Below are 72,089 nucleotides of genomic sequence, written 5' to 3'. Positions count from 1 at the left end.
AAAAACAAAAAATATATATTAAATATTCCCCCCCCCCCCCCCCCCTTTTTAGCATTATAGATAAGTATTATGGTCATGGGAGACATTAGCCCATCTGGGGCTATAGTCAACCCTTCTGCGTTATTTCCCCGGGATTAGTCTAACCTCTGGTTAGGACTAAGAGCCCATGCCTAAAAAACCCCCTGCTTAGCAAAATCCTCACCTCCTTTCCCCGCAGTCGTTATCCCTGAGGGTTGAATGTTTAAAAACTTGGTTAACCATTCAAATTAACACTCCCGCCGTCTAACCCAAAAACCCACTTTGGTATTGTTCCCCCCCCCCCCCCCCCCCCGCCGTGTAAATAAATTATTTATAATAACGTGCGGGCCCCTTTCATAACCCTCTGCTGTGTTAAATTCCCCGCCAGCCATTGATTCCCATTGCGCACGATCCAATGGTGGGCGGCTGATATAAGCTGCCAACATGCCAGAGCTTTAGCGTCCGGGAGTTCGGCAGTTTTGCTATCATACTCCTGCCACACATCGAGCTCTGAGGTGTGGCGGAGCCTCTCCTCCCAAAACCACTTACCTTCATAAACGGTGCGCCCAGAAACCGCTTGCCGCCCTCTCCTGCGTGACGTCAGTGCCACGTCTTATCTGCTGACGTCACCTTCTGCGCTCCGTTGCCCTGAGACCTTGCCGCCACCTCACCCCTTTCTGCCTGCACCCTGCTTCCATGGCATTCCCACGTCGCGGCCACCGTGTCCCTGCTTCCGTGCTGTCACGTCATCCTTCCGTACCCGGGACCCGCCGGTGACGTCATGCTGACGTCATCCTAAAAAAGCGCCAAGGCGTCCAAATGTCAAATTTTTGAATAAAAAGAGCATGCTAGCGACTGTTACCTTTCATTTTATCACCTCATTCGAACGCTCGGCTCCCCTGTTTCATTCACTTGGTTACTCTCAAAGCTTCAAAGCGATTAAGCAAGCTGCTGCGGCCTCCAATTCAGGTTCATAGTTTACCACAGCACCAGTTCATCCTCTTTGGCATTGTTTGAAACCAAGTATTTGCCATATCCTCCTCTTGTTCTCGCCTGCTCTTCATATTTATCCACTGCACATGTTTGCAAGCTTGTAAAATACCCAATTGGTGTTCTTCTTGTACCTGAGACCCCATTAAACCCACTGCAAACCATTTACACCGGAAAGGTCTCAGAAACCTGGTGCCCATCTGCAATTTTACTAGCGAAAACCTGTTTAAACTCGGCCCCTAACAAGAAATCCCGTAGCGGTCCCATATTGGCCTATTTTACCCTATTTCCACTGTTTAAAGCCTTCACTGAAACCATAATTGCCCATTGCTCCTCTACATGGTCCCTCACAACTTCTAAACTCAGAGAAATTTACTGAGAATAGGAAATCAACACAAAAACTCTGCAAGGCTGGTCCCTTACAGCATAAGCTTTTGAGCTGTTCATCTACGGTTCCATTTGAGTGTAATTTGCCTACTCCTGCTAGTCTCTACAAACAAATATGTTCGCCAGTTGTTGTGTTACCCCTTTTCAGCTCAAGCCTTCAAAGAATTGCATAATGGCTGCCCCATCTGCTCTGAATGTCACCCCCGTAAACCCACCAAGTAAAGAACTGGAGTCCATGCCCTTGGCCGATACAGATTATCTCATCCAAGACTTTGTTGCCAAAAGGAATCATCTACGCACCTACTGCCAGCTGAGAAACAGCTTCTTGGATAAAACTGACAAGTATTGCATATGGGAGTCCACTCCGCCTTATTATTTCCTCCCCTCTGTGAATATTTTTCCTGAGATTATTCATCTCTGTGGTGCAAATTATGAACCAAGTCAAAGGGCCGTTAAGTCTTCATCTGGAAGCATACTTTTCTACACTACTCCTGACTCCATCAACCAGATGCTGAACTTCAGAACCAATCACACGTTATTGCCCTTTTCCATAAACAGTTTGCTGCAAGAGACCTCTTGGTTACTGGCTACCAAGATGGAAATGATCACAGAGACATTCATGAAGCCAGATTGCCAGCCGAAGGAATCACCTCCATATCCTTATGACCATTTCAATGAGGTCGATAAGCTACTGATAGACATGATATCATATGTGTTGGGCTTCACATCAACTGAACTTGTAGACGAAGCAGTGCTAGTAATATTGTCTTCCTTCAGCCGACGACAGCCTCCTGCTGTCAAATATAATTATGCCAGGTTTATATCAGATAAAATCCATGATCAGCTCACTAGACTAGATAGGCAGGGGATTTTCAAATATTCCTCCTATATCTATCATTTGTTCATGTTTTATCAGTCTGAAGTCTTTCAATGCCCTATCAAGAAACTGGATTCAAAGGGAGGAAGGAGGTCTGTTATCTTCTGGTCATCGGTTTTCCATCAAGTTCAGGATTCCCCTTATTCATACCCCGAGTTCGTTGACCAGTTTGTATACCCTGTGTCCTGCCTCTTAATGAAGGTTCCTCCTCCCCGAGTAACCTATGAAATGGAAAAAATCCTACAGCTATCTAAAAATTTCAAATTAGGTGATTGGTACCTATATGAAAACCATACTGTCATCAGAATTTATGGCTGTGAGCTGTGCCCTTACAGGCTCCCGAGATATGTGCCGATGAGGCTGTTTGCATTAGAATACTACAGGCAACTTATAAATTCAGATTTGACTCACTTCCACAACACTAAGAAAAGGGCGCAACTAAAATTCAGAGACCGCCTAGGCCCCTTCATCATGAATAAGAAGGATGGTTGGCAAGAAGCTGACCTGGTACTCAGTGATCACTTCAAGTTGAAGAAGAGTTTCTGGTGGGCCCCTTATGACCCGCTTGGTTTCATTAATGCCAGAAGGGTCAAATATAGGTTAACACCCTATGACCATTCCAAAAAACCAGACATTGAAAAATATGCCAATCAAGATGCATGGGCACATGGAACTTTAGTTGAAGAATTAACTCAAGAGGAAATTTTGGAACAAACTGCTAAAGACCTTGAAAAGACTCTTGACTTGGATTCTGATGACCAGGTAAATTTCAGACTGCCATACCAACTGAAAGAGGGCCCATCTACAGCAGTAGCTTCACTAGCTACCGAGCGGGTTTCTACATCAGCAGCAGGTGCAGCCAAAGGGAAGGAGCCGATGGAGACAGAGCGAACGGTTACAGAGCAGCCGAACACTTTAACAGAACAAAATCAAGGGCAAGCCCTTCCACAAAAAACAGGGACAACTCAAATACCTGTTCTCAAAACTCCACTCAATGAAGAGAGAGGCAGGAAGAGAGACCGGCAAGACTCCACACCTGCTAGTGGGTCTACGCGACAGCCTGAGTCAAAAAGGCAAAGGGGGAATTCTCTAGTCGAGGAAGAAGGCAGTGAAGAGATCGTGGAAAGCCCGAGAAAGGAAACAAGCTTGCATACACCAACAAGCTCTTTTCAGCAAGAGCAACAGAGATAGCAAGAGCAAGATACACAATGTGGCATGGAGGTATCTTCCTTCGCTCAAAAGGGCAAAAAATCAGTCAGCACCAAGACCAGTTTCAAAGAAATCAAAGATCAAAATGAGCTACTAAGAGTACAATTATATGAGCAATTCCTAAAAGCCACACCCGCCAAACAGGAAAGACTGATGGCAGCATATGATATAAAGCAAGAAAAAATGTTTCTGACCCACTTCAAACCCAAGATTCAGCAGCCGTTGTCAGCTGCTGATTTCGTTAAGACGAGACTAGAGGTCCTGTCCAAAGATATTCACCCTATGGACCAAATAGAGCTACACAAGCAGACAGCGGAAATTCTTTATGCCACCCTTGCAGAAAAGGCCGCATTGGCCCATGAGTTAGGCGAATCTTTGAGGAACACTAATACTCAGCTGGATTTTGAAAGATTGTCCTCCATAGCTAAGGATAATAGAATCAAAACATTAGAGGAGATCATTATTGACTTGGGTCATGATCCAAAAGATCCTAAGGCTGTCAGGACCCTAATGAAAAAGAAAGATGATGACATTGCAGCACTGAAGAAAAGATTGAGGTTGCTACCTACTGAGCATCCTCAAACAGGAGAACTGCAAAAGGAGAAAGAAGCTGAGGATCAATGGGATTTGATAATGATATTAAATCAGAAAGTAATTGATTTAGAAGGAGATTTGGAGAGAGCACTACAAAACAAGGAGGGGGAGTCAACCTCCCAGGCACCCCAAACAGTTCCAATTAATGTTACTATTCCTCCAGCACAAGCAACGACCACCCTTCTATAATTCCAACAATGACCGCAACTACAGATGCTGCGCCAGCGATAACAACAGTCCCTGAGTCTAGCATGAGTATGGACGAATTAAAAAGGGCTATCAAGGAGGTAGAGCTCCAGGCAACGGAGATTAAACAAGCCAGAGAAAAATTGGCTGAGCTTGAAACAAAGTATGACAAGTCCAAAATGACAGTGGGTGAGCAATCAAGAGAAATCAAAGCCCTGAAAGATAGAATCAAATCATTGGAAAAAGAGTTGTCATTGGATAAAGCTTTTGCTGAAATAAAGAGAATTCTGTGGACCAGAGTAAATCAGTCTATCACTGGCCAATGGAGGTCGATTCAGGCAATATATGAACAAGTGGAACTGCTTGGCCGTGGTAAGTTTGAATTCTAAAGGGCCAAGGCAGCATTAGGAAATATGCCTGACCAGGCTAACAGAATGATCAACTTTCTCAATCATCAGACTAGGGATGAACTGGTAGCACTTAACATTATGAATAGAACAGATGCCATACTCATCGCAAAAAGTGTGCTTACATTGAGAAGCTCTGTGCAAACGCTGGAGGCAAGGTGCAGGGATATACAAAGGGATGTGGATAGTTTTGACGTAAGGCTTGCAGCATTACAGGCTAGAGGGTTGCCCAGCCTGCTGACCAGTGCTGGGAAATTATTGACATGTGACCAGTATGCTACTAGACTTAATAATTTTGTTACCAATCAGCTTACTGCTACATCAAGTTCCGCAACATAAACAGAGCCACCTACAGGACAGACACTCTACGACAAGCTGGAGAGCTTATTTTACCTGGACCATGAGGTCAATCATCTGTTTGAGATGCCACCCAGTTATTATAAATACACAGAGGCATATGAAACACTTGTCAAAATACAAAGACATCAGTTTCCTTCTGAAAGTTGGTGGCAGGCAATGCTGGCCGTCCTGCCCAGGTAGTATCGGTTTTTGCCCAGTTTTGTTTAATTTTCAAATTCACAGTCAGCTATATGTCATCAAGGATCATAGGACAATGACGTGAGAGACAGGGTAGAGCAGTCAAACAGTGTGATGAACAGGTTGAGGCAGTCGCAAAGCAATCCGCTAGGTCGATAAGCCCAAGAGCGCGAATTTTTGAAAGCGCAATCCAGCCGACATAAGTAAAATTAAAATTCAATATTTCCTGGCACAAAAGAACAACTGTTATGTTTATATTTATTTCAACATTTACTTTTCATCAACCACTCCTTAAAGAGTTGGTAGAGGAGTTATTAGCTATTAACTTCTCACATAGATATTTTTGTATCCAATTTTTGTATAAATACCACCCTCAGCATGATTAAAAGGGTTGGTCGGCTAATGTATCTCAAGAGGGACTCGCACCGTATGTCTGAAGCTTTTTCTATAATCAAAGGCTGCTTAAGAGTTTGAAAAGGACTGGCTGTGCTGTGTCTAATGGTTGAAGATGTGAATGTGGAATTCTTGCGCTGCTGTATGGATCAATAAGTGTTCCTCACCTCTGTTATTTTCATCTCCCATATGCTTAGATCACAGAAACAAAGATTGGTTTAGAATTTGCATGCCTGCGCTCTATGCTCAGTTTCTGTGGTTTCTTAATGTTTTCCTCTTGATTTAGACATAAATATGAATTCCTTTATGGCTCATGTTTGCTCTATTTCACATATGAATGACTGTTAACTAGGAATTCTTCTTTGCTCCTACATAGAGTTCATTCATTTTCCCTCTGCTAAAAATGTTTGAGAGATTCTTCATTTCCTCTCATGCCTTAGCATTCACTACATCCTTTTGGCTTGAAATTTTTTTCCGTATGAAGCTATCTTGCTCCATGTTTATCTTATGACCAGTGAAACGCACCAGCAGTCCCACTCCTTGACTCCACGCCCAATGGTTTGAAAACTTATCAGACTATATCTTGCCTCTCTGCTTGAAAGCACCATCCTTCCCACCAAAAACAATATTAAACCCCTGTGCATCATACCTAGCCTAAAATCCTTTCAAACAAAGCTAAATCTAAAAGAGAGAGCCCTCTCTGACTGCAGGTAGGCTAGAACCTGCAGTCCAAAGTTGGTTTGTGGTTACCTTGGCCGTATCCTTTTCTGGAGATTTAAGGACAACCTGAGTGATAACAGTAGGGAGATGTTAGGAAAGCCATGAACTACTTCCACTTTCCTTAGCTTGCGTAATTGAGTGAAGCTCAGATGTACCAATATTTTTGCCAAATCCAACATTCTTCTGAATTCCTTAAGTAACAATGCTCTTGGTTTCCTTCCAAGATGTAGACATTGACTGGAGTAATTTTTCCCTTTATTATTATCTTACATGTATCCATATTCCATACCACACAATTATTTTATATTAAAAAAACCTCATGCCCTCGGAAACACATCTGTCTAACACTTAAGACGTTATGTTCTAGTCCATCAAAAACCAAAACATTTCCATTCCTAAGATTATTCTTCAGCAAAACAATTCATTTCCCTTTAATAATAGAAGGTGAGTTATTTCCAAAGATTACATTATTTCCATTCTTTATTTGATTAAGGGAAATAAACTTGTATTTGTCACCTGTCAGATTCATTGATTATCCACTACCAATGTAGCACAATTTTTCTTGATCTTCTATAAACAAGGCTAAACCACAATTTTCATATTCTATGTTTTTCTTTTTCCATACCTTTGATGTTGTTTCCTTTTGTTCATGTTGAGGGGATGGTCTAATTCTTCTTCTACATTCATTTTCTTTATGCCCAAATTTATTGCGAAAAGAACATGCTATTTCCTTTTGGAGAGGTGAGAAAGCATTGATGGAATATTTCATTGACTCAATCTCATTATTTTGTTTCTTTGCTTCTCTAGTAATTATAGTTTTATAAGAAAGACGTTGTAGATTCTTATGACCAAAATTATCACAAGTGAAGTATTTTCCATTGAGGTAGAAGATTTTGGGAGTACTGTACACTTTTTAGTAACTTCTCCTTTGATTGTGGTAAGGATGTTTTTCTTGAGAGACTTTTGATTTGTAATTCTTATGCTAAGAGCTAGAATTTTGATGATTGATTCCCTTTACTGCATTGAGGTAACTTCCTGTACCTATTTCAAAAGATATGATAATATTTGATGATTCTCCATTGTATCCAAAATCCATCTTTATTAGAGGAGAGCATTGTACATTGATGATTTCTTCTAAGGTATGAGGTCCTTTAGAAAATTTAAGATTTAGAACCTTTGTTTTCTCAAGTTTTCTCTTAGATTCATTATTTCTAGTTATAAATTTTCATTGTAACTCTCTTTTCCTAGAATTTGTTTCTTCAAGGATTCTTCAACTAATTTAGCTTTTTCCAAATGAATTTTAGGTTGATTTATTTCTTCAATGAGATTATCCTTTTCTTCTAGGGAATCCATAAAAACATCATCAAACTCATCAACACATTTATCTTCAAATTCCATAAGTTATTGATATTCTTAATCAGATTCAACATCTTCATCATTTGAAATACCATCACTATCTTCATGTGTGTAGAAACGTTTCTTATTGTCAAACCTTCCTCTAATATTTAATTTTGCAGAATTATTCCCTTTCTCATGGTTTTGTTTATAAGGACATTTAACAACATAATTACCAACTCTTCCACAAGCCAAGCATTTGAAAGGAAGCTTACCTCTAAATATGTCAGTTCCTAATTAGAGTTTCTTTACAAGTTTTCCTCTTCTTCATCTAATATGTAACTTGATTCCTTAAGCTCATAATTTTTTTTCCTTTATAAGTAGCTTTGAATTTTTCATCTCTCGTATCTGAGTGGCCCCCTTTTCTCATTTCATAAGTTGGTAAGATCCCGTGAAGTTGTTCAATAGTAAGGTTCTACATATCCAACATTTCCTCAATGGAAAACATTTTCAAATCGAATTTTGGGGTTAGAGATCTTATGATTTTCTCAATGAGAATCAAATATTTTACTTCACCACTAAGAATTCTTATTGAACTAGCAATCACATCTATTGTAAGAAAGAAAATTCCAATACCTTCATGACTATGAATTCAGAGTGTTTGAGATTGAATTATAAATGAATAAAGTTTGGAAATCCTTACCTTATTGTAACCTTGATAACTTTGGATGATCTTGTCCCATATAGTCTTTGCGTTATTAAACTGCATGACCTTCACAAATTCTGATTCTACCAAGCTTCCCAAAAGACCGTTGAAAACCTTTGTATTGGTCTCATATTTTTCCTTTCCTCCTTCATCTGTGGTAATGGAGGATGGCTACTGGTAGCCTGCTTCAATGATTTCCAGAACATCAACTCCAAGTGTGTATATATTATCTCGTTTTGACTTTCCAAAAAACCAAGTTGGTACCATGAAACAATGGTGGCCTCATAGATGCTACTCCCTCTTCATTTCATCTTAATGAAAATTCCTTCATGTGATCAAGCTTCTTTTGAAGGAACTACTCTGATACCAATTATTAGGAAAAATACTAGGGCGATGGGGGCAGTGAATCTGTATTTCACACACTCCGAATTTTCAATTTATTATTTTGATTTATATATGCTATTGTTAGAAAGGAAACTAGTGTATGTACGTGATTGTTATTAAAGAGACCTGCGTATATCTCGATAACTTATCTGATCATTAATTTTGTCACCTCTTCAACATTAATTAGTGTATAATTACTTCCTTTTCATAACCTGATTTGTAATTATGATTAGCTAAGAAGCAGATAGAACATCAACAAACAAAAACCATATGAACACCATCTTTTTAGTTGGAAACCCAATGTGGACAAAAACCACCATTGCTGTTGTCTTCGTCTTCTTCTTTTATTAAAAAAGAAACATCCTACAATATTGTAATGGCACAAACTCTAACTAGCATGCAATATCCTACGGTAGAACGCTACAACCTTCTCTTTCTTTCAAGTTCCTAAAAGGAATGAGCTACAACCCCCTTTCTAATGACAACTTTCGTGATCTCTTTGCGAATCACTTTTCATAATGTTTCAAACTGGATCCACTCCCAACAATTCTAAAATCAACTACACAAGTCAATTATGAAATCAATCATTGAATATGAAACAACCAAATACAACTAAGTCAAACCAATTCATAACAGATCATATTAGTGCATAACCATTCACTAGGATTATTTTTTTGATGGAAACTAGTTGGTGTCACTCCAAGCCCTAATTAAGCATATGTGAGAAGATATATGCTATTGTTCTGAATCATACAAGTGGATGTATTCTCTTATCCTTAAGATTACATGCGTAAAAATCTCAAGACATTCATAACTAAATCTGAATCATTGTACCACTAAATCAGTGACTCAATCACATATTGTAGGCAACACAAATCATTGAACCAAATATAGATCACCACACAATAGCATCATCACTTAGTAAACTTCTATTTCGTAATCGATTCAATCCAATCAGTACTGTCAAACAAAAAATATCATAAGAGAGACTTAATTGACAAACAACAAAAAACATAACATAACAAATCAACCATCAACAACTGGTCATACTGAAAACTAGCATTTATACAGGAATATTACCAAGAGCTTCCACGTATGTACGCACTTCTCATGTTTGACACTTGCGTACATATTGTGAACTTTTACAGAATGGATATGTGACTACTCATAAGCAAATTTGTGTATGTATGCACCCTCTTATAGGTAAACCAACATACAAATATATAATCACTCAATGCCTTTCCTGCAACTAGAAAAGATAATTGATAGCTCTTATTATCTCATATTCATGTAAGAGTATCATTATCACCATAGATCTATCACAATTTGATATTTTCAACAAGAAAAACAAAAAAGCAGATATGATACCATACTTTAGATTTTTCAAACCTGTGTCTTTTCCTTACTTCCTTGTGCACATCTATTTCATATCAAATCATTCATGGATAAAACAAGACTTGCACACACTAACACTTGATATCCATCTCCTTATATAGTATAATATTTAGCCAATACCAGAGGCCAATCCCTTATTAATGTCGATGTTATTTTTTTACGGGATCAAATATTTGTTGTCACGCTCATTACTATGGGCCAATACCATGGTAAATACCCTTTTTATTCTAATTACCATAGTTCAGAATATCTACATTACTTTTCTTCACCATACGTCTGTATGTATGCGATGTTTATTCATAGGTGATGCATATACTTTCCCAAAGTTTACCTTTATCATTCATCTATCTGTAAAATGATATCCCTTTTTCCATTCTCTCTGTGACATTTGTACTAGCTTGTATAATCATCCTACTACCATCATGTTGACATATTTATCAGGTAGGTTGCTATCAAGAAAAACTCTTTAGTCATAATGTCAATGCCCATAAATCTCTAGACTATATGACATCCACACAATAAATTGTAAGGTGAAAAGTCTTTACAAATCTAGAGAAACAAACTTACCCAAGGAAAAATATCCCTCATCAAAATAATAAGAGATATATGTTATCTCATGGATTATTTGTGTAAAGAAAAGGAAAATGGGTCAAATGAAAACTGTGCCAAAATTTAAGTCCATCCTAAAAGTTATAAGAAAACAAATGGTAAGGAAAGACATGTTGAAGCAGGGTATTCGATAATAAATATAGGTTGCAGCAAAGGTTAGAAGGAATTCTTGGCATCTCCATGAGAATTTGTCTCTTTTAAACTGCATGACAAGGAGGAAAATGTACTATCTTAAATATCTAAACTGAAGAATGAAGGAAATATTGAAATCCAAAAAAAAAGTCTAGATCTAAACTGTTCTCTTAACAATTCTTCTATAAGAAGTTGAAATGTGCCCCTCCTAATTTTATACAAGTCAATACATGGAAGGAATATAACTTACAATTTTTAATGTAAGTATAAATATGGAAAATAAAACCTTAGTAGCAGAACAAAGCTAGATGATGCTCTCGTTGCAAAAATTAAAATCATAAATGAGAAAATAAATTGGTGAATAGGTCATTTTTTCCCAATAGAATACCATGGAATCAACATTGTTGATTTAGCAAAACACATGAAAGTTGTTGATTCAATGGTAAGGTGTGGATCCTATTTATGGCTGAATCAAACTAAAAAATGTGTCCAACAATAACACCCACAATGCAATCGTGCTCCACTTTACGTGTAGAGCAAGGCAAGGCATGACCACCAAGTCATTAAAACATGTAAAATGAAGGTTTCATGCCATGACCGATGAATGAAGAATAAATATAAGGAAAACCTATATATAGAAGGATTAAATGGGAAAAGAGGGAAAATTTCCTAACCCTATATAAACATATATATAGAATACTATACCTTTGAAAAAATAGGAAAGAGAACAAAAAAACATATCTATATGTATAAATTATTACTATAGAATAAAGAGTTTCATAAAGAAATGTCAAAAAGGCTTAAGAGGACCCTCATACCCTCATATTGTAAAAGGGCATCATTGTAGATAATTCCATAACAATTTTATGGAATATACTAAGTAACCCAAGTTATAAGTACTTATGTTTTAAGTAGGAGATAAATGGATTATGAAGTATTGAGAATCATAAAATAAGCAGTTTTGAGATAAGAGTAAGAAACTCAATTTGTAACTCTACATTCTAGAGGAAAATTAAATAATGATTCTTTCAGTATTATAGTCAAGTGTGCTATCCACATTGAGAATTTATTACCAAATGTACCAAAAATATTTTTTTTTTTGTGTTTTATAAAGGTATGTAACACATGAAAAGTTACGTCTTCAACTAAAGGAAATGTATGTTCTACTAATTAACGATCACTTCTCCTTACATGTATTCTTCATAATGTATTTCAGCAAGGCATAATTCCACTCCAATTTTAGATAATATGCTAGCATTTAATTTAATTCTCTATGAATGTAATCAAAGGATATAACCATGAACATTCTAATGATCTCCATAACTCTAATGATCCGTTAATGGAATAAAGAAGTATTTAAGGAGGTATAACCTTTTAGCTATTCTATCATAGCCTTTAAATTCCTATCACTTCTAAGTTTAGACGTCTAAAGTTACAATTATAAATGACTAACATAAATGAATAATATGTATTATTGTAGTACTTGTTAGCAATCATATTTTTGTTCCCAGACTATATTAGTCATTCAAGTTAGTCATTTTCAGTTGTATTACCTATTAGCTAGTCTTATATTTTAACCTCAGACTAAATTATCATTTATGTTAGTTGTTTTTGGTCGACACACTTAATATTGCTCATTTTTTATAGTACTTCAGTTGGGAAAGTTGTGGTGACTAATGTTTTTAGTCACCTAGTCACTAATTTCATCATTTTCTACTAGTGTTTTGGCATTGTTCCTCAATAGAAGCTATGAAAAGGGCCCTAGGAGATAATGGTCCCTATTTAGGTGATATTTATTGTAACTAGGATATACGAGAATGCTATCTCCAAGCTTAAGAGAAAAGAATGTTTTTTTAAGGAGATTAAATGCAATATCAAAGTTAATTAAGGTCGTCCCTAATCCCTTACCCTTTTTTGAATTCACATTGATAATCTAGAAGAGTGTTTCGAGGTTTCACGTAGAAGTGAATCTATATTTCACACACTCCAAATTTTCAAATTATTATTTTGATTTATATATGCTATTGTTAGAAGGGAAACTAGTGTATGTACATGATTGTTACTAAAGAAACCTGCGTATAACTCAATAACTTATCTGATAATTAAATTCATCACCTGTTCAACATTAACTAGTGTATAATTACTTCATTTTCATCAACTGATCAGTAATTATGATCAGTTAAGAAGGAGATAGAACATCAACACACAAAGACCATATGAACACCAATTTTTTAGGTTGAAACCCAATGTGGACGAAAACCACCTCTACTTCCATCTTTGTCTTCTTATTTTATTAAAAAAAGAAACATCTTACAATATTATAATGGAACAGACTCTAACTAGCATGCAATATCCTACTTGCAAAAGGCTACAACCTTCTCTCACTTTCATGTTCCTAAAAGGAAGGAGCTACAACCCTCTTTCTAAAGACTGCTTTCCTGAGCTCTTTGTGGATCACTTTTCAAAATGTTTCAAACTGGATCCTCTCCCAACAATTCTGAAATCAACTACACAAGTCAGTTATGAAATCAATCATTGAATCTGAAACAACCAAAGGCAACTAAGTCAAACCAAATCATAACAGATCATTTTAGTACATAAACATTCACTAGAATTAGTTTTTTCATAGAAACAAGTTTTTGTCACTCCAAGCCCTAATTAAGTATGTGTGAGAAGATATATGCTATTGTTCTGAATCATAAAAGTGTATGCATTCTCTTATCCTTAAGATTACATGCGTAAAAATCTCAAGACATTCATAACTAAATTTGAATCGTTGTACCACTAAATCAATCACTCAATCACATACTGAAGGCAACACAAATCATTGAACCAAATATAGATCACCACACAATAGAATCATCACATAGTTAACTTATATTTTGTAATCAATTCAACCCAATCAATACTATCAAACACAAATTATCATAAGAGAGACCTAATTGACAAACAAGAAAAAACATAACATAACAATTCAACCATCAACAACTGGTCATACTAAAAACGTAGCATTTATACATGAATATTACCAAGAGCTTCCACGTATGTACGCACTTCTCATGTTTGTCTCTCACATACATATTGTGAACTTTTACAGAATGGATACGTGACTACTCAGAAGCAGATTCGTTTATGTATGTGCCCTCATATAAGAAAACAAACATACAAATCTATAATCACTCAATGCCTTTCGTGAAACTAGAAAGTATAATTGATAGCTCTTATTATCTCATATTCATGTAAAAGTATCATTATCACCATATATCTATCACAATTTGATATTTTCAACAAGAAAAACAAACAAGCACATATGATACCATACTTTAGATTTTTCAAATCTGTGTCTTTTCCTTGCTCCCTTGTGAACATCTGTTTCATATCAAATCATTCATGTAACAAACGAGAGTTTCACACAGTGACACTTGATCTCCATATCCTTATATAGTATAATCTTTGGCCATTACTTGAGGCCAATCCCTTATTAATTTCGATGATATTTTTTGAAGGGATCAAATATTTATTGTCACACTTATTACTATGGGCCAGTACCATGGGAAATACCCCTGTTATTCTAATTACCATAGTTCGGAATATCTACATTACTTTTCTTCACCATAACAACATATATATGTGGTATTTATTCATAGGACATGCGTATACTTTCCCAAAGTTACCTTTATCATTCATCTATCTCTAAAATTATATCCATTTTTCCATTCTCTCTGTGACATATCTACCAACCTATAAAATTATGCTACTACGATCATGTTCACATATTTATTAGGTAGGTTGCTATCAAGGAAAAATATTTCATCATAATGTCAATGCCCATAAATCCCTAGACTATATGACATCCACATAGTAAATTGTAAGGTAAAAATACTTTACGAATTGAGAGAAACAAGCTTACCCTAGGAAAAATATCCTTCGTTAAAATAATAAGAGATATATGTTGTCTCGTGGATTATTTGTGTAAAGAAAAGGAAAATGGGTCAAATGAAAATCTTGCCAAAATTTAAAACCACCCTAAAAGTTATAAGAAAACCAATGGTAAGGCAAGATAGGTTGAAGTAGGGTAGTCGATAATAAATATAGGTCGTAGCAAAGGTTAGAAGGAATTCTTGGCATGTTCATGAGAATTTGTCTCTTTCAAACTGCATGACAAGGAGGAAAATGTATTATCTTAAATATTTAGACTGAAGAATGAAGGAAATATTGAAATTCAAAAGAAAGTCTAGATCTAAACTATGCCCTTAACAATTCTTCTATGAGAAGTTCAAATTTTCCCCTCCTAATTTTATACAAGTCAATACATGGAAGGAATATAATTTACAATTTTTAATGTAAGTAGAAAAGTGGAAAATAAAAAACCTCGATAGCAGAACAAACTAGGATGACGCTCTCATTGCAAAAATTCAAATCATCAATGAGGAGATAAATTGGTGAATAGGTCATTTTTGCCCAATAGAAAACCATGGAATCACCATTGTCGATTTAGCAAAAAACATGAAAGTTGTTGATTCAATGGGAAGATGTGAAGCCTATTTGTGGCTTAATAAAACTAAAAAATGTGTCCAACAATTATGCCCACAATGCAATCGTGGTGCACTTTAGGTGTAGATCGAGGCAAGGCATGACCACCAAGTCATTAAAACATGTAAAATGAAGGTATTATGCCATGACCGATGAATGAAGAATAAATATAATGAAAACCTATATATAGAAGGATTAAATGGGATAAGAGGGAAAAGAGGGAAAAGTTCCTAGCCCTATATAAACATATATATATAGAAAAATATACCTTTCAAAAAATAGTCAAGAGAACAAAAAAACATATCTATATGTATAAATTATTACTATAGAAAAAAGGGTTTCATAAATAAATGTGAAAAAGGCTTAAGAGGACCCTCATACCCTCATATTGTAAAAGGGAATAATTCTAGATAATTCCATAATAATTTTATGGAATATACTAAGTAACCCAAGTTATAAGTACTTATGTTGTAAGTAGGAGATTAATGGATTATGAAGTATTGAGAATCATAAAATACACAATTTTGAGATAAGAGTAAGAAACTCAATTTGTAACTCTACATTCTGGAAGGAAAACTAAATAGTGATTCTTTCAGTATTATAGTCACATGTGCTATCAACATTGAGAATTGATTACCAAATGTGCCAAAAATATTTTGTTTTAGTGTTTTATAAAGGTATGTAACACATGAAAAGTTATGTCTTCAACTAAAGGAAATGTATGTTCTACTAATTAACGGTCACTTCTCCTTACATGTGTTCTTCATAATGTATTTGACCAAAGCATAATTCCACTCCCATTTTAGAGAATACTCTAGTATTTAATTTAATTATCTGTGAATGTAATCAAAGGATATAACCCTGAACAATCTAATGAGATCCATAACTCTAATAATCCACTAATGGAATAAAGAAGTATTTAAGGAGGTATAACCTTTCAGCTAATCTATCATAGCCTCTAAATCCCTATCACTTCTATATTTAGATGTCTAATGTTACAATTAAAACGACTAACATAAATGACTAATACATATCATTTTAGTACTTGTTAGGTAGTCATATTTTTGTGCCTATACTAAATTAGTCATTCAAGTTAGCCATTTTTATTTGTATTACTTATTAGCTAGTCATATATTTTAACCTCGGACTAAATTATCATTTATGTTAGTTGTTTTTCGTCCACTCACTTAATATTGCTCATTTTTTGTAGTACCTCAATTGGGAAAGTTGTGGTGACTAATGTTTTTAGTCACCTAGTCACTAATTTCATCATTTTCTACTAATGTTTTGGCGTTGTTCCAAAAGAGAAGTTACGAAAATGGCTCTAGCAGATAATGGTCCCTATTTAGGTAAGATTTCTTGTAACTAGGATATATGAGAATGATATTTCCAATCTTAAGAGAAACGAAGGTTTTTTTTAAGGAGATTAAATGCAATATTAGAGTTAATCAAGGTCGTCCTCTATCCCTTACCCTTTTTGGAATTCACAGTGATAAACTAGAAGAGTGCTTGGAGGTTTCACGTTGCAGTGAATCTCTATTTCACACACTCCAAATTTTCAATTTATTATTATGATTTATGTATGCTATTACTAGAAAGGAAACTAGTGTATGTACGTGATTGCTATTAAAGAAACCTATGTATATCTCAATAACTTATCTCATCATTAATTTCATCACCTGTTCAACATGAGTTAGTGTATAATTGCTTCATTTTCAGCAACTGATCAATAATTATGATCAGTTAAGAAGTAGATAGAACATCAACACACAAAAACCATATGAACACCAGTTTTTTAGGTGGAAATGCAATGTGGATGAAAAACACCACTGTTGTCGTCTTCGTATTCTTATTTTATTAAAAAGAGAAACATCTTACAATATTGTAATGGCACCAACTCTAACTAGCATGCACTATCCTACCTGTAGAAGGCTACAACCTTCTCTCACTTTCGAGTTCCTAAAAGGAAGGAGCTACAAACCCCTTTCTAAAGACTGCTTTCCTGAGCTCTTTGTGGATCACTTTTCAGAATGTTTGAAACTCGATCCCCTCCCAACAATTCTAAAATGAACTACGCAAGTGAATTATGAAATCAGTCATTGAATAAAAAACAACCAAAGACAACTAAGTCAAATCAATTCATAACAGATCATATTAGTGCATAAAGATTCACTAGAATTAGATTTTTCATAGAAACGAGTTGTTGTCAGTCGAAGCCCTAATTAAGTATATGTGAGAAGATATATGTTATTTTTCTGAATAATACAACCGTATGTATTCTCTTATCCTTAAGATTACATGCTTAAAAATCACAAGACATTCGTAACTAAATCAGAATCATTGTACCACTAATTCAGTCACTCAATCACATATTGAAGGCAACACAAATCACTGAACGAAATATAGATCGCCACACAATAGCATAATCACTTAGTCAACTTATATTTCGTAATCAATTCAACCCAATTAGTACTGTCAAACACAAATTATCATAAGGGAGACTTAATTGACAAACAAGAAAAAACATAACATAACAAATCAACCATCAACAACTGGTCATATTGAAAACCTAGCATTTATACATGAATATTACGAAGAGCTTCCAAGTATGTACACACTTCTCATGTTTGACACTCACGTACATACTCTGAACTTTTACAGAATAGATACATGACTACTCAGAAGAAAATTCGTGTATGTATGCGACCTCTTATAGGCAAACCAACATACAAATCTATAATCACTCAATGCCTTTCCTGCAACTAGAAAATATAATTTATAACTCATATTATCTCTTATTGATGTATGAATATCATTATCACCATAGATCTATCACAATTCAATATTTTCAACAAGAAAAACAAAGAGGCACATATGATACCATACTTTTGATTTTTCAAATCGGTGTCTTTTCCTTGCTCCCTTGTCCACATATGTTTCATATCAAATCATTCATGGATAAAACAAGACTTGCACACACTAACACTTGATATCCATCTCCTTATATAGTATAATCTTTAGCCAATACCAGAGGCCAATCCCTTATTAATGTCGTTGATATTTTTTTATGGTATCAAATATTTGTTGTCACGCTCATTATTATGGGCCAGTACCATAGTAAATACCCCTGTTATTTTAATTACCATAGTTTGGAATATCTACATTACTTTTCTTCACCATACCTATGTATGTATGTAGTATTTATTCATAGGACATGTGTATACTTTCCCAAAGTTTACCTTTATCATTCATCTATCTCTAAAAGGATATCCCCTTTTCCATTCTCTATGTGACATCCATACTAGCCTGTATAATCATCCTACTAACATCATGTGCACATATTTATCATGTAGGTTGCTATCAAGGAAAGATCTTTAGTCATAATGTTAATGCCCATAAATCCCTAGACTATATGACATCCACATAGTAAATTGTAAGGTAAAAATACTTTACGAATTGAGAGAAACAAACTTACCCTAGGAAAAATATCCCTCGTCAAAATAATAAGAGATATATGTTGTCTCGTGGATTATTTGTGTCAAGAAAAGGAAAATGGGTCAAATGAAAACCATGCCAAAATTTAAATCTGTCCTAATGGTTATAAGAAAAACAATGGTAAGGAAAGACAAGTTGAAGTAGGGTAATCAATACTAAATATAGGTTGTAGCAATGGTCTGGAATTTATCCAGGACAAAGAATGAAAGGTATTATAGACTCATGTGCATGGATGTGCCTATGTTACTTATGCAACAGATCGATAAGATTGCTAGAATACATAGACACTGAGGCAATCAAAGAAAACATAACAGTCAAACATGTAAACAAAACAAGTTTAATAAGGAGTTCACCTAATGCTCCTGGGCTATGTCTCTGGTCCACCCTTTCAGTGGTGGCCTCTCTATTATGTTTTCAAGTAGAGTTTTTACAACAGTGAATGCAATTTGAGACTCACTTAAATAGAATGAAGTTAGTAGGAATGGAGTGCACAGGCTCTCCTTACTGAAACTCGATCTCTGAGGGTCATAGTGGAATGACAGGCCTATGCAGAGGTGTTTGTGTGAACCTCTCAAGCCTTGAATGGAGTACACAAACTCTCTGACTCTCTCTAGCTCTATCTGGCTCGATGCTGCCTTCAAGTCAGCTCGACTTCTACTCTCTATTCTCTGCTATTAGTTTTTTGCGTCTCCTCATTGTCTGCCTCTATGTTATGCTTCTGTCAGTTCATGGATTTAAATCTAGTTTGTTCTTTGACTGCTTGTTTCCGCTTCCCAACCTTTTAGTTCCCTTTCCTCTGTCCGTTTGAATTCTTCTGCTCTACGTAATCATCAATGCGTAACGCCTCACAAGGAGGTGGCCACCCATTGCTAACGAACTCGATTTCATATTCCCTAAATCATGTTTGAATTTCCATTAAATCTCTTTGCTTTAAGATCATCGGTGAACACAAATAATTTGCCAACTCATTATCCACATTGGTCTTCAAATACCCTGTCATCTTGCTTTTTTACCTGTCAAATCTAGTCAGTCATCAGGACGTATCTCCGCCGTCGATTTGGACCCCCCAGATCCTACGATTGTCCTCCATATCCGGCGGACAAGTCGTACAACATTTACTGGTCCGATGCGGGTGGTTTTCTCTCTCTTCCACTAGACGCATGCCTTTCGATGTGTGGCAATAGGAGGGACTCAGTCAAGACTACTTACCACCTTGAAGCCTTCCGATATCCTACTAGTTTTGGGGAATCCCGTGCTACACAACCGAAAGAGTTACTTTTCCAAATTTTATAGTGATTTCGGGCCTGGGCTCTTCGGGGCTTTTCTTCAATGAGGGGGACACCCTGTGATACATGATTAGTTCTAATTACATATCAGAATCCACCTCTATTTCCCAAATTAGCCTCTAGTTTTGCCAATTTTGTGCCATTGCCCTTTACCATGGGCCAACGGACTATGCGCTCGACCGAGGGTCCTCGTTGCTCCGCTCTGGCCACAACTGCAATTGTTATGAGTATTCCTTTTGATAGCTTCGATATTTTCTAAGACTTGAATATTTTAGCATAATTTGAAACAGTCATGAAAACTTAGAGAGTTTTTAGGATCCAATTCAGATCACGGCCTTCCCACTGAAAAAGATTTTTGACCAACAAAATTTGGTTTTCTTTTAAGCATCAATCAAGTGAGGGTATTTCTTCCTCACTTGCTCAATTTCTATCCATTTCGTACTGCTTGGATTTGAACCTTTGAGTCTGATCCTGAGGTACTCAACATCCTGTCTGCATGTAGTTATTAACTTCTTGTCCAGAACTGTATCTTCTTGTAACTCATTAAGATATTCAGGTAACAGATCATCAATTGAAGGCAAATGACTCTTCTCCTCGGGATCTTCAATTAATGAAGGTTCAAATATTCTCAAGTTGTCTGCATTAACAACTGAGTAGATGTGCATGTAAGCTGGTAGATCAAGGCAAAAAGCATTGTCACCAATTTTCTCAAGTATCTTGAAAGGTCCATACCTTCTTGGCTTCAGCTTCTTTCCTTCACGTTGCATTTTGTCTTTTTTGATATACATCTAGACTTGATCACCTACTTCGAAACTATGGTCCATCCAATGCTTGTCATGCCTTGCCTTGTACTTCGCTTGGTTCTTTTCCAGCTGTTCTTGTACTGCCTGGTGAATCTATTGGATTTGTTTAATGAACTTAGTTGCCTTGTCCACATCACTATGTCCATAACTGCTATGTCTTTACCAAAGACAAAATCCAAGGGAGACCTTGGTGTGAAAACAAAATAGGTCTCAAAAGGAGATCTTTGTGTAGAAGAATGTTTAGCTCAGTTGTAAGCATGTTGCACATAGCATAAATTTTCATCCCAAAGTTTGGGATGCTTGCTACAATAGCCTTTGAGCAACTGGATCATTGTCCTATTGACCACTTCTATTTGGCCATCTATTTGTGGGTGAAAAGTTGTGCTCTTCTTTAGCCCAGTGTCCATCAATTCCCACAAACTTGACCAAAATTTCCCAACAAATTAGGTATCTCGATCAGATATTATGGAAGTGGGTAATCCAAAATGAGCCCATACATGCTAAAAGATCAACTTTGTAGTTTTTTCAGCTGTAATATGTTTGTTACAAGGTATTAAAATACACATTTTGTTGAACCTATCCATAAAAACATATAAATAGTCCTGACCTTTGATAGATTTAGGTAGTCCTCCAACAAATTCCATGGAAACACTTCCCAAGGATGAGAAGGAACTGGTAGTTTAGTGTATAAGCCTAGTTTTCTATTGCTCGGCTTGCTTTTAGCACACATGGTACACCCGCTTACATACCTAGAAACTGCCTCATTCATTTTTGGCAAATAACGAAATCTTTGCAGCTGTGCAACCTTTTTACTTACCCCAAAGTGACTTGATATTAGAAAAGTGTGTGATTCTCTAATTATCTTTACTCTTTCAGTTTGTTGAATGCATAGCTTCCCATAATGATACAAGAGTTGGTCATTAATATGATAATCTAATTCTTCTACTCGTTTGCCTTGACTTAAAGTTGCATATACATCTTTAAAATCTATATCTTGCGCATATTGTTCAATGTAGCTCTCATGCAATACTGCATTATGCTTAAGTATAGTAGATGCATTTATAATTGGTCTAGATAACATATCTGCAACTTTATTGTGTATGCCCTTTTTATATCTTATGACTAAATGGAACTATTGTAGAAAACACATCCATCTATAGTGTCTTGATTGCGAAACTTAGTTTGGGAGTGTAGATATTGAAGTGGTTGATGATCACTATGTATAACCGTCTCTTTGCCCATTAAGTAATGTTTCCACTTCTTCACACTCTGTACTAATGCATACAATTCTTTATCATATGCAGGATAGTTAACTACTGTAGAATTAATTGTCGCAGAATGATAACATATGGGTTTACTGTGTTGCATAGACACTGCTCCCATGCCATAGTCACTGGCATTTGCTTCAATCTCAAATGGTTTTTGAAGATCAGGTAGTGCTAGTACTAGTGTTGTAGTAATCTTTTCTTTCAAGGTGTCAAAGGCTTTCTGTTGTTTGCCTCCCCACTGAAACACCTTGTTCAATCCTGTTAAAGCATGTAAGGGAGCTACAATTAAGGAAAAGTTAGAAATAAACTTTCTCCAATATTGTACTACTCCTAAGAAGCTTCTAACTTCTGTATCAAATTTGGGTTTAGGCGAGTTTATAATGACTGCAACCTTAGAGGGATCTATCTTCCATTCACCACCCCTACTATATGTCCCAAATAATTCAAATATGTTTTTCCAAATTCACATTTTGTGAGTTTAACATAATGTTTTTCTCTTTTCAAAACATCTAGTGTCTTCTTAACATGATTTAAATGTTCTTCCCATGTTTTGCTAAATATAAGAATGTCATCTAGATATACAATAACAAAATCATGAGGAAAAGGTTTGAGTACATAATTCATTACTCTCATGAACGTAGCAGGAGCATTAGTTAAGTCAAAAGGCATAACCAACCACTCATACAATCCTTGCTTTGTTTTAAAAGTAGTCTTCCATGCATCTTGCTCTACGACTTTGACCTGATGATAACCACTATGCAAGTCTAGCTTGGAAAAATAAACAGCTTCTTTCAACTGATCTAATAGATCATCTATGTAAGGAAGGGGATAATCGTTATCTTATTCAGTTCTTGGTAATCAATGCACATTCTCCACGTGCCATCTTTCTTTTTGATAAAAATAATTGAAGACCCACATGGTGATGTGCTAGGTATGATGAACCCCTTCTCGAGTAGCTCCTATACCTGCTTCTTGATTTCGGCATTCTCTAAAGTGGACAACCTGTACATTCTGTTGTTAGATAATGGAGCATCTTCTTGCGAATTAATATCATGCACTATTTTCTTTTTGGGTTGTAGAACTTTGGATTCTTGAAACAATACATCATACTCTGAAACAACTTTTTCTAAATCAGCTTGCTCTTTAGCATCACAACCCTCAAATACATTGGTTTTATTAGGTTTCTTTTCCTTTACAACCATCAATAAAAATTGTTTGCATGAATTTACAATTTGTTTCATCGGCCCTAAGTTTATGACAATATAGTTATTCTTGACCTTATGAGCTCTTAAAATATATTTGATTCCATCTTTAACGAGTAGATACTTGTTCTCAGCTCTATAGAAAATAGCTTTTCTATCATACAAATAAGGACTTCTTAAAACAATTCCACATATATCCAAAGGAACTATATCTAACTCAACCTCATCTACAAATGCTAACCCAAAATAAGACTTAAGTTTACATTGTCTAGTCACTTGTAGCTTTGCTTTATCACATAGCCAACCTAATGGATATGGTTTCTTGTGAGGTGTGGTTAGTAATCCCAAATTCTTTACAATTGCTTCAAAAATTAAATTTACTTGTGAGCCACTATCAAACAAAGTATCAATCTTTTGATGATTGGAAATAACTCGAATATGAGAAAGCTCACGTTTTTTCTCTCATTTTCTTTATTATCAGTAGATTGTGTAGAATTACTAGTATATGCTTTAGAATTTTTACCTTTTATACCCGTGGATGTGATTGTTTCTTCATCTCCTGATTCTGACCCCAAATCCTTTTGAATAGCTGCAACGGTCTTCTTCTTCTTGCCCTTGAACTTCTTAGGTCTCACCTCTGGATGCAGAATCTAGTAATGTTCATCGTCATGCCCATCCTTGTTACAGTGAGTGCATGAGGACTTGATCTTTTGCATAGTGTTTGTCTTCCTCTCTTTCCATTTTTGTTTTCTTTTCTCCTTATTTTTTCTTGCAGTGGGTTGGGATGATCCCCCAACTTCTGGGTTCCCATTCTTACCTCTAGCTTCTAGATGCGTAGCCCGAACGGATACCTCATCCATGTTAGTGGGATTAAACATGAGGATAGTGTGCCTCATGTAGCTATGTGACAACCTATATACTTCAACAGAGTCTCGGGTGAGTCTAAAGAAATTCCTAGAATCAAATCTCTTTTCCTAAATTCTTGGGTGTAACCTTGTACACTTTTCCCATTTAGTTGTCGAAGAGTTTTCCAGCTCATCATGGGTTGCTGCATGTAGGCTAGTGGATAGAATTTCGTTTTAATTACAGAAAGAAATTCACTCCAAACAGAAAGAATCTTATCATGTTTCTTCATGTGAGCTTGTGTCTTGCCTTCCCACCATAGCAAGGTAGTGCCTCCAAGGCGTAGGCTCGCTAGCCGAATCTTACTCTTATCTGTGTCAATGCTTTGCACTCTGCAATAAACATCAATATATGTGATCCAATTATCCAGCTTCTTTGCATTCAACTCTACATCCTATATTGGTAAATCAAATTTAACATCTAATTTAATCAAAGATGTCTTCTTTTTATTTTCAGGGCTATTAAGAGGCGTGAGAAATTTTTCTTCTTTCCCTTTGCCTTTAGAGTGGTCATGGAGGAGAGATTCTTCTACTCCTTTGTCTTGTTTGGAGCTTAATGAATCTTCATCTCTATGTTTCTTAAATTCCCTATACATTTCCTCCACCATGGATCTCAAGGCCATAAAACTATCCATGAACTGGGGGTCTGATTCCAAGGGATTTTCTTCTGACATTTTTCTCTTAGAATAGACTCTTCTAATTTCCAAGTTAGTTTCAGCCAATTATCCTTCTCCTAATTTAAGCCTTGATCTAGTTAGCATTCAACAACAAAATCTAGCACAAGCTTGTCTAACCTTAGTAACCCTAATGCTCTGATACCACTTGATATGGAATTTATCTATGACAAAGAATGAAAGGTATTATAGACTCATGTGCATGGATATACCTATGCTACTTATGCAACAGATCGATAAGATTGCTAGAATACATAGACATTGAGGCAATTAGAGAAAACATAACTGCCAAAGATGTAAACAAAACAAGTTTAATAAGGAGTTCACCCAATGCTCCTGGGATACGTCTCCTGGTCCAGCCTTTCAATGGTGGCCTCTCTATTATGCTTTAAAGAAGATTTTTTACAACAATTAGCTCAATTCGAGACTCACTTAAACAGAATGAAGTCAGTAGGAATGGAGTGCACAGACTCTCCTTACTAAAACTCGACCTCTGAGGGTCACAGAAGTATGACAAGCCTATGCCGAGAAGTTTGCGTGAACCTCTCAAGCCTTTAGTGGAATACACAGACTCTCTGACTCTCCCTGGCTTGATGCTACCTTAAGGTTAGCTCGACTTCTACTCTCTGTTCTCTGCTATTAGCTTTTTGCGTCTCTTCGCTGTCTACCTCCTTGTTCTACTTCAGTCAGTCCATGGCTTTAAAGCCAGTCTGTTCTTTCACTGCTCATTTCTGCTTCCCGGCCTTCTAGTTTCCTTTCCTTCGTCTGTTCAAATTCCTCTACTCTGCGCAATCATCACTCGGTAATTACTCGCAAGGAGGTGGCCACCTATTGCTAACGAACTGGGTGTCAGATTCTTTAAATCATATTCGAATCGCCGTTAAATCTGTTTTCTTTAAGATCGCCCATGAACAGGAATCGTTTTCCAACTCATCATCCATGTTGGACTTCAAATCCCCTATCATATTTCTTTTTTACCTATCAAATCTGGTCAGTCATTGGGATGTATCTCCACCTTCAATCTGGACCCCCCAAATCCTACGGTTGTCCTTCATATCGCGCGGACAAGTCGCACGATGTTTACCCATCCGATGTGGGTGGTTTTCTCTCTCTTCCACCAAACGCGTGTTGCTTAATGTGTGGCATCGAGCAGGACTCAGTGAAAACCCCTTACCACCTCGAAGCCTTCTGATATCTTGTCGGTTTTGGAGAATCTCGCGCTACGGAACCGAAACAGTTATTTTTCCCAATTTCATAATGATTTTAGGTCCAGGTGCTTCGAGTCTCTCCTTCACTGAGGGGGATGCCCTACGGTACGTGATTATCACTAATCGCGTATCAGAATCCACCTCTATTTCCCGAATTAGCCTCTGGTTTTGCCATTTTTGTGCCATTGCACTTTACCATGGGCCAACAGTCTGTGCGCTCGACCAAGGGTCCTCGTTGCTCCGCTCTGGCCACAACTGCAATTGTTATGAGGATTCCTTCTAATAGCTTTGATCTTTTCTAAGACTTGAATCTTTTAGCATAGTTTGAAATAGTCATGAAAACTTAGAGAGTTTTTAGGATCCAATTCAGATCAAGCAAAGGTCAGAAGGAATTCTTGGCATCTCCATGAGAAATTGTCTCTTTCAAATTGCATAACAAGGAGGAAAATGTATTATCTTAAATATTTGAACTGATGAATGAAGGAAATATTGAAATCCAAAAGACAATCTAGATCTAAACTATGCTCTTAATAATTCTTCTATGAGAAGTTGAAATGTGCCCCTCCTAATTTTATACAAGTTAATCCATGGAAGAAATATAACTTACAATTTTTAATGTAAGAATAAATGTGGAAAATAAAACATTGGTAGCAGAACACAGTTGGATGACGCTCTCATTGCAAAAATTCAAATCATCAATGCGGAAATAAATTGGTGAATAGGTCATTTTTGCCCAATAGAAAACCATGGAATCACCATTGTTGATTTAGAAAAACACATGAAAGTTGTTGATTCAATGGGAAGGTGTGGAGCCTATTCGTGTCTCAATGAAACTAAAAAATGTGTCCAATAATGACACCCACAGTGCAATCATTCCGCACTTTAGGTGTAGAGCAAGGCAAGGCATGACCACCGAGTCATTAAAACATGTAAAATGGAGGTTTTATGCCATGACCGTTGAATGAAGAATAAATATAAGGAAAGCCTATATATATAAGGATTAAATGGGAAAAGATGGAAAAGTTCCTAACCCTATATAAACATATATATAGAACAATATACCTTTCCAAAAATTGTCAAGAGAACAAAAAAACATATCTATATGTATAAATTATTACTATACAAAAAAGAGTTTCATAAAGAAATGTGAAAAAGGCTTAAGACGAACCTAATATCCTCATATTGTAAAAGGCATAATTCTAGATAATTCCATAATAATTTTATGGAATATACTAAGTAACCCAAGTTATAAGTACTTATGTTGTAAGTAGGAGATAAATGGCTTATGAAGTATTGAGAATCATAAAATACGCAGTTTTGAGATAAGAGTAAGAAACTCAATTTGTAACTCTACATTCTAGAGGAAAACTAAATAATGATTCTTTCAGTATTATAGTCACGTGTGCTATCCACATTGAGAATTGATTACGAAATGTAGCAAAAATATTTTTTTTTAGTATTTTAAAAGGGTATGTAACACAAGGAAGGTTAAGTCTTCAACTAAAGAAAATGTATGTTCTACTAATTAATGATCACTTCTCCTTACATGTATTCTTCATAATGTATATGACCAAGGCATAATTCCACTCCCATTTTAGATAATATGCTAGCACTTAGTTTAATTCTCTATGAATGTAATCAAAGGATATAACCCTGAACATTCTAATGAGATCCATAACTCTAATCATCCACTAATGGAATAAAGAAGTATTTAAGGAGGTATAACCTTTCAGATAATCTATCATAGCCTTTAAATCCCTATCACTTCTAAGTTTATACATCTAAAGTTACAATTAAAATGACTAACATAAATGACTAATACATATTATTGTAGTACTTGTTAGGTAGCCATATTTTTGTTCCTAGACTAAATTAGTCGTTCAAGTTAGTCATTTTTAGTTGTATTACTTATTAGCTAGTCATATATTTTAACATAGGAATAAATTATCATTTATTTTGGTTTTTTTGATCCACTCACCTAATATTTCTCATTTTTTGGAGTACTTCAGTTGGGAAAATTGTGGTGACTAACATTTGTAGTCACCTAGTCACTAATTTCATCATTTTCTACTAGTGTTCTCGCATTGTTCCTCAAGAGAAGTTATGAAAAGGGATCTAGGAGATAATGGTCCCTATTTAGGTGAGATTTATTGTAACTAGGATATATGAGAAGGTTATTTCCAAGATTAAGAGAAAAGAAGGTTTCGTTAAGGAGATTAAATGCAATATCAAAGTTAATCAAGGTCGTCCCCTATCCCTTACCCTTTCTAGAATTCACATTTATAAACTATAAACTAGAAGAGTGTTTGGAGGTTTCATGTTGCGGTGAATCTATATTTCACACTCCGAATTTTCAATTTATTATTATGATTTATATATGCTATTGTTAGAAAGGAAACTAGTGTATGTACATGAGTATTATTAAAGAAACCTGCGTATATCTCGATAACTTATTTGATCATTAATTTCATCACCTGTTTAACATTAATTGTTGTATAATTACTTCATTTTCATCAACTGATCAATAATTATGATCAACTAAGAAGCAGATCGAACATCAACACACAAAAACCATATGAACGCAAGTTTTTTAGGTGGAAACCAAATGTGGATGAAAACCACCACTACTACCATCTTTGTCTTCTTATTTTATTAAAAAAAGAAACATCTTACAATATTGTAATGGCACAGACTATAACTAGCATGCAATATCCAACCTACATAAGGCTACAACCTTCTCTCGCTTTCAAGTTCCTAAAAGGAAGGAGCTGCAACCCCCTTTCTAAAGACCACATTCGTGAGCTCTTTGTGGATCACTTTCCAGAATGTTTCAAACTAGATCCACTCCCAAAAATACTGAAATCAACTACACAAGTGAATTATGAAATCAATCATTGAATCTGAAACAACCAAAGACAGCTAAGTCAAACCAACTCATAAAAGATCATATTAGTGCATAACCATTCACTATAATTAGTTTTTTCATAGAAATGAGTTGTTGTCACTCCAAGCCCTAATTAAGCATATGTGAGATGTTATATGCTATTGTCCTCAATCATACAAGCATATGTATTCTCTTATCCTTAAGATTACATGTGTAAAAGTCTTAAGACATTCATAACTAAATCTGAATCATTGTACCACTAAATGAGTTAGTCAATCACATATTGAAAGCAACACCAATCACTGAACCAAATATAGATCAGCACACAATAGCATCATCCCTTAGTCAACTTATAATTCATAATCCATTCAACCCAATCAGTACGGTCAAACAAAAATTATCATAAGAGAGATTTAATTGACAAAGAAGAAAAGACATAACATAACAAATCAACCATCAATAACTGGTCATACTGAAAACCTAGCATTTATACATGAATATTACCAAGAGCTTCCAGGTATGTACACACTTCTCATCTTTGACACTCGTGTACATATTCTGAACTTTTATAGAATCGATACGTGACTACTCAGAAGCAGATTCATCTATGTGTGTGCCCTCTTATAGGCAAACCAACATAAAAGTCTATAATCACTTAGCTCTTATTATCTCATATTCATGTAACCGTATAATTATCACCCTAGATCTATCACAACTCGATATTTTCAACAAGAAAAACAAACAACCACATATGATACCATACTTTAGATTTTTCAAATTTGTGTCTTTTTATTGCTCCCTTGTGCACATCTATTTCATATCAAATCATTCATGGATAAAACAAGATTTGCACACACTAATATTTGATCTCCATCTCCTTATATAGTATAATATTTAGCCAATACCCAAGGCCAATCCCTTATTAATGTCAATGATATTTTTTGGCAAGATCAAATATTTGTTGTCACGCTCATTACTATGGTCTAGCACCATGGTAAATACCCCAGTTATCCTAATTACCATATTTTAGAATATCTACATTACTTTTCTTCACCATACATACATATGTATGCGGTATTTATTCATAGGATATGCATATACTTTCCCAAAGTTTACCTTTATCATTCATCTATCTCTAAAATGATATCCCCTTTTCCATTCTCTCTGTGACATTTGTACCAGGCTATATAATCATCCTACTACCATCATGTTCACATATTTATCAGGTAGGTTGATATCAAGCAAAACTCTTTAGTAATAATGTCAATGCCGATAAATAACTAGACTATTTGACATCCACACAGTAAATTGTAAGGTAAAAATACTTTACGAATTGAGAGAAACAAACTTACCCTAGGAAAATATCCCTCATCAGAATAATAAGATATATATGTTGTCTCATGTATTATTTATGTAAAGAAAAGGAAAATGGGTCAAATGAAAACCGTGCCAAAATTTAAATCCATCCTAAAAGTTATAAGAAAACCAATGGTAAGGATAGAAAAGTTGAAGCAGGGTAGTTGATAATAAATATATGTTTTAGCAAAGGTCAGAAGGAATTCTTGGCATTTCCATGAGAATTTCTCTCTTTCAAACTGTATGACAAGGACGAAAATGTATTATCTTAGATATTTAACTTGAAGAATGAACGAAATATTGAAATCCAAAAAATGTCTAGATCTAAACCATGCACTTAACAATTCTTCTATGAGAAGTTGAAATGTGCCACTCCTAATTTTATACGAGTCAATACATGGAAGGAATATAACTTACAATTTTTAATGTAAGTAGAAATGTGGAAAATAAAACCTTGGTAGCAGAACAAAGTCGCATGACAATGTCATTGCAAAAATTCAAATCACCAATGACAAAATAAATTGGTGAATAGGTCATTTTTTCCCAATAGAAAACCATGGAATCACCATTGCTGATTTAGAAAAACACATGAAATTTTTTGATTCAATGGGAAGCTGTGGAGCCTATTTGTGGCTCAATAAAACTAAAACATGTGTCCAACAATGACACCACAATGCAATCGTGCTCCACTTTAGGTGTAGAGAGGGGCAAGGCATGACCACCGAGTCATTAAAACATGTAAAATGAAGGTTTTATGCCATGATTGATGAATGAATAATAAATATAAGGAAAACCTATATATAGAAGGATTAAATGGGAAAAGTTCCTAACCCTATATAAACATATATATAGAACAATATACCTTTCAAAAAGTAGTTAATAGAACAAAGAAACATATCTATATGTATAAATTATTACTATAGAAAAGGAGTTTCGTAAAGAAATGTCAAAAAGTCTTAAGAGGACCCGCATACCCTCATATTGTAAAAGGGCATAATTCTAGATAATTCTATAATAATTTTATGGAATATACTACGTAGCCCAAGTTATAATTACTTATGTTGTAAGTAGGAGATAAATGGATTATGAAGTATTGAGAATCCTAAAATAAGCAGTTTTGAGATAAGAGTAAGAAACTCAATTTGTAACTCTACATTCTAGAGGAAAACTAAATAATGATTCTTTCAGTATTATACTCACGTGTGCTATCCACATTGAGAATTGATTACCAAATGTACCAATTTTTTTTTTTTTAGTGTTTTATAAAGGTAAGTAACACATGAAAATTTAAGTCTTCAACTAAAGGAAATGTATGTTCTACTAATTAATGATCACTTCTCCTTACATGTATTCTTCATAATGTATTTTATCAAGGCATAATTCCACTCTCATTTTAGATCATATGCTAGCATTTAATTTAATTATGTGTTTATTTCATCAAATGATATAACCCTGAACATTCTAATGAGCTCTATAACTCTAATCATCCAATAATGGAATAAAGAAGTACTTTAGGAGATATAACCTTTCAGCTAATCTATCATAGCCTTTAAATCCCTATCACTTCTAAGTTTAGATGTCTAAAGTTACAATTAAAATGACTAACATAAATGAATAATACATATTATTGTAGTACTTGTTAGGTAGTAATATTTTTGTTCCTAGACTAAATTAGTCATTCAAGTTAGTCATTTTTAGTTGTATTACTTATGAGCTAGTCATATATTTTAACCTGGGACTAAATTATCATTTATGTTAGTTGTTTTTGTTCCACTCACTTAATATTTCTTGTTTTTTCTAGTACTCCATTTGGGAAAGTTTTGGTGACTACTATTTTTAGTCACCTAGCCACTAATTTCATCATTTTGTACTAGTGTTCTAGCATTGTTCCTCAAGAGAAGTTATGAGAGGGCTCTAGGAGATAATGGTCCCTATTTAGGTGAGATTTATTATAACTAGGATATGCGAGAATATTATTTCCAAGCTTAAGAGAAAGGAAGGTTCTCTTAATCAAATTAAATGTAATATGAGAGTTAATCAAGGTTGTCCCCTATCCCCTACCCTTTTTGGAATTGACATTGATAAACTAGAAGTGTGTTTGGGGTTGCAAGTTGGGACACACCCAAAGTCACTTGTATAATCATTACTCCTCTCCTTTTTTCTAAATATATTGTTCTTCTATCTAGAAGGTCTCGTGGTGGCAACAAGAAACTTAGAATCTTCCATGATTGCTACTAGAAGATGGGTATGATTATTAATATTGATAAGTATAACTCATGACAATTAAATAAAAAAAAAAGACTATGATGGTTTAATTTATGACAAAAATCACTTATAAAAGGTTTCCTCAAAGAAATATTTATGTATTGACATCCACCATTAGCTCAATTCCAGCTATAGCATTGAGAAAAGGATTGTAGGAGGTAGGAAAACTTACTACTAGCATAAAAACAGGTGCAAGTCAATTGATCTTTGGGTTTCAAGTAAAAAGAAGTTCTTACTTGAGACTCTCAACATCCCTGTTATTTTATATGAATGTGAGGTTTAGGGCCGCACTATATCTAAGGAATTATGGTGGAAGATTCAAATTATCCAAAAACAATTTCTAACTTACAATATCAATATTAGGGGAAATACTTCATACCCTATTATCTTCATTGAAGGTAGTTTCTCCCCCATTGAAAAAATGCATATGTTTAGGTGTGTGATGTAAATTAAGAACTTGTACAACATGGAAGCCAAGAGGATCTACAATATTTCTTCTAACTCTAGTTAAGACTTCCAGCTTCCACTTAAGCCATAATACTTTAAGATTGCTCAGTCATGCCTTGACCAAGATGAATAAAGGAAGAAGCATTACTATTTACAAATTCAAGGATAAATTGTGTGATCATAAGGACTTAGAGGGAAAAATGAAGCGAATATATTATAAGGAGGTGATGAACCCAAATTTTGCTAACAAAACTATCAGTTTGTTTTGACCAATGCTAAGAATAAAAGGAACATTGCAAAGATTACAACTAATTCTCGTAACATTTTCATTGAAAGTAGTCATTAATCTATTCCGAGGACAAATTTGCACAAAATAATTTTCCCTATTACCCATACTAGGAGAGATGATGATGACAAACATGTTCTCATGGATTTCACCAATAAATAAATAAAAATACTTCAATTTATACCTTAAACAATAATATAGATATATATATATATATATATATATATGATACTTAAAATGTTGGGTATATAGTAATAGGATGCTAATATGCTACATTTGAAAAATATTAATAACAAAAATTGATATACAAAAAATATTTTAATATTAAATATATGGAACAAAATTCAATGTTATATTTCAATATAGACAATTGGAGATAAATAAAATAATACAATGTCCATGTTGACTAAAATATTTGAATGTCAATATATGTATAATCTATAAAACAATTGAAAAAAAATATTGTTAAAGTATTTTATTAGTATATTGATCAAAAATATTTAATTATTTTTTATGCTCAACATGGGAGAGTGTGTGTATAAACCCTAGAGTTATTAACCATAGAAATGGATAAAAATCTAGCTATGCAATTGTTTTATGGAATATTGTATTATAAGAATTAATTCACTTGAAAAAATGTGATCCCTCTTGAAACATGATGGATGGAAAGTCAAAATAATTTTGTAATAATTCTAGAAATAATTAACACCTAAGTTAACATATCTATTAAAGCAACAGTTAGCTCTTAAAATTAATGCAGTTGGTAGTTATACCTCTAAAATTAAGTTTTTTTAATTTCACTCTACATTCTCCCCACTCAATATGCTAAATCTAGAAAATGGTAAAACTAAATAATATTCAGAGTTATTTAGAGAACAAACAAATACACTTTAAAATATCTTACTAGAAAATGTACCAATAAATAAAATATTCAGGGTTGTTTGGAGAATAAAGAAGTACAATTTAAACATTTAATAAACAATGGCCAAGTAGTATAGGCCCTAAACAAACCCTTTAATTTTTATTTTATTTTATTTATTTATTTTTCTATTATATTTGTGTTTATAGTGTAATGGGATTTCTAGAGACCTTTTATGGGTTTTAAATTCAATTTGTTAGAGCTACAAATTTGAGCTGTCAACTCTACTCAATGAATTATTCATGTTTTTTTCTAAAATATTAGATTCATTTATACATTTAAAACACATTTAAAGAAGAACAAAATAAAGAAATAAAACTTTTTGCAACATATTATACAACATGAAATAGTGTATAGTTAGACAAAAATTAAGAGGACATTAAGAAAAACCTAGGAGATTCCAAACATTTCCAGAATCAGAAAAAAAAGAAAAAAGAAAAAAAAAGAGAGAATTTTACTCAGAGAGAGTCTCCATGCTAAGCCAAGCATCAATTGAGAGAAATTACAATTGAAAAACTAGACTAATATACCTTGGGAGAAAATACCTGCTCAAGGTTTTCCTTGCCACATAAATTCTACACCATACAAAATGATATTCCATAGAGCTAGAAATATTAGTGTTAGAAAATAGAGAGGGAGCAAGAGATTGTTCACATAATACAAATCAAAAAATAATTTTATTGATCTCACAAAGATTACATATATAGGAATACATGATACTTCTATATTAGGGAATAATGGATCTGGATTACTAAAAATATTTGATACAACTAATAACCATAGAAAGTTTTAGGGGTGAATCTTAGCCCAAGGGTGAAATTTAAGGGGTATTATATTTTGGAGGAGTGAATTTTTTATAATACAACATTCTCTATAGTTAGCCCAACATTTATTTAAAAAATAATTATTTACTACATTTTAGCCATAAAAAAAAGGTGGATAAACCATGCAAAGCTGGATTCACCTGGTTTGGGGATGCAAAGCCTGATTTGCCCAGTTTTCGAGGTTAGATTTGATTGCAATCACTCGATTTTCTGGTTTGGGAGGTTAGATTTGCTTGCAGTTGTCCCATTTTCTGGTTTGGAGGTTAGATTTGCATGCAATCCCCAAATTTTCTGGTTTGGGAGGTTGGATTTGGTTGCAATCTACCTGATTTCCTAGTTTTCAAATCAACTCCAGGGTTGAATTCAAATATTCACCTGTGTAAATTTGATAGTATTCATTCGTCAGTTCGTGACTCATTGCATGAGACTTAGTCTCAATTGCTGCAAGATGTGACTCATTTTCAAGCCTTGGTTCGTGTAGCAATAACTATATTTGATGTAGCTGAAGAGGAAAAGGGAGAGGCTTCACCAATAGAACGATGGTAGTGGGCCTATCACATCTCCATTTTTGCAAGGCATGACTCATCAGATTCAATATCAGGCTTCTATAAAGTGAAAAAAGGTGTGTAGTTTTTTTTTTAATTTTTGTGTAAGCTTGGTTTAACGGAATTCAAAGGGCATAGTAAAGTATTATTATCGGTAACTGATGCCTCGAGGAAAGAAAATTCAAACACTTAGTAAGGAACCTGAAAGCTCTAGCATGACTCATGAAGAAGAGGAAGAAATGCTACATGATATATCAAAATTACAAGAACAAGTACAACAAATGTCACGCTCACAAAAGTTAACACATGCTAAGATAAATGGCGTGGAAGCTAAGATAAGTGGCATGGAATCTAAGGTAAATGGCATGGAATCTAAGATAAAGGGAATGGAAGCTAAGATGGATGAGTCGAAGACAGATTTGAAGAGAGACATGGCAGATTTGAAGATAGATTTGAAGACAGACATGGAAGAATTGAAGAAGTTGCTACAAGAAAGGGTCACTAATGGTGAAAAGGTAGTAAAGGAAACTCATGATGAGAACAAAAGAAATGTTAATCATTATTCCATAGACGTGAATGTTGGATCGAAGAATCACCATATTCCAAAAATCGATATGAGGAAGTTTGATGGCAAGGATCCCGCCACATGGATATTACAAATGGAGCAATTCTTCGATCTCAATAATGTGCAAAACGCACAAAAGGTACGTATGGAAACTGTATATTTGGAACCAAATCAGTTTGTATGGTATCAATGGCTTTGTTCTCGTAAACAATTTATCACTTGGGCAATTTTTACAGAAGAATTGATAGCACATTATGAAGATACAAAAAGCAACACTTTTTTTAGCCAATTGATAAGTCTCAAACAAAAGGGTTCAGTAATGGAGCACATTGAGGAGTTCCAAAAATTGAACATAAGGGTAAAAGATATTCCAGAGGAGCATAGGATTGATGTGTTCATAGGGTCTTTAAAGGATAATATCCAACATGATGTTCGCCTTTGGGAACCTGATTCATTAGAGAAGGCATTCAGGTTAGCAAGAAAAATGGAAAGCAAAATTATGGCAACCAGGAAGCATACCACTCACAACTATAAAGATGGAAGTGTTGTTGCCCCTAGTCTTTCACAACCTATAAGGTTGACACCACAACAATTGGAAGAAAAAAGAGCAAAAGGGCTTTGTTACAGTTGTGATAGCAAATACACTAAAGGTCATAAGTGTGCTGAGAAGAAATTATTTTACATAGATTGTGAAGAGGAAGAAGAAAAGGAGCAAGAAAGGTCAAAAGAAGAAGATATACTCCAGGAACAAAGCCTAGATGAAGAACAAATAAATCCAACCATATCTTGTAATGCATTGGCAGGAATTACCACTCCTCAAACCATCAAGATAGAAGGACAAATCAAGAAGAAAAAGGTAATAGTGTTGATTGATTCAGGAAGCACCCACAATTTTATTCATTGTAGGGTAGCAAAAGAATTGAATTGCTTCCTATATCCAGCACCAGAGTGTCAAGTGATGATTGCAAATGGAGGAACAATAAATTTCTCTGGAAAGTGCCATAATATCAAGCTATCCATGGGAGAATATGTATTGACTAGCCCAATGCTTTCCATTCCAATGGGAGGTGTAGATGTTGTACTAGGAGTCCAATGGCTACAATCCTTGGGTACAATAGCTTTTAATTTTCAAGAACTTTTCATCAAATTTTCTATGGAAGGAAAGGAAGTTGAATTAAGGGGTATTGCAAGGAAACCAGAAAAGATAATCAGCTCTCATGGTATGACAAAGCTTCTAAAAAAGGAGCAAAGAGGTGTAATTGCACAATTATGCTCGCTAGATGTTTCCACATTGGAATCATCTATTTCTCCAGATCTCCAAAAAGTCCTGGACAATCATTCCAAGGTATTTGAGACTCCCAAGGGTCTCCCACCTATGCGTGATCATGATCATGCTATTCATCTGATTCCAGGAAGTGTTCCTCCAAACATCAGGCCGTACAGATATCCCTATGTCCAAAAAAGTGAAATTGAACGTATGGTTGCAGAAATGCTAGAGGCTGGTATAATTCAACCAAGTCAAAGTTCTTTCTTAGCTCCAGTAGTATTGGTGCACAAGAAGGATGGATCATGGCGCATGTGTCTGGATTATAGGGAGCTCAACAAGCTCACTATTAAAGATAAGTTCCCCATTCCTGTTATTGATGAATTACTGGATGAATTGCATGGATCAATTTACTTCACCAAGTTGGATCTTCGTTCGGGATATCATCAAATCAGAATGAAGATTGAAGACATTCCAAAAACGGCATTTAGAACTCATGAGGGTCATTATGAATTTTTGGTCATGCCTTTTGGCCTTACCAATGCACCTTCAACATTTCAAGGTTTGATGAATTCAATTTTCAAACCATTCCTTAGAAAATTTGTGTTAGTATTTTTTGATGATATACTAATCTACAGCAAGTCTTGGAAGGATCATGTTGAACATGTTGACAGGGTGCTACAACTATTGGAGGAGAAACAATTATATGCAAAAAGATCCAAATGTTTCTTTGGAGTCCAGGAGGTGGAATATTTGGGTCATATTGTATCTCATGAAGGAGTTAAGGTAGACCCTAGCAAAATTAAAGCCATTAAGGAATGGAAAATCCCCACATCCATAAAGCATCTGCGAGGATTTCTTGGGTTGACAGGGTATTATCGCAAGTTTGTTAAGAATTATGGGAGAATAGCAGCACCTCTAACAACATTATTGAAGAAAGATTCATTTTCATGGACTCCGAAAGCAACAAAGGCCTTTGAACATCTTAAAGAGGCAATGTGCCAAGCACCGGTCTTAGCTACACCGGACTTCACAAAAACCTTTATTGTGGAATGTGATGCTTCAGGAAATGGAATTGGTGCTGTTCTAATGCAAGATGAAAGACCCATTGCTTTTGAAAGTCGTCCAATCAAGGGAAAGTTTTTAAGCAAAGCTATTTATGAGAAGGAAATGTTGGCAATACTCCATGCACTTAAGAAATGGCGACCCTACCTAATGGGAAGACACTTCAAGGTAAAAACGGATCATGATAGCCTTAAATACTTTTTAGAACAAAGATTATCCTCTGAAGAGCAACAAAAGTGGGTCACAAAGATGTTGGGTTATGACTTTGAAATCATCTACAAAAAAGGAAAGCAAAATGTGGTGGCAGATGCACTCTCAAGAAAGGATGAGGATGTGGAAGCATTGTTGTGTGCCATTTCTATTATCCAACCAGATTGGATAAACGAAGCAAGGGAGGAATGGAAGAATGACGAAGAAGTGTGGGCACTTATTCGAAAGCTACAACAAGATTCCAGTACTTCTGATACATTTAGCTGGCAAAATGATTCGTTATGGTACAAAGATCGCTTATACCTCTGTAAGAATTCCCAGCTAAAACAAAAGATTCTTATGGAATTGCACACTTCTCCCTTAGGAGGGCACTCAGGATTTTTAAAAACTTACCACAGGGTTAAGAAGGAATTTTTTTGGGATGGCCTTAAATCAGATATTCAAAAGTTTGTGGCGGAATGTTTGGTTTGCCAGCAAAATAAAGTTGAAACAATTAAGACACTGGGTCTATTACAACCTTTATCCATTCCAAGCCAACGTTGGGAGGAGGTTTCAATGGATTTTATCACAGGTTTACCCAAGTCTGAGGGAAAGAGTGTCATCATGGTGGTAGTTGACAGACTTACCAAGTATGCACACTTTTGTGCATTATCACATCCATTTAAAGCCAGTACAGTTTCTACTGCATTTATGGAAACAGTTCAAAAGCTACATGGAAACCCAAAGATTATTGTAAGTGACAGAGATCCCATTTTCACTGGAAATTTTTGGACATAATTATTTTCTTGTCTTGGTACTCAGTTAGCTCATAGCTCATCTTATCATCCTCAATCTGATGGGCAAACTGAGATAGTAAACAAATGTTTTGAAGGATATCTTCGTTGCTTTGTATCTGATAAACAGACACAATGGGTCAAATGGTTGCCTCTGGCTGAATGGTGGTATAACACTTCCTTCCATACAGCAACAAAAATGACCCCATTTATGGCACTTTATGGGTATCAACCACCATCCATCACATCATATTTAAGAGAAAATTCTAAGGTTCAGGCAGTGGAACATCACATCGAACATCAACAACAAGTCCTCCAACTCTTAAAGGATAACCTCGTGTTGGCACAAAATAGAATGAAACAACAGGCAGATCAACATCGCAGTGAAAGAAGTTTTGATGTAGGTGATTGGGTATTCCTACGGCTACAACCATATAAGCAAATGTCCCTAAAGCAAGCTAAGAAGGATAATAAATTATCACCAAAGTATTATGGTCCGTACAAGGTGTTGCAAAAGATTGGTACTATGGCATACAAATTGGAGCTTCCTGCAGCTTCTCGATTGCACCCAGTTTTCCATGTTTCATGTTTAAAGAAGGTTATAGGTGACAAGCTCCCAATTCAAACAATATTGCGAGAACTTGACGAGGAAGGAAAAATTATATTGGAACCGGAAGCAGTCACAGAAACAAGAACTCGACAGCTACGAAATCGATCAATTTCAGAGTATCTTATCAAGTGGAAGAAGTTATCCACTGAAGATTCCACATGGGAGGATGAGAATTTTATGCAGAAGTACCCAGAACTACTCAAGCATTGAGGACAACACTTTTTTGAAGGAGAGGGGCATGTTGGGTCCCTATAATACTAGTGATTACCCCATTACTATTGTAATTATACCCCTTATTTATATTGTTGTGCCCCTATTACCCCCATATTGTTATTTATGTGCCCCATAGAATCCCTCTATTGTTATTTTTGTGGCTTTATATTATTATTGTTAGGTCAGCTGGATTATATTGTGACTCCTTAGACTCCTATATATAGAAAGGAGGTTTTGTCATTTATATCATCCAAGAATTGTTCATTTATGTAATGTAAAGGAGGTTGCCCCCTCGAAGAGGCTGAATTCTAAGGCGTTGATCTATCTTTTCTATCTTTTCTTGAGCTGGTTTCATAACAGAGGCCTGGATTGATGTGTTCTCCATGGAAATTGTAGCATGATTGATGTGTTCTCCTGTGAGGACGAGATCGATTAAGTTCTCCTGTTGATGCATCCTACGCATGCAGTCTGGGACTCATGGGAAGTACCTCTCATCTAATCAATGAGTATGGAAATGAAGTTAGCAACCATAGTAGTACCAATGGATGCATCACTATAACTACCATACTCGCTACGCTAGGATGACCTCCATTAATCTGCGATCAATAATACTAGTCTGGGACCAATGGTAGGAGTTGTACCATACTATGACATTGACTTCAGGTCAGTTGAGACTGGCCTAGGACCAGTGGCACACTCTTTGAGACTACGATGCTAGTCTGGTACCAGTGGTAGGAGTGGTACCTACTATGAAGCTGACTTCGAGTCGGTTGAGACTAGTCTGGGACCAATGGTACGCACTCTCAGGACTATCTTTAAGTTAGTGGAGGATGATACTTGTCTGGGACCAATGGAGTTGTACTCACTATGACGCTGACTTCAGGTTCGTTGAGACTAGTTTGGGTTCAGTGGTACATACTCTGAGACTGACTTTGAGTCAGTATGATACATCCTCAATCATTTCTTCTTCTTCATAATTCAGACAAAAGTAGAGAAGAACAGAATAATGCAAGAGTAGAGCAGAACAAAGCAGGACAATACAGATAAGTATAGGGTAGAACAAGACAAGGATAAATAGGAAGAATAAAGTGGAGCAGGGCAATGGTCAACCTGTATAGGGCAATACATTTGATAGATGAATAGTAGCGACTCACAAACAGATTGCAGATGAAGTTCTCCCTAGTTGAGAGGGAGTGTTAAATTGGAAACTAGGGCCAAACTTCATGTGGGTCATCTTATTCATGTATAATAATATTTTTATTAGATTCCTCTCACCGAGAGGTGTAGGATTGATCTAAATACCATCCGATTCCAATAAATATTTATGGACATATGAATTTATTTTGATTATGTAATTATTATCAAGCCGACCTACAACTCATGTAGGCTCAGAAGCCCAACAATCGCATCTATTCAAACATCATCAGTTGCGTATAAATACAAGAGGTCTTTTCCTCATTTTCACTCACTCATCTCATCACATCTCTCTCTCTCTCTTGCGTAGAAATGAGGGTCTTCTCTATTGCGGATAAAAGAGTCTCTCTCTCACACATGTGGAAGGAAGCTGCTGAAATTGAAGCTGCAATTGTAGATACAAAGTTTGACTAGCATGGACCATCAAACCTCCTCCTCTCAACTACACTATAGGTTCATCTGAACCTCCTCTAAAGGCTGCAAATTTTGGTGGTGGAATCAAGTCGATCCAACAGTCGGTTTGTGAGATATCGACTGCCCTAGTTTGTAGGAAGCTGCTGAAACTAAAGCTGCAACTGCAGATCCAAAGTTTGACTAGCGTGGACCATCAAACCTCCTCTTCTAAACTACATTGTAGGTTCATCTGAACCTCATCTGAAGGCTGCAACTTTTGATGGTGGAATCAAGCCGATCCTACGGTTGGTTTGTGAGATATCAACTGCCCTAGTTTTGATGATGAAGTCGCTAATGCTAATGCTGCTGATCTAGGGTTTGCTACTACTGATATAAATCAGATTTATTGTATTATTTCTCTTTGTTGAATTATTCAAGATAAAAGAATATTTGATCAAAGGGTTTCCCCACACATTGTGGGGTTTGTCCCTAGCTAGCCGCCACATCTTGTGTCTCTTATCTTGGCTTGTTTTCTGTCGATCATTTAATGTTTTATCTGCACTTTTCATTATGTACATGTGATTTCTAATCTATGGAATATAATATAAAAAATGGTAAACTGTTATAAGAATAGAACATACAATAACTTAACGGAATGAAACTCGATTATTTATCCAAGTCACTCTCAAGTCTCAACCTCATCATATATTTGAAAACCAACATTGTAGACACATGACTAACATTAGACACAAAAAGTGAAATCTCCCCAGATTAGAATACAATTTATAGAAATGGAAATATGATATTGAATAATTCCTTTATCCTTGTAATGGCACATTATTCTTCATATCTATAAATCTAGGATTATTCTTGATCTGAAAAATAATACAACTATTGTGATTAAGCACACCAAATATTTTATGATGAGGTGATTGATATGCACTGATCAACATATTTGGAGAAGATAAATCTCAGAGCTAGAGGGCAGGCCTCAGAAAGGTCCACAAAGCCATTGATCATATTTTAACTTTACAAGCTATCATTGAAGAAGCTAGAAAAGAACAGTGCCAAGTCTTTTCCTTTGTTGTTGTTGTTATATTTTCTACTCTCGGTTTTAATGGATGGTCAAGATTGCTTAGAAACTGAAAGAAGAGAAAAGAAAAGGAGACATATATTGGAATCTAGTATTGTGTTCCTTAGGAAACACATTCTATTTGAAATAAATGTCTCTTGACAAAATGGTAGTCATATTTAGCTTATAGAAATTCCTTTTTGGGGCCACATCCTATCACTTGTTCTCTCTAAAAAAATCAAGTTGATTAATTTTCTCATCAAAAAGAACCATGAAATTCTAAACTTTTTATCTCTTTGGATGAACTTTCCTACTATGGTATGAAGTGTTTTGAAGAAATTGTAAAACTATGGCTCTGTGTATATAGATTCGGCGCTCTAATGCATACATTTTATGATGCAGAAAACATGTGTAATATGTCTTGATGCAAAGAAACCGGGCCATGGCCATGCCTTATTTACTGTAGAGTATTCTCACACTTTCCACTTTGCTTGCATTGTTTTGAATGTGAAGCATGGAAATAGGTTATCTTGAGTTTGTCGATCCAAGTGGAGAGAAGTTCCCTTACAAGGGATTCATTCAGAACCACTGTGTTGCAGTGCATGAATAAGTCCTTTGAATTGGCCACAAAAGCAAGATGGTTGGATGAAAATTTTACCTCTTTTTCTACCTGCTTGTCCTCCACACCCTAAAGATGCAAGACGTGTTACAGACATGATGAGCCATTGGAGCATTGGTCAAGCGGATAAAAGAGGTTAGGTGGGGAAAATGGGAATGAACCTACTTTCGTTGAAATTGAGATAGAAATTTGAAATTGAAAGGCTACAGACAAGAGGGAAATTCACAGAAGGAGGTGGAGGGCCTCAAGGAAGAGAAGTTGATAGTACATTTGTATCACTAAAAATGTTCCCTGAGTTTTCTATGATTCCATGATCAGTTTCGTGAGAAGTTCATTGTCCTAGTACATATGAAAGCTCCATGATCTAGTGCAAAACAATAGGAAAGCCAAAGAACTTTAAATACTGCAAAACCATCCCAAACCCCCGATATGCCCAGAGATTGAGCCCCCATTGATCTTGTAACTCTTCATGATGTTATTGCAAGCATGGCAGGCATAAAAATGGCACTATTGAAGCATGCTATGAGCCTCGTGATTCATAATCTTGGACCCATTGACCACCTTTCAGTCATTCCCTTCTCATCAACTACTAGGTGTTTGTTTCCCCTATGTTGTATGTTTGAGGGGGGTTGGTAGTTTTCTTTGCAAGGAGTGAATGGCCTAGTATCCATTGGTGGAACCAACATAGTTGAAGCATTGAAAATGTGTGCCAAAGTGTTGGAAGATTGGCGTGACAAGGACCCTGTATATAGTATCATTGTACTCTCCGATGGGCAGGACACCTACAATGTGGGAAACCACAGGCAGGTTTCCATTTTGTCAAATTCCAGGAGGGTTTTGGATTATCAATCCTTGTTTTCATGATCAATAAGGAAACTTGCAGTGAAACATAACATATTGATCCCTGTACACACATATGGATTTGGGACAAATCACGATTCAACATCCATGCGCTCCATATTAGAGACTTCTCGTGGCACCTTTCCTTAATTTAGAGAGAACTTATCATTCAAGTTTCTTTTGCAGACTGCAATGGTGGTTTGTTGAGTGTGGTGATTTAGGATATGTATGTTATTCTCACATGTGCTAGTTCAAGAGTGCAATTGAGTGCCATACAAGCAGGAAGTTATGTAGGCAATATTCTAGATGATGGGTAGAAAGGATTGGTAAAGATTATGTACTTGTATTTAGAGGAGGAGAGGAAATTCTTGGTTCATGTTGAGCTTCCCTTTAGAAAACCTGAAGAGAGAACCATTCTTAATGAAATGAAAATGTTAAAGGTTATTTGTTCTTATAGGGATCCTATTTCACAAGAAACTATTCAGATACGAGTGACAAAATTATCTATTCGACGTCCTGAATAAGTTAGTAGAAATGAATAGGCTATCTATCTTGAGGCTGACAAGAAAAGAAATAGATTTTGCAATATAGAATCCATAGTAGAGGCTAGAGCACTAGTAGATGGGTGATTTGACATGTGCCCAACTCGTATTCGGGATCAGGAGAAGGGCTTTGCATACATCCCAAGGATTTATGGATCAATTATTAGATGATTTTGCAAAACCCGATGGCTTCTCTGACCTTATTCTAAGCGTTGATGTGCTTAAATAGGGCTGTACTATTTTCACCATCTTAATCAGTATTTACATTTAAACATGAGCATGACTAGTTTCTAAGGGAGATGAAACATGGCAATGAAGTGTGCATTTTACACCATCGTCTAAGTACTTATTATCGTTGATTGATTTAGCTTAATTGCTTCCTGTCTTGATAGTCTTCTGTCGCACCTTCATTCATTGGCTTTCCCTTCGTATGTTGGGGTTGTTAATCTTAGTAAGGCTAGGAATACATTTTTTAGTGCAACCAAATATACTATGTCTGAGATGCATTTCTCCAACAGAGGATAATGATTTAAGATCAGCCCTACCTATTCTTATTAAGTTATTTAGGTGTGCAGTATTCAAGGCCACCTTTCGATTTTGGACCAGCTTTCGAAATGCGGCTATGAAAGGGATACAGTTCTTTAGCTATTTTGGAAAAGCAGTGCTTCCAATGTCATTTTCAAGGCATCCATCGATGATGGCACTCTTTCATTATCTTGTCACAACAATTGTATAGAATGGATAAAATATCTAATTAGACCAAACTTTGGTGAGGCCAATTGAACACTTATTAAGAGATGATCAGATCATAGATCAACCATCAGGCACCACCATATGATTACATGTAAGCAAAAAGTTCGACATTCCATTATACAAGTTGATTTGGACCTCCAGAGACTTTCTTCATGCTTGCCTTTTATCCATACAAGCTTTTCACTCTTGGAGATTTGGCCTTTGGAGAGGAGAGGTACCCCTATATGGCTCTTTTATCTTCCAAGGAGATTGCTTCACATCCTTCTCAAAGTACATTGAGGAAAGAATGTTTGTATGCCTCCCTTAAAATCATAACTCAATTGTGTAGTGGACAATATCTATAGGCAGTTCATTCGGCAACATGGACCTCCCTGTGCCAACCCCCCCACCTCAACAACCATCTCATCCACTCAATCCTAAGTTGGGATTCAAGGTTGAGACCTTAATAAGAATATTAGAGAACATCCGTATTTGATCAACATACCTAAAATAGAATTGGTCTCATGACATGAGAGATGAATTGGCAAATGAATAGGGAGAATTTACACTAGTCCTAAAAGTAGCCTCTGACAGGTTGAGACAGTAGCTTAATCGTTTAGTATGTGTAGGAGACAATACGGTAGGACATTACAAAGAAAATCTAGTCTATAAATCACAATTCTTTCCATCCTCATGATGTTGGAAGTGGAACCTTAGGCTCCTCCAAAAAAAAAAAAATTCTTCTGGCTGATCCTAAACTCATGTGGGATTACCTAAAGAAGCTGTCTTGACAAGGACCTAGTATTTACTATTCATTTTTGGTGTCCCTTTGGTGTTTCCTGTCATAGAATGATCCTTGGTATTATCTCAGCAAGCTGGGCACAAAGTGGATGGTTAGTTCGAGGTTTAAAATCGAGTGGAGTAGTGAATTGACACTCATAGGAGGGTTCCAAAGCCTAAATATAGTCAGAATAATAGTTGCCTAAAGCGGGACCTATTTGGGTTGAGCATAAAGGAGAGTTTGAAAGTTGTGGGGATTTGATTCTTGTCTCTACATCTGATGCAGGAGCATGCGACTTGGAGGGAAAAACTCTTCAAACTTATTCCAAAAATCCAAAAAAATCTACAGGCAAAGGAGTGGGGTCCTTTAGCCAGCAATTTCCATGCTTTTCTAGTTTTAGATAATGATAGAATTAAGAATAAAATAATGTTGTAATAATTGCTTATAGATAAGCTATAATGATCCTTATGGATAATTGCTTTAATCCCTTTACTGTAATTGGCATGCTTTTGTAAGAGATAAATACTGAGTAAGCTTTATCTATTATGTTTTAAAATGAAATAATGGGTCGCTCTGAGGAGTCGATCCCGGAGACATTGTGATCTTGAAAACTCTCTCCGTGCATCTGAATGGATGGTTCTCCATTCACTAGTATTTTTATTCGTGTATCAATTTTTGTTCTATTAATTCAGAGTTTTATTAGTGGTGATTAACCTTTGTTTTCCATTTAAAACTTAAGTTTAGGCTTGTTGGGGTGTTTTCCTTGCTTATCAGTTTGCCTGTTCCTCTTACATGCATTGTTGAGTTCCGTGGCGGAAACTCTGTTTACACAGGAATTCCATGAAAAAGAATTAATCTGAACGCAATTGAGGACTTGAATTATTATTGAATCTGGTTCAGACCCATATCAAGTCCGAAGCATTATCGCATCACATAATCACTGTAAGGTGGTAAGGACCTTTGGAACCGCTGAAGTCTGAAACTCTGACAGTCAGACCCGAAACACTATAGAGAAGAGTGGAAAGGTTATCAGGTCCATAATTGTTATCGCATCGCCAGATTGGAGTGAAAGGATCCTTTCATTGGGAGCATTGGAGTCGAGATTGAAATCTCCAATAACACTTCGTGTTATGCATCAGAGAAAGGAGCTTGGAAGGGTCACTAATAAACTATGATAGTGTTTGAAATCTCCAATAACACTTCGTGTTATGCATCAGAGAAAGGAGCTTGGAAGGGTCACTAATAAACTATGATAGTGTTATTTGTGTTAAACACATTTCTTGGAATTAAAGCACCGATTGTATAATTCTTTTGAATTACCACTATAGTGGATTAAAAGTGCAATATTGTATTTTCGTTCTTTTGGAATGAAAGTCCTCTCCCATCGTGTTTTTCATTAAACACGCATTTTCACTTGTTTTAAAGCAACGACAGTCTGTCTTTACAATTCCTATGGGATTATAATCCCAACAGAGGGAAATAGGCCTATGATATAATTTGTGTCTGATAACGAGGTTTGGGGTTTCCAGAGGAAAAAATCATGAAGCCATCAAGCTAATAATAGATGACTGATACACCCGTTGAAACAAAAGGAGAAATTCAGCGAGAGTTAGAAGAAATTATTTCAGGTCTCGCACGCTTGTCCATATCGCCTGCACCTAGGCCACCATTAGTGGTATCAGAGCAACCAATTAACACTGAATTGAATCTCAGAAGTAGGAGAAGGAAAGCTAATATCACTTTCAAAGTTGGAAGAGGATGAGGACATGGTGGAAGAGGATGGCCTGTTGCCAATGCTAAAGTAATGGAAGCTATGCAACTGATGCAAGCTAGATTGGATGCATTAACAATAGGAAGAAATATATGTGATGGAGATGTTAGTGAACCTCGGATTGAAGCTGCAGAGGAGGAAGTTGTAGCATTTACTCCTGAGATAAGATTCTTCTAGTCAGTGTTAAGATCCACATCTAGGCCAAAGACCGAGGTTTCAATATATGAAGGAGGACTGAATCCAGAAGAATTGATAGATTGAATTAATGGCATGGAGAAATTATTCGACTATGAAGAAAAAAAAGATGAGAAGAAAGTAAAGTTTGTTGTCACCAAGTTAAAATTCCATGCATAACTTTGGTGGGATGGTGCGCAGGCAGAAAGAAAGAGACTTGGCAAGCAACCTATCAAGAATTGGAGCAGAATGGTAGCAAAGCTAAGGGGTAAGTTTCTACCAAGTAATTGTAAGAAAACCTTGTTCAGACCGATGCAAAATATTAGACAGAGATCTATGATAGTGAAATAATACACAAAGGAATTCTATAAGGTAAGCATAGGAGTTGCAGAATCTTGGGATACAAATGAGAAGGTTGCAAGACATGTGAATGGTCTTAGGGTGGACATTCAAGATGAGATAAGTATAATGTCTTGTAAAATAGTGGAAGAAGCTTATCAGGTGGCACTGAAAGCTGAAGAAAAACTCGTGAGGATGTAGTCTGCCAGAGGGAGAGGTACTTTCTGAGGAAGGGGAAGTCAAGGTGGTAGAGGAATATCTACAACACCTAAAGATGGAGCTAGTAGTAGCTCAACCTAGCATGCACCCATAAGAGGTGATGCAAGAGGCAGCGGGAGTTTTTTTAGAGGAAGAGGAGGCAGAGGAAGAGGAAGAGAAATAAGATGTTACAGATGTAACAAACTAGGACACAGAGCTTCTGAGTGCTCAGAGAATGCAGGAACAAGCCAGAGGAATGCAATCGTTGTTCCAGTTGAGGGAGAAGCGCCAGTAGCATCAGTGGTAGAAGAAGAAAATATACCAGAGAGAGGAGAATATTTGGTAATCAATGAAGCCTTGCTCAAGCCAACAAGGGAAATAGCTGAACCATCACAAAGGAAGACTTTGTTCAGAACAGTGTGTAAGGTTCAAGGGAAATGCTGTGAGGTGATCATTGATAGTGGCAACAGTGATAATTTGGTCTCTAGACAAGTGGTGGAGAAATTGAAGCTGAAGACAATGAAACATCCAACACCTTAACAGGTGTCATGGTTACAAAAGGGACATCAACTGTTAGTGAATGAATAGTGTGAAGTGGAGTTTCAGTTGGGTAAGTATAAAGATAAAATTGTATGTGATGTTTTGCCAATGGATGTGTGTCACATATTTCTCGGAATACCTCAGTAATATAACAAAGGAGCCATGCACAATGGGAAAAGAAACACCTACAAGTTTGGAAAGGATGGTGTCAATCATACATTGTTTCCTCTGCAAGAAGAAGATGCATCAGGAAAGAAGACTAATCCAAAAACTGTGTTACTAGGAGGGAAGGAATACTTGAAGCAGATTGAAGAGAATGAGGTAAATTTTGCTGTAATTTGAAAACCCAATGTAATAATGACTTCTACTACAGTCTCTGATTTACCCATTCAAATTCAAGAAATGTTGGAGAAATATTGCGATATTATTGTTGATGATTTGCCTAATGAGTTACCACCCCTTAGAAGAGTTATGCATCATATATATTTGATTCCTCGAGAAATTCTACCTCACAAAGCAGCTTACAAAATGAATCCGACAGAAAATGAAGAGGTTAGGAAGCAGGTGCAAGAATTTCTTGACAAAGGGCTGATTATAGAAAGCTTGAGTCCTTGTGCAGTACCAATAGTTTTGAGTCCAAAAAAAGATGGAGGCTAGAGAATGTGTACAAATTCAAGGGCCATTAATAAAATCACAATCAAGTATAGAATTCGTTTACCTAGAATTGAAGACTTAATGGATTGCTTGAGTGGAGCAAATTATTTTTCAAAATTAGATCTTAAAAGTGGGTATCATCAGATAAGGATAAGAGAAGGGGATGAATGGAAAACTACTTTTAAGAAAAATGAGGGATTGTATGAGTGGAGTGTAATGCCTTTTGGGTTGTCGAATGCACCAAGTACGTTTATGAGACTCATGAATGAAGTTCTTGAATATTTCATTGGTAAATTTGTTATAGTATATCTAGACGATATATTAGTTTACAGCATGTCTAAGGAGGAGCACATGAGACATCTGAATCATGTCTTACAAAGGCTACAACAGGAGAAATTATTGCTGAATTTGAAGAAGTGTTCATTCATGAAAGAGGAGCTAGTGTACTTGGGTTTTGTTATTTTTGTTGAAGGGCCGAAGATGGATGCAGAAAAGATCAAGGCAATCATGGAGTGGGCTTCACCTAAAAGTGTCTTTGAGGTAAGAAATTTTCATGGTCTTGCTAGATTTTATAGAAAATTCATCAAGAATCTTAGTAAGATCAATGCTCCTATTATTGAGGCCATAAAGAAGGAAAAACAACCATTTAGATGGACTACTGAAGCAGAAAAGAATTTTCAGTTGTTAAAGAAGAAAATCACTGAGAAGCTTATTTTGGTTCTACCTGATTTTAGTAAGCCTTTTCAAGTAAAGTGTGATGCCAGTGGAGAATCAATTGGAGGTGTTTTAAGTCAGGAACATAGACCTATAGCCTATTTTAGTGAAAAGCTAAATGATTCTAGAAAGAAGTTTTATTCTTATGATAAGGAGTTCTACACAGTTGTGCAATCATTAAAGAAATGGAGGCATTATCTAATGCCAAAATAATTTATCCTTTATTCAGATAACCATGCAGTACAATATATTATGTAGTAGCTAAAGCTTAGTCAGAAACATGCTAAATAGGTAGAGTATCTTCAAGGTTTCCATTTTGTTTTGAAACATATAAATGGCCAATCAAATAAACTTGCAGATGCATTAAGTAGGAGGAATATATTACTACAAGAGAGTCAAATACAAGTTTTGGGTTTTGATTTTCTTAAGGAATTATATGAAATAGGTCTAGATTTTAAGGGGCATTTGAAACTTGTAAGAATACTATTTTGATGGATAGGAGTAAATGGTTGGATTATTTCTTACAAGATGGATTGTTATTTAAGAAAAATCAGTTGTACATACCAAATTGTTCTATGAGGAAGAATTTAATCAAAGAGAAACATATTGGACAAATTGCAGGACATTTTGGCATAGAGAAGACTTTTGAACAATTGAACAGGTTTTATTTCTCGCCAGAAATGAAATCTGAAGTGGAGAAGTATGTGAAAACTTGCAAAGTTTGTCAATATGCAAAGGGAAGAAGCTAAAACATAGGTTTGTATGTTCCATTACCAATTCTAGGTAGGCCTTGGGATATGATAAGTATGGATTTTGTTTTGGGCTTACCAAAGACTCAAAGAGGTATTGATTCAATTTTTGTTGTAGTGGACAGATTTTCAGAAATGGCACACTTTATTCCATGTTATAAAACTAGTGATGCTTTCCACATTGCTAATTTTTTTTTAAGGAGGTTGTAAGATTGCATGGGTTGCCTAAGAGTATTGTCTCGGTGAGAGGTTCCAAATTGGTTGGACATTTCTAGAGGACACTATGGAAGAAATTGGGAACTAAACTAAGTTTCATCTCTACCTATCATCCACAAACTGATGGACAAACTAATGTTGTGAACAAAGTTTGGGAAATCTTATAAGGATTCTTACTGTAGAACATCCAAAGCAATGGGATCAAGTGTTGGAACAAGCTGAATATGCGTATAATGACTCACCTAACAGGAGTACAGGGCATAGTCCATTCCATATTGTTTATGGAATGCATCCAAGAGGAATATCTGAGTTGAGAAACTTGGGAAAAGAAGATATGAGAAGTGCAGAGGGTGAAGATTTTGCTTCAGAAATGCAAGCAATACATGAACAAGTGAAACAACATCTGCAGGATAGCAACATCAAGTAAAACTAGAGAAGAGATGCAAAGAAGAGAGGTGAACTTTGAAGTTGGAGATTTGGTATTGGCACACCTCATAAAATAAATATTTTCAAAGAGGGAGTATAACAAATTGAAGTTCGAGAAAATTGAACCGTGTAGAGTATTGAGGAAATTTTCTGTAAATTCATATGAGATTGAGTTACCCCTTCATGTTGGAATATCACCAATTTTCAAAATTGCTGACATGTATAATTATGAAGGTGAAACTGCAAGTGATACCAAAAATGATCAAGAAGCCCAAGAGATTGACTGGGTATAATAGTTACCCATAGTAAAGGAATTGCATCGAGAAAGAATTCTCGACAAGAAGGTGTTTAAGAAGACAAGGGGGCGAGAGTACTTCTAGTATTTGGTAGAATGGAGGGATCAACCAACTACTGAAGCTACTTGGGTTATAGAAGACATGCTACAGAAATTGGGTAGTTCTGTAAATGAGCTCATGGATAGGAGCCCACGAGGAATTTTGTCCTCAAGAGTCTGATGTAGGAGCATGCGACTTGGAGGGAAAACTTCTTGAAAATTATTCCAAAAATCCAAAAAAAATCTACAGGCAAAGGAGTAGGGTCCTTTAGCCATCAGTTTCCATGCTTTTCTAGTTTAAGGATAGAATTAAGAATAAAATCATGTTGTAATAACCACTTATGGAAAAGTTGTAATGAGCCTTATGGATAATTGCTTTAATCCCTTTACTTTAATTGGCATGCTTTTCTATGAGATAAATATTGAGTAAGCTTTATCTATTATGTTTTAAAATAAAATAACGGGATGCTCCCAGGAGTCGATCCCAGAGACATTATGATCTTGAGAACTCTCTCTGTGAATCTAAATGGATGTTTCTCTATTCACTGGTATTTTTATGCCTGTATCAGTTTCGGTTCTATTAATTATGAGTTTTATTAGTGGTGATTAACCTTTGTTTTCCATTTAACACTTATGTTTAGGGTTGTTCGGGTGTTTTCCTTTCATATCGGCATGCTTGTTCCTCTTACATGCATTGCTAAGTTTCGCAGCAGAAACTCTGTTTACATAGAAATTCCATGAAAAAGACTTAGTCTGAATGTAGTTCGGGACTTGAATTATTATTGAATCTGGTTCATACCCGTATCATGTCCGAACCATTATCGCATTGCAGAATCACTGTAAGGTGGTAAGGACCTTTGGAAATGCCAAAGTCTGAAACTCTGATAGCCAGACCTAAAACACTATAGAGAAGAGTGGAAACGTTATCGATTTTGTGATTGTTATCGCATCACCATATGGGAGCGGAAGGAGCCTTGCATTGGGAGCATTGGAGTCTCAATTGGGATCTTCAATAACACTACATGTTATCTGTTAGTCCCCTATGCTACTAGTGTAACCCCTTATTGTTATTAGTACAACCCACTTATTATATTGATGTACCCATATAGTGCCCATATCGTTACTCTTGTGCCCCATAGAAGCCCACTATTGTTATTATTGTGCCCCTACATTATTATTGTTATGTCGGCTCTAATTATGTTATGACCCCTTAGACTCTTATATATAGAAAGGAGGTATTTTCATTTGTATCATCCAAGAATTGTTGATTTATGTAATGTAAAGGAGGTTTCCCCCTCGAAGAGGCTGAATTCTAAGACGTTGATCTATCTTTTCTATCTTTTTCTTGAGCTGGTTTCATAACATTTGGTATGAGAGCTTTGGATTCTAGGGTTTCGCTGCTCCAAAGAGGTCATCATGGAATTTTCGCTATAACTATTTTTATGCGATGTTTCAGAAGTTGCAAAAAAAGGCCATTTGAGAAGAAATCGTGCTAAACCTCGGATCCGAATTTCAGAGCTTTCCGCACTATATTTGCGGAGATATGATCTAAGGAAGTTAGTCTTTTTGTAGACTCCTCAATTACATTCCAAACATGTGACCTGGGGAAAATCGTCATAACTTTCTCTCTGGGGATCGGATTGAAATTTCGTAAGACGTGACAAAAAAAGGATGGATTTTAGTTTCTTGTATGCATTTTTTAGATGCAAAGGTCGAAACAGTGACTCCTGGCAGACGGTACAAGTTTTCTCTACTGAACTAGTCTATAATCAAGTCATTGTGGGAGATTTCGCATAACTCTTTATTGGAGAATCCAATTTGGATCAAACTGGTTGCATTGGAAGGAGGACACAGAGGGCTACTACATGCAGCAATTTCAAAACTTAAATATCTGAAAGTACAGAGTTACATTCATTTCAAGATCGAGGTCCTAAAATCAAGAAAAAGCAAGATGAGGAAGTTTGATGGCAAGGATCTGGTAAATTGGATACTTCATATGGAGCAATATTTTGATCTAGAAGGTGTACCACTGTTACCAAAGGTATGTATTTCATCTTCATATTTAGAACCAGATCAATTTTTATGGTATAAAGGGCTTTGTTCTAGTAAACAACTTGTTACGTGGTCAATTCTCACGGAGGAAATGATAGCACATTATGAGGATACAAACAGAAACACCTTCTTTAGACCAACACCACAAGAATTGGAAAGAGTAAAAGAGCTTTGTGACATATTGGAAAGTAAAATTATGGCAACAAGGAAGTCTACCCCTCACAAATATAAAGATGGAAGTGTTGTTTCTCCTAGCCTTCCACAACCTACAAGGGTTACACCACAACAATTGGAAGAAAAAAGAGAAAAAGGGCTTTGTTACAATTATGATAGCAAATGCACTAAAGGTCATAAGTGTGCTGAGAAGAAATTATTTTACATAGAGTATAAAGAGGAGGAAGAAAAGGATCAAGAAACATCAAAAGAAGAGGATATATGCCAGGACTCAACCCCAGAGAAACAAGAAATGAATCAGACCATATCTTGTAAACTATTGGCAAGAATGACCACTCCTCAAACTATCAAGATAGAAGGACATATGAAGAAGAAAAATGTTCAAGATGTGAAAGATCACATCAAGCGTCAAGAAATGAATCCAACCATATCTTGTAAAGGATTGGAAGAAATTACCACTCCTCAAACTCTAAAGATAGAAGGACATATCAAGAAGAAAAAGTTTCTAGTGAAAGATCACATCAAGCATCAACAACAAGTTCTCCAAATTTTAAAGGATAACACCACTTCGGTGCAAAATCAAATGAAACAATAGGTAGATCAACATCATAGTGAAAAATGTTTTGATGTAGGTGATTGGTTATTTTTACTGCTACATCTAAAGCAAGCTATTTATGAGAAGCAAATGTTGGCAATACTACATGCACTTAAAAAATGGCGAACTTACCGAATGGGAATACTCTTCAAGGATGAGGATGTGGAAGAATTGTTTTGTGCTATTTCTATTATCCAACCAGATTGGATAAATGAAGCAAGGGATGAATGGAAGAAGGACAAATAAGTATGGCCACTTATTCAAAAGTTGCAAAAGACCCCAATTCCAACAATATTGCAAGAAATTGAAGAGGAAGGAAAAATCATTTTGGAACCTGGAGTAGTCATAGAAACAAGAACCCGACAGCTACAAAATCGATCCATTTCAGAGTATCTCATCAAGTGGAAGAACTTAACTGCTGAATACTCCACATGGGAGGACAAGAATTTTATACAGAAGCATCGAGAACTACTCAAGCGTTGAGGACAACGCTTTTTGAAGGAGAGGGGCATGTTAGGACCCTATACTACTAGTGTAACCCCTTATTTTTATTAGTACAACCCAGTTATTATATTGATGTACCCATGTAGTGCCCTGTTGAAGTCCCGAAAATCGGGTCGACAACAAGGGGGATACCCACCCGGTCCGGACCTTGGTTGGTAGCTCCTTATCCGTTTGGTATAGCAGGTCCGACTGGGGATAGTGGGGCCAGTTTCCCAATCTAAGGGTGTGTGTGTGCAGAATTGGATGTTGCTGATCTAAGAATACTTAAAGCTAATCTAATTCAAACTTTTAAACTAACTTTACGCTATTGTAATCTAATGAAAAACAGCACATCTAATCTATGCTAACCCGGGGTGTATTTCTTGTGTTATGCGATCTAAAGAGATTTCAAACAATAACTGGTAATAAAGATCATTCAGCTATCATAAGAATAGAAATCAATTAAGATGAACTACTTTGCATAAAAAGTTAGGCAAAACAGTTGTGAACATCATATCGCATAATAAGTTATTCATATATGAGACATAAATAAATGGCTCCACCGTACAAAAGTGCCAAATGGTAACTCACACATTCATACAATAACATATAAACAACTAAAACTGTATATCACTTTAAGAATATAAGCAGAAATGGTCAAGAGATAAAAGTACCATTTATGACTGATCCTACTCATAAGCTTCAAGCAACAATGATTTATTTCTCCTTGCTCTAACATCTACTAAGAGTACAGAAGTGCAACATCAGTAGCAGATATCAAATGCAAACATTGATAAACCTTGATCCATCCATTCATCAAAACCCCCTCCGAGGGTGCAAAAGTGCATGTTCTAACGACAAGTTTTTGACAAATTTTTGGACCCTTCTCCAAATGCATGAGAAGGGTTTAAATACTGCTAACTAATTAGCTTAATTACATAAATTTAGGATACGGTTTAAATGACCACCCTTCTTCTAAAGCAAAACTATTTCTAAAAACTCAATCTAATTCCTAACTATTTCTGCATTTTCTCCTCAAATGTTGCGAGCATTCAACATTCGCCTGGGAAGAGTCGGCTGGTTGCCTTCTGCTTTTGTTTGAGTTATGCAAACAGAAATGGCAAGCATTGGCACCAATTTTTAGTACACTACAAGATATTTTTGAGAATTATCTTCTGGTTGGGCGAATTTACTGCGTATATACTTGGCAACAACCCAAATTTCCTTCAAACTGCTTCTACTTTTGCTATTTCAGTTTCCGGACTTGCGAATGACTAAGCAAGTTAGGGACTTTGCTTTCTGAACAATTTTCTTAGCGATGCGCGACTAGCGCTAGGCACTAATCGCGCATCGAAAACTGCCTTTGTTCTTTGATCCGAGCTTTTCTGGTGCGTTTTCTTTTTTTAGCGCCTTTTTCCTTTACCGGGTAGAAGTTTCAGGATTTTTTTGTAACATGCTGCTTTTGTGAGCTTTCTAACCCTGAATGTTGAATCACCTATCGACCTCAGCATCTGTTGAGTGATACTCTGGAATCTGTGGTTCTGTTGCATGCGACATCCATTCATGAAGGCATCTCTTCTCTATTCTCCAAGCATTGATGCTTTCCCCTTTTCCTTAGATGTTTCCTACTCATTGCTTCATATTGTTTCCTGTTTTTCATTCCTGCAGTTCACGCAAAGGAAAAGAGTAATGATAATAAATACTGATAGGAAAGCTCTAACCTCTATGAATGTATAAAATCATGACACCCATCGTGAACTGACTCTTCGAAAAAAACAAAATTGTCCTTCACTGATACTTTGGCATATGTTCATTAATTTCCTTTAAGGCGCGTGCCTAATTTTGGTTTATAGACAGCTTTTCTAGAATTTTGAGCCGAGGAAATTTGCGATGGGCGATAGCAGCATCGCGTTATCGCATTACCTAGATGTGTCATCGCAAATTTCTTCAGATCGGATTATCGCAGATCGCAGATCGCGTTTATCGCAGATCGCAGATATTGCGATATGCGACGTCGCACATCGGCTATCGGAGATTTCTTAAGATTTTCATTTAAGAGCGCTTCTTAATGTGTACGATGCGATGAATTTCGCGTTTCTTCTTCGCAATTTTTATTATGCTCATAAGGGGGTGTTTTATCTTCTCCACGCGATGCGACATAATTTCAAGGAGTAGAATACAAAAAGTTTTATAAATTTTTTTTTGAATTTTTTATTAAGGCTCCCCATTTGCTTAATGTTATTGCTAATACTAAACAAAGAGGGGGGTTGTTGGTGGCCACAACAATGGCGATTCACTTGGAAGAACCAGTTATCTCTGCTTTTCTATTGAATTTTTCTAAACTTTCAAAACAGAAAAATTTTCATAAATCTAAGCTTTGTTATGGACAGATAGAGTACATTATGCCTTATCCTATCAATGATATTTTGTTTCAACCTTTTTCTATTCTAATTGTTTGCTTCCTCACGCTTGTTCTTGTACTTATATCAACCACTACTTGGTCTTTTTAAAGATAAAATAAAGTCTTCTCTATGTGCTGGCTTTAAAATATGTTCATTTGTCGTAGGTAGAGCCTCTACTGCCAGCAGGCGTCCATATCCTCGAGAGGGTTACCTGTTACCCAGCAATGATCCTTTATCCTGCTTAAGGTTATCTACAACTTTTCAAAGAAAAACCCATTTTGACACTTTTCCCCTTTTTTATTCTCAAAGAACAATGTCTTGGTTTGGTAGCCAAAATTATGACACAGTCATTCACTTGATTTACACTTTTCCTGAACAAGCTGGCTCGTGATGAGACCCCTTGTCTTTTGATTGCAACAATCTTGAGTCATTGCCCTATTTTGGTGGACAGTATTGGCAAAGTCAGCAAGTTATAATATCTGTGATCATGATAAGCCGGCTCGTGATGAGACCTCTTATTCTTTGAGATATAGTGTTTCTCGGATTGTTCCTCTGAATGCTGCAATTTTCTTTAGCGGGGAGGAAGTCATTGTTTTTCCTTAAGAAAGCTCTGGACAACAATAATAGAGTTTGAAAACAGCAGTCTTACAGAGAAGCCTTATTTTGCTATTGATACCTTTCATTGTGCTGATATAAGACAATTCCTTCGCTAAAGGTTTCTTTCATCAAATTTTTTGAAGTTGAAACTAGCATCATATCTAGGCTAAAGTTTTTAACTGTATCTGTCAATAATAAAAATCATATTTTCAAAAAAAAAAAATTGCTACTTATACAAGCGAAAGCTCAAAATCTGAAAGAGAATTGGTGTCTTTTCCGCGAATACCTGTAGTAACCACTCCCAACTGGTTTTATTATGAAAAAGAAAAGAAAAACTATTCTACAAAATAGAAGAATAATCTTCTATGGAAAATATATTTTAAGGATTTGTCTATTAACAGGCAAAGAATCCCTTCTACCTGCTAAATCCTACAACACAAACATTGATGGACCTATGACTTCAACAATCTGAAAAGGACCAAGACACATCTTTTGAAATTTCGTATGTTTTCCCTTTTCTTCATGAGCCTTATCCCATTTCAAAACTAAATCTCCCATCTGAAAACTTTTTCTGGTCATTATGCTTGAATCGAAAGAGCATTTTATTAGTGCTTGGTGATGAGCATGGGTTTTCTTAGCTTATTCTCATTGTTCTTCTAATTTAATTATTTCCATTTGTCTTAGTTGTATGGAGGAAGTAGATACTTCACCGATGTATTGTACTAAAGACAAAGAGGGGATGACTGAGTGAGTTGGAAGAATCACTTCTTTCCCATAAACTAAATTAAAGGGAGAAGTGTTGATTGAAGCTTTCTTCGTTATTCTATCTGCCCATAAAGCATTTACCAAAGCTTTGTGCCAATTCTTTTGTTTCTGGTCAACTGTTCTTTTAATAATCCTGATTAGGTTTTTATTTGTTGACTCAGCTAACCCATTACCTTGCGGATAGTAGTTGGCCGAATATTTCAGTTTGAACCCTCTTTTAAGTGCAAACTCAGTCATTACATTTCCAGAAAAGTATGATGCATTATCAAACATTAAAGCCGTTGACAATCCAAACCTAGTGATTATAAATTGATCTATGAATTTAATAATATTTTCAGAATTGGTTGTCTTGATAGGAACTGCTTCTACCCATTTAGTAAAATAATCTGTTGCCATGAGGATGTATCTATGCTTCTTAGAAGAGTGAGGAACGATCTCACCTATTATGTCCAATCCCCACTGACTGAATGGTTGCTCGATGTTTACCGGATGTAGTGGCAGGGACGGCTTCTTTTGTCTTCCAGCAGTTGTTTGGCAAACTTGACATTTCCTTACGTAACTATGTCAGTCTTTGAACAGCGTAGGCCAGTAATATCCTGCACGTAAGATCTTATGTGCAGTATCATTTCCAGCATAGTGCCCGCCTGCTGGTCCGTCGTGGAGTTCCTGCAAAACTTTTTCAGCGTCAGTTTTGTCAAGACATCTAAGAAGAATAGAATCATAATTCTTTCTAAAAAGAACATCATTTATGAGCTGATATTGTTTAGCTTTCAATCTCAGAGCTCTTTTCTTAGTGTGATCTAGGTGTGGTGGAGCATATCCGTTCCTAAGATAATAAATGATGTCAGCATATAATGATTCTGCATCGTTTAGGCTTACCTCATACAGTTGTACCTGTTCAGATGAATTTTCAGAAATCTGCGATGCTCCAGTGAACATTTTGCAAAAGCCTTGACCTCTTACAATGCTTGCTGGCTTGATCTCAAGGTCGTATTCCTGTAAAGCAATGATCCAATTTGCTCTTTTCTCACCCACATCCTTTTGTACTAGAAGATTTCTTACCGCTGGAAATGGTACTATGACCTTAGTATGGGTTTCAAGTAAGAAAGGTTTGAAATATTTGACTGCTTTGAAAACAACATATGCCTGTTTCTCCACGTCTGAATAATTGAGTTCAGCACCTTGTAAATTCGAGCTAAAAAATGCGATTGGAGCTTCCGCTTTTTCTTGATTTGCTTGAGTTAGAATCGCAACGTATGATTTCTCTGAGGCAAATGTGTATAAGATAAAAGATTCTGAAAAATTCGGGGTTGCTAAAGATGGAGCATTAATGTTAGCTTGTTTGATCAGGTTGAATGCTTCATGTTCATCTTGACCCCATTTAAAATTTGAATTCTTTTTAATCATGGTTTGCAAAGGAGACACAATCTGCCCTCTCACGTATCAGAAATTTTCCTTTTTTCTCCTTAGTATTTGGACATTGTTTATGTACTCCAGAATTTGTCATCACCACCTGGAATGGCTAAGAATAAAAGTAGGAAATTGAAATTGAATGCTGCAAAATTTTGTATTACGAATCATGCACTCTATTGGAATGACCCCGGTGGTGTCTTGCTGAATTGTTTAATAGAAGAGGCAAAACATGTTATGGAAGACTTTCATAAGGGAGATTGCAGAGGCCATCTTTTCTGGAAGAAAATAGCCAATAAAATATTGAGAGCGAGGTATTATTGGCCAACTCTTTTTGCTGATGTGTACATAACAGTGGCTAGCTGCCACGAATGTAAGATTTTTCAAAGTAAGAGGAAGTTGCAGCCTTTACCACTCAAGCCCATTGAAGTAAGTGCTCCATTTCAGTAGTGGGGTTTGGATTTCATTGGTGAGATCCATCCTTCTTCTTCAGTGCAACACAAGTTGATCCTCACAGCGACGGATTATTTCACCAAATGAATTGAGGCAATTCCTACGAGGCAGGCTACTGATTCGGTAATTATCTCATTTCTTGAAAACAACATTTTGTCTCGTTTTGGCTGTCCAAATAAGTTGATCACTAAAAATGCAATAGCCTTTAAATAAAAAATAATGATTGACTTTTGTCATAAGTATCAAATCACTTTGGGGCACTCAACTCCCTATTACCCACAAGGCAATGGATAGGCAGAATTCTCCAATAAATCTCTTGTCAACATTGTCAAAACGCTGCTGAAAACTAAGAAGAAAAGTTGGCACAAAAGGATGGTTAATGCAATTTTGGCAGACAGGGTAAGTTAAAAGAAATATATAGGCATGTCTCCTTCTAAGCTTGTGTATAGTTTGGACACAGTCTTCCCAACCTCTCTGGCAGTCCCAGTGGTCAAACTTTTGCAAGAAGCTAGGAACGAAGATGATAATTTGCAGTGGAGGATCAATCAAATGATTCATTTGCAGCAAACTAGAGAGGAGGTATTTTAGAACAGTTTCAAGTTGCAAGAGAGAATCAAGAGGATATATGACCAAAAAGCAAAGGCAGATAGGTTCGAAATTGGGGACATAGTGCTGAAATGGGATGAAATGAATGAAGTGAAAGGTAAACATGGAAAATTTGAAAATCTTTGGAAAGGAACATACAATATTGTTGCACATCAGGTCCTGAATGCTTTCCTTTTGCAAGAGTTGAATGGTGAAGACTATTTTGCTGGGCTGGTCAATGGTCGGCTCCTCAAATGGTATTATTTGTTAAATGTTTTCTGCTATCCTACTAATCATTGTATATACCGATTTGTTTAAATTTCATTGCAAGTCTGTATTGTTTTAATTCTTTAGTTTGGGGCTCGAGGTGAAGGCTATAAAGCTGAGGTTTGATTTCAGTTTTGGTTTGGTTTAATAGAGTCAGGTCTTTCAGTCAATTTCAGTCTTGAAAATGAGTCAATTTTAAGTCACATTCAGTCCTGAAATTGAGCCATTGAGTCAAGAGTTTGGTTTCTGTTTGTCGAAGTTATTGACTCCATAGCCCAATGGACGAAGGCACTTCTTGCTTTCCCAGAGATCTGTAGTTCTTGGCACTTCCAAGGAGCTACCATCCCCATTGGAGCCAATGTTAGTGTCGGTATCTTCATCCCTCTGTCAGAGATCAAATACTCTTGTCGCATTGCATATTAGGTGTCCCGCCCAGTTAGCTACATTCCATTAGGCGCATGTACCATCTGATGGTAGTGGCTCCTCCTATAGTTTCCTTCATGTCATTTACTTGCTCGCTCATGTTTATTCATCAAAAATTGTATACAGTCACCCTTTTGTCTTAAAGTTTGCAGAAGTCTTTTCTAGGGTGTCATTGTCATTTAGGTCTAGGGTTTCATTAGGGTTTCATCAAAAAGGGTTTCAAAATGTCCAATAATAACCAATAGGCACATGAGGAGGTTCTAGCATCAATAAATTTCATAATCAAGTGTTCAGAGATGTGTTTTTCCTCAAAACTCTGTTTTGAGGAAAAACAGGGTATCTTTAGATTTTATTGTACAAATTCATGTAATTTTATTTCCTTCATATGTAAATCACTTCATTTGTAACCCTGGTCACTTTCCTAGCCTCAGTAGCTCCAATCCCCTGCAAAGCAAACAAAACATAAGTCATTCAGTTCATCACAAGCTTAAATAAAGTGAGAAAGCTCAAAAACAGAGTTAAAAAATAAAGTCAAATTCCAAACATTATGAAAGTGGGTATTTGTGAAATAAAAATTAAAGGCTCCATGTATATAAGTTATTTCTTCAAATTGAAAAGCTCATTTGCACTCAAAGACAAAGTTGGAAGCAAAGCAAAGCCATATTTTAGAGCAAGCAAGAGAAATCGGTGAAAAATTGCCCCAAGACAAAGGCACGGTGCACTGGGTAGGTGGCGCGATGCACTGGGTAGGTGGCACGGTGCACATAGTAGGCGCGGTGCATTGGGCCTCGATTTCCAGTGTCAAACTGAACAGGTGCGGTGCATACACAGGGCGTGGTGCATTGGGTTTGAGGCATGACGCATAGAGCCGGCCAGCGAGAAATCTTCAACAACTCACTCCAAATTGCCCAAAACGCTTGGATTTTCATTTGTGCAAGTAGGTTGAGCCTTTATCACTGATAGTGAAACAATTTTTGGTGCAATTTATGGTGGTTGTCTTATGGTGATTGTTTAAAAAGAAATCAAACCCTATCTCTTGAAATCTTTTAAAGGAAACTACTGCCTAGGGTTTGAAATGTTGTTTTGGCTACCAAGTTAATCTTGTTATTCCCTCACCTTTCCACTCCCTCACTCATTTTCCTTGATTCCCATATTCCCTAAATTCACACATTCCTAAAACATCATCTATTCCTACCTCAATTCCCATTTCCAAAAATCCCAAATACAAATTTGCAAACCCTAGTCCTATACCAAAAGCTCCTAAATTACTCTCTAATTCCCTGTTCCCCTAACTAAATCTTGTCCCAACAGTCCCTAAATCCCTCATTGTTTCCTCCCTCCACAGTCCCTCATATCACTTTTCCCCTTGGTGGTAGAAATAAAAAACATCATAAGTCACCTACTTCTCATCAAGACAGCTCATCCACCTAGCAGAGATGGAATCTGATCCCTCATATGCTTATGAAGAGGAGACACATAGTGACTCACCTACAAAGGTACATGCACCTAGGAGGCCTCGTAGAGGTGGCAAGCATATTTGAGAAGAACCAACCACTCTTACTGAGTTATAGGCCTACCCTCTTGCCATCACTTGTTTTCAACACCAGTCCTGCTATGAATTTTGTGAGATGGTTGCTAGGATTCAGTTTCATCATGAGTTGGCTCATTTCTTTGTGCTTCATTTACATGATGGTCAAGCCACTCTAGCTGGTGTCACATTCACATTATCACCATAATCTATTTCACTAGCAACTAGTATTCCTAAGATTGCAGAGCAATGGAACAAGAGGCAACAGATTAATAGGTAGCATTATCAACCTTTTATCAAGCCCGGTTATTTGAGACAACTCAGTAGAGTGTTTCCTTTCTGGTACCTCAAAGATTCTTATGCTCCTTTGATGAAATTGATAATGAAGTATTTCAGCTGTGAGGGCCGGTTTTCCCGTTTATATGCTTATCATATCAGGCCGCTGATGCATTCTGCCAGGGTGAGGATGATGAACCTCCCCTACTTCATGTGCCAAAATATTGAGAAGATGACTACCCTAGTACAGCATAAGACTCCTCAGTAGTAGTTCAACAATGTATATCATTTTGCTCTCATTTAAATTGTAGTCATCCATCAGCTTGACTTACAGGGCATCACTTGGGAGGACTTCATTTCTCATGAGTTTTTCACAGCTCCTCAGGGACCTTCAGAGACTGTACATGAGAGAGGTGGACCTTCATATCAACGTGAGGGTCATGAGACACAAACCACTAGTATGCCGGTGTTTATCACTTATCAGAAGGGCACTAAACGGTTGTTCGTAGCAGCTAAGTGAGTATTATCTCCACCCGGGGTGGAAGGGGTCTCGCTTCTGTCATCAGCACAATAGGTTCATGACAAAGGTAAGAGGCCACTACAGGATGAAGGACCATCAGGTGAGCAGGAGACTAATTTCATTCTCATTGAGGGTGATGATACTGATACGGGCCCGCAAAGCACAAATCTCAAAGCGATCATCTACGAGCAACAAGAGGATATCAATGGCTTGTCCCTCAAATTGGATAGGGATAAATGGAAAATATAGTACTTGGAGCAAAGAAATAAGCAGCTTGAAGATCAACAAGTGATTATGGAGTTGCAAAACATTCGGGAGAATCGCCAAGCTACCCAAAGGAGGAGGGTGGAGCTCACTTCACTTGAGAAAGAGGTTAATGCCCATCGGGAGTCGTGGATTGAAAGAGCCAATATCCGCTTGGAGAGGAGGTTAGAAAAGGCTATCAATGAGAAGAATGTGTTGAGCAACATGGCATATCATTATTTGTCAAGGAATATGGTGTGCCAAGCTAGAATTAGGAGCTTGAAGGCAAAATTGAAGAGAGTATCAAGGAGGAAAAAGGAACATGAAGGACTTTAGATATTGGCTGAGGCTTCCTTGGCCCAACACAATGCTTGATGAAGAAGAAGCAGCCCAAATTTCAAAGAATTTGGGGCACTTTTTTCATTTTTGGAATTTTTGGCACAAAAAATAGGATTTTCTGCACTATGCGCCGCGCCACCTGGCGCTCGCTTTTGATAGGAGCCTCCAAATGACAAAAACTTAGCATTTTTGGATTTCGCATGAAAAGATATGCATGCCTACCAATGGCCAAGAAATTTGGACAGCTTTTGAGCCTTCAAAAAGGTCAAAAACACTCAAACAATGACCTCACTACCCCTATTTTGACGCATAGGAAGCAGTGTTGGGAGAAATGAATTTTGGAAGGGCAAATGGAGGCAAAATTTGAAAATTCCACCTAGGTTGGAAGGAAGACAGGTGGGCCATTCCAACAAGAACACTTGGATTGAATTTGGACACAGGGAAGGCCTTCACAAGTGGCTCCAAACAGGGGCTATGCATAGAGAATCAGGTGCGACACATAGAGGAAATTTGGCCCAGTTTGACCAGGAATGCTCTATTTTTCGCCTATCTTTTGCCAGTTTGACTATTTCACATTCTTAGTGTCAAATTTGTGATGTAATTCAATGTACATGGGTGGATCATGATGTAAATATGTCAAATTTTCACTTATGTAGGTAGATTCATCTGTTAAAAAGTTGTTTGAAACTGAATGAATCAGTTCCATTGTTTCTAGAGGCATGTTGTTCTATTGCCTGATTTCTAGTTCTCAGTTTAGAATTAGTTGAAATAGATCCTAAACATGTGAGCTCGACCCCTAGGGGCTATGAGGGGCTATGGTTTACCTATATTATGTAGTTTCTCAATCATTAGCATGGTTGGACTCTTGAGAAAGAAAGAAGATTTATTGTATACTCATATTGGCATTTTGGCTAAGGAATTGAGACTAGGGTTTGCAACACTCTTTGGGATCCATGTGGAAATTTGTCTTGGTACAATGTTCTCTTTTGTAATTGTGAATTTGTTTATGTGATTATATGCCATTATCTATCGTATTTCTTCTTAGCTAAATCAAACAAGGGAGAAAGGTAGAATCCATTGAAATTGCAATGCTCTACCTTGGGTTTGTTTTAGTTTTTGATGTTTTCAGCTGTCTGGAGAGGATCCATGAGTTTTCTTGACCTCTCCAGCTCCTCACCTATCTAATCCTTCCATCTCATTCAATTTTAAGTGCCAAAAACAATTGCCTACCTTTCCCCATTGAGATTTCTGGATGGCTGAGCCTCATTGCCCACACCCAAAATTTGCCTTTTCATCTGAGCGAACAAATCATCATTTTGTTCAATCAAACTCTTGCACACATATACCTAGCCTAATATCAGTAGTTAAATCAGTCATCTCAAGCCTTTAGTGATTATAATTTGCTGAGATTGACCCGGAGGGAGCCCTCTCCCGACCTGGTAGGGATAGCTACCAGGTTAAGCATGGTTTGATGTTGGCCCTGGATCCTACCTTTCTCAGCCTAAGCTAGATTTAGGCACTAAAAACTATCACTTTCATTATCATCAATATTGCATGAATAGAGAAATGTATCACCAGAAGAGAAAATTTTTGTACTTGATGATTCTTTTTCATGATCATCTTCAATCTGACGTGATGATGAATCTAAATACTTACTTCCACCTAATAGCCAATTGTCTCTCTTGTTGTTATTGTTCCTTTGAGAGGTCTTATTCTTCTTAGGTGCTTTCTTCTTTACCTTCTTTCCCATTCTTTCTACAGAACTCCTTCAAGCAATAAAGCGTACGCCAAATGACCCACTCTGATACCAATTGTTTGGAATAATACTGCGGGTGGGGGGGGGGGAGTGAACCAATATTTACAAATTAATAATATTTTCCATTTCATAATTAGATTTATATACACTACTCGAGTGAAAGGAACTAATGTGTACACACAACTGTTGTTAAGGCAAGCAACATATATCCAATGAACTTATGATTCATTGAATTCATCATATGTAGATATTCAATCAAGGCATCAGTACTTTATTAAACATTAGAAAGTAACCATGTGCACTAATAATAGAATAAACCATCACACATAAGCAACACACATGAACACCAATATTTAAGGTGGAAACCCAATGCGAGAGAAAAACCACCTGCTCCTATTGTCTTTGTCTTCTTTTTAGTATAAAGAATAAGTTTTTTACAATATTGTATTGGTGTAGACTCATACCAATACATAGGAACCCACCTGCAAAAGGCTACAACTTTATCTCATTCTCCAGCTTCCACTAAAAGGGAGCTACAACCCCCTAGATCTTGTATGGGCTCATATGTTTACCAACACATAGCCACTATCCTGCCACCTTCACTTGCTCTCCATATGCTACTAGAAGGGAGATCCAATCCCCTTGTATAATCTCCATCCACTACTCGGAGGAAGCTTCGACTTCCTCACTCAACGCTCCAACCCTCAGCATCCTCTAGGGAGCACGTTTCATACATTTTTAGATTGGATACTCTTTGTACACATCAATATAGTATGAAGGCCATGTTTCATCAAATTTTCTTACTGGACCCATCAGTAACATTGAATCTCAAAATCAATCACCACTGTAATACAACTACCAAAGACAATCTGCATCAACCCAGCACTGAAACTCAATCATCAATTTATGATATAACTAAATCCCAATCATCACTTTTTGAACTAGCCAATCATTAAAACAATCATTGAACCTCTGACACAACTGAATCAAACAATCAATGAACCTATGACACAATTGAATCAACCATTCATTCAAAACCCAATCAACCGATACTTAATCAAAATACAACCAATCAACTGGAACAGTGAGGTCATTATAATTGGAACACAGATATGAACCTAGAACAGTGCATCAACAACCAGAAGGAACTGTAACCTAATAAATCAGATGTCATAATGTATACTCCACTTTAGAGAGGCCAACCTGCATGTATACACTGCTTCCTTTCACCCAACCTGCATATACATCCAAAAATATTGAATCATAAAAACCTCTGAATCAAAATTGTACCATCCAGTAACATCCTAAAGATCTACTGTCAAATTATAGAGTTCTCAACAGACAACAACAAAGATCACCCTTCTCACTTAATCGATTAATCAATTAGACTCAATCTCCTTATACATTCAGTTCTACTTTCAGATCTAGTGAAGACATCATTGACAGACATCACTAAAAAAACAACACTAATTAGATATATTAGTCATCTCTAAACAACAAGATTTTCTTCTGCATACACTACATGGAAATGTCGAACCAGCGTGTATATGCATGTTCCCCAAGGCGAACCAACATATAGATCTGCAATTTCTTACTTATAACTTCGCAGTTATACCAGACTTTAGATATCCCCAGATCATGACATAAAAAGGATAAAACATTCATTAGCATTCAGATCTAGCCTATGCATTATCAAATCACATAATGATAAGTCATTATGACCTTGATCCATCCTTATATCCCATCCATCATCAAATACTTAGGTGCATACCTAGTCTAGATCAAGCAAAGCGTCAGAAACCCATAACATGCATATTTTCTTTTGATCTAACACTTCATTAGATATTCATTACTTGTTCACATAGCCCTTTAATCTTCTCCTCATATAGTTTTAGCCTTTCTCAATACTTTGTACGAAAGTAACACTTAGAACCCATGGTATTCTTAGACGAGATCAAGTAATTGTTATTCTGCTTAATATTGTTAGCTAATACAATGGTATGAACCCTTGGTATTATTTAACTTTATTTTCCCTTAATTTTCCATCCCATACATGCTTTTCCTCTTGTGGAAGTATGTGCATATGTATATGCTCTTTTTGTACAGTGAAGCCCCTTATATACGCTACTTTGAGTAGGTGAACCTGCGTATACAACTTAACATAACTGAAAAAATTATTTTTTCTCAATTGCTTGTTTTTGATCTGTAGTCCTTCATTCCATCATCCTGTTCTTTTGTACCATTACAATGTTACCTCTGAATAGACCTATTATAATGTGATTTGTCATTGTACATTACTTCTAAAATGATTCCTTTGAAATCCCTTCCAGTTTTTCACATCGTATATACACAACAACCATGCATTTTGTATGTCCATCATTTTGTCATCTTTGACCTCTATATTCATCTTTGTTCAATCAATCTGTCACCTCTGATTTATCCTATAGATTCATGTAGTTGCCATATACTTATTTTTCTACAAGTAAGTTTCCATCAAGGACAACACATGAATCATAATGACAACAACCACCCCCTTTGGAATTGATGTCAACCACTTTGGTGTTTGATCACCACAACCATCAAGCTACTCTCCAGACACCAATCTCCAAATACCATGATACTCTCCCCTTTTGACATCAAGGGGAAAGGGTTGACTGACCAATGTTAAATGAAGACTTCTGTATCTGAATTGTCGAATATGAACAATGATCATGATCCCCCTAGGCACATGTTGGATTCTCTAATCAAGTTCCCCCTTAGTACATGCTTAGATGCACTATGTCATCCATGCTACCCCTGAGAATATGTGTGATATTTAATATCATCAACCTGTGACAAAGTATGCCGTATATGTGTACCAACTCATCTTCTTGATCTTACAAATATCTCCTTGCTCCATAACCTTTCATAAATCAACTAATCATATGTCATATTTCCAAGTAGTAATACAAAACCATTCACACCATATCATATATATATGTGAAACCACCATAGTCATCATATATGACCATAATATCATCATTATTGTAACAAGAACTGAATTATCTTTCCATAACTACCCTAATATATCAACCATGTATCTTCACTAGGGATTTTTCCAATATCCACATATGATAAGCATCAACCATGATAATCAAACCTATCATCATAAAGTAAGAAGTAATCATCATTATGTGACTAAGTAAGCCATGTATCCAAATAAAAATGTCTTCAAATAGATATGTCTTCATGAAACTGCAATAACACCATTTTCTTGGCCAACCAACATTATTTACCAATGTGTAACTCAAGTAATCATCCATGTATCATCATAATATGTATCCATCATAGAGATAGAAATACGTATCTAGAAAACCATGAGCTCATAGTCATTTGTCAAGCTTTCTTGATAGAAATCCCCAAACATGTTAGAGCCAAGAAGTATAGGAATCCTCATCCATAACTGCACCATATGAATTTTATGCATCTTTGAAGGCATGATGACAACAGCATAAAAGAAATGACACTTATCAAATACTAAAGTTGTGTACTCAAGATTTTTTCTTCTCCTTGTCCTTATGACTATCACCATGTAAGAAACATACCATATGTATACATCATCAAAAGAGTTATCCATAATCATCCATAAATATGATCTGAATAACAACTATGTGGCTCAAGAAATATAAGTATCATATTAGATTTCGTCATAGGGAACTCATGATTGTAACATAGAATGATGTATCATTTAAACACTTAAACAACATAAGAATCCTCACCATTGATAAGAATTGTTATGTACCAAATACTTCTAAGCATAATTCCAACAATTTATTATTAGAAGCATAGCATATTCTCCCCCTAAGCCTGTGCCAAGTATTCATTGTCTGATCTGATCATTGCATATATTAGTATGAATCATCAAGTAATCATCATCAACTAGTTATACATCAAGTCATCAAAAGCTTATGAGGGTCAAAATCACTTCTAAGTAACATGCATAGACTGTAGACATCAATTATCTAGATAGAGAAGACAATCGGTACTTGTCTAAACCATATCAAACCCTTTTTCTATGAGTCTGTCCAACTACATCTTCATCAAACCAACATATACATGATTGTGCAGCTTCTAACTCATGTATATACGTGACATGTATTCATGATAACTGTGTATGAGAATTAGAACACTGAAATTTCATGCATTCAGTTCCTCGTGAGTTTCTTCTTTCTATATGTTGATTTATGCCACATTTTTCTTACTATAATTTCTTCTTCTTCCATACCTGAGAATGTGATTATGTTTGCCCATTTTGGTTTGCTGGATGAAATTTTCTCCTGCATTATTTTGCTATATACCAAAACTTTTTACAAGCATAACGTCTTATATGTTTCATATTGCCTCTAATGAAATCAATGGCTTTGTGCCGAAATATATTCCAAGAAAAAATAATTATGTTAAAATACCTAGAAGCTGAT

The sequence above is a fragment of the Pinus tabuliformis genome, chromosome 4_1 (genome assembly GCF_031772625.1).
Source record: "Pinus tabuliformis cultivar Carrire ecotype Pingquan chromosome 4_1, CPIR1, whole genome shotgun sequence".
Taxonomy (NCBI): domain Eukaryota; kingdom Viridiplantae; phylum Streptophyta; class Pinopsida; order Pinales; family Pinaceae; genus Pinus; species Pinus tabuliformis.
Note: the sequence above shows the minus strand (reverse complement) of the source record.